The 72089-nt window shown below is 28.6% G+C and overlaps 2 protein-coding genes across 2 annotated transcripts in view; both read right to left on the bottom strand.

The window, feature by feature from the left end:
* The window catches only part of LOC148231113 (very long chain fatty acid elongase 7-like), an 81690-nt gene extending 66354 nt beyond the window's left edge, over positions 1–15336 (bottom strand). Inside the window, exons 1-2 of the mRNA XM_088194040.1 lie at positions 14974–15336; positions 469–561 (exon numbers count right to left, since the gene is read on the bottom strand). The gene's annotated coding sequence lies outside the window, so the exon portion shown is untranslated. The remainder of the gene's footprint in view (positions 1–468; positions 562–14973) is intronic.
* A 17602-nt stretch (positions 15337–32938) lies between these two features.
* On the bottom strand, positions 32939–71554 carry LOC148231112 (very long chain fatty acid elongase AAEL008004-like). The gene is made up of 9 exons (XM_088195036.1): positions 71336–71554; positions 42544–42700; positions 40527–40634; positions 40092–40172; positions 39923–39979; positions 39622–39727; positions 36916–37052; positions 33165–33335; positions 32939–33098 (listed from the first exon to the last, which is right to left on the bottom strand). Exons 2-9 carry the CDS (start codon positions 42685–42687, stop codon positions 32940–32942), a joined length of 963 nt encoding a protein of 320 aa, XP_088051162.1. The 5' UTR covers positions 42688–42700; positions 71336–71554; the 3' UTR covers position 32939.
* Between the last annotated feature and the right edge of the window lie 535 nt (positions 71555–72089).

Genomic DNA, 72089 nt, shown 5'->3' with positions numbered 1-72089 from the left:
CATGTGTCATTGATTACGGGAAGAAAGAGTCGAGGACCCAAAATGGATCCCTGCAGTACTCAAGTTCGAAAATAACGAATACTACGAGGTTTCTAAATATGTATTATAATACATATATTTGTGAAAAATTAAATTCCGAATTAGCCCTATATTTTTTTATGTTTATTGAAAGTAATGTCATACTATTTTTTTAAAACGGTCAAAAACTGCGTCCGAAGTTACAACTATATCCTTGTTGATGAACACTTAATTTTTAATAACGCTCGAAACTGTTTCGCCTTTTACCCACGAAATCGCGAGCGATCAACCTTGCTCCAGCAATCAGGAGCAAGAATTACGCTATTAAACGATTAATTGAAGGCTATATATTTCACATATCAGCAATATTAGTTATGAGTATATTGACAATAAGCTGCTAAACCCTTCAATTATATAAAATACATTTAAAATTAAAAAAATCATACACACCTTTGAACACTTCGAGGAGGAATAAACAGCGCAATATAAGTACACTTGTAAGCTTTTCTAAAGATTCTGCCCAACAACAATTAACAGCTCTGCCTGAAATAAAGAAAAAAAAAACATTAATATAAAATGACAAAACTAACAACTCAAAAAATGCATAAAACGTCAAATGTAATATAAACACATAAAAAAGAATAGATACATATGTATGACTCATTCAGGAAAAACTTATTTATTTAATATAATTAATACGAGAATTAGACGTTGATTTAAAAGGACTCTAAGTAATTAGTGTTACATTGATGTTGAGTTCTTATAATCTTATCATTTGAGCGACTTTGTAGAATAAACAATTAGCATGAACTATAAGTCAAGCGGAAACGCAATCTACTAGATTAATATAAGCTGCAATAATATTAGATATGAGACTTAATTAAAATGATTATAAATGAATCAAAGATATACAAAAGTATTGATTAAACACTTTTGTATATCTTTAAATGATGTTATAGAATTTAATAATGATTTTCAAGATTACTAATAATAATATGTATTAATGTTGTTTTTTATTACAATGCAAAAACAATTATCACTTCTCAGACTGCGATGGCGACGTCACGATTTTATTGATTTTGACGTGGATTTTTAACTTCTGAGAAGGGATAATTTTTTTGCGCACTCCTACTGAACAAAATTCGGTTTAGATGTAATTTATTCGATTCTCACTCGTAATATTGTTATAAAAAGTATTAATATAAACGCTTGATAATCGAGCGTTTTCACCGCGATTGCACAAATTTATTGCTTTTGACCTAGACTGAAAAGTCACTATATGGCAACACTGAGCAGCAAAGAAAACACGACTAATTATCAGGTAAATATTATGAGTAGACATTTTTAATGCCTAATTAAAATATTTCGCATAAAATATGACTTCAGAAAATATGTCGCAACGGTGGCTAATTTTTATATTTATTTGTAGCATAGAAAGGGTTAACTCGTACCTATTATTATTTATTCGAGAAATTACATTACGATGTTAAAAAACTTATAAAATACCATTTTTGTCATGAGGGCCGGAATCATTGTTTACTCAGAGATTAGATTACATTACATATATTGCGAGTTACTATGAAAGGCGAGATTGTTTTCTCTGGTGGTGGAGAAGCTGGCGGAGAGATGATGTCAGAGGTCGTGTAGGTGAGGCAGCGACGGTGTAGTGGAGGTTGGTTCCTCTGCTGCAGTCGTGTCTGGTAATTGCACTCCAGGACCATATGGTCTTCGATTACGGGCCGTATCTTAACGTATCTCCTATCGGGTCATGTCTCTCTGCTCTCCTCGTTGGAGACCAGCCGTAAGTATTAAAGGTTGCAAAGCTCACTGATAAATCACAATCATGCAGCGATTGTTGCACTCGTTTTATAGAACAAATAAATATATATACATACGCCTTTAGAAGTGACATTTGCTTGATGGACATTTTTTCGAGGCAAATTGTGCAACGGGAATATTGTGACCTTACGGTGATATATTGTTTCCCGTGACCGATTCGCATTAAAAAATATTCTTTCAATGCATCGGAAAAAACTTGCGTGCTATTTATGTGAAACCCTTTTTTATAGTCGTAACGAGGGCTATTGCGTGGTCCCACCCTTTATACTATATTATTTTGTTTCTCTCAATTGTTAGTGAATAATCATTTTTGGTCACGGCAAATTACTGCGTGAGTTTCAAGAATAAGAACCCCCATATTGTTTTCGAATTTAAATTTACCTCTGCATAATCCAGGTATTATTATGCAAGTTACAAAATAAAGTTAAAAAATGTTGGCCAGTGTTATGATAGATGCATTTTTTTTAATGAAATAGATACTAATAAGTGGACGTCGAGGTTACCAACTACATAACATTATTACAAGTTTTTCTGTATACATATAATAATGTTTTGGTCATGCATATATAGTTTGAAACAAACCAGTTTATGAACCACGAAATAAGAATGAACGGTCATCATACGACACCCAGGTGGCGTCATATGTGATACGAGACAATGCCTAATGTATAATCGAGAGTAATAGAACGACGACAAAGTTCATTACGCCCATCGCATGTAGCATTAATTAGATACAGGTAGTAACATTAACTGACCACAAACGCCATAAATGCGGGGGTTTACCTAGAGGGAAATCGTATAAACACTAAATAATAATAACCAATTAATTTTTAATTACGGACAATATTATATGATCAACTGAGAACTTAACGTCTTTAATATGGAAACATCTCGTGGCAATAGCAAAAGAAAGCGTCACTTTTGCACAGTAATGCTAACCCAAATCGATTCCAACCATGCCTAGAATACATATCGATCGATTTATACAAATGAAAAGTAAAAATACTCGCGCTAGAGAAAATTCTTTCTTTCGACAACGGCAACGTCTCCATTGGGTTTCATTTCAACGAGGTCGCACAAATGATTAGAGCAAAGAACGCGAACTTGACATTCGAGATTTGCGTTGACATGGGAGAGTAATAAGAATACACACAACATAATGATGCGATACACATTTATTTGTAAACGCGGTACATGCGAACGGACGCGTACAAGCGTAGAACTTATTGAAATCCTTGACATGGATAATACCTACAACTCAAAAGCTCATTCAAATTTGAACCGATCGACACCTTGAAAGATATACGAGCATTTTTTTGCAAATTTATTTATTTATATATGCTTGTGGTATATTTCACTATCCGCAATATGTGTATATTTCTATATTAACATAATCAACACTCGCGCATCAGAAGGTAGTATGATATTTGATAATCATTAGCCGAGATAAATATTGAGCGGCCGACATGACAAATTGACATATTATGCTTTTCCAGATAAGTTCCTAAAAGCACGAGAGCTCACGGTCAAACATTGTTAATCGTTTAAAAGCAAATGTGCTCCATTTACAAATTAGGTTTTTACTCTTTCTGAATGTCATTTCATATTCAGATAAAAAAAATAATTTGCCATATGACAGCCAGAATGTGAAATTGTGCATTTTTGAACTTCCGTTGTGAGAATGAACTTGTATGGGTCCAACGAATTGAGGTATATACACATGTGACAATAATGGTTTTTCCTTTATGGTCTAACATCTTGGCTTACATGACAAAAAAATTATTTGTGGGTAAAAGGTATTAGATTTATATATTAATTAATCTGGCGAATTATTAGCAGTCCGTTACATTAAAAATAACATGTAAAACGGGATCGAAGCTTCATTGATCTCCGCTTGGTGCGCCTTTGACTGAACTCTCATATATTCCAAGTCGGAAACGAAGTGGAAATTCGAAAGTCAAGTTATGTGATCAAGTATGACAGTTTTCTGGCTTATATCCCATTTTATATTTTTATTTTGCACATTATTTTGTTTTATTTATATTTTTATTTTGCACATTATTGAAAACATATTGAGAACCATCATTGTTGTGAGAATTATTGGGTCATTTTGGCTCATTCAGCATAATTACTTAAGATGTATATAGCTTAAATAACAGCTGAGAATAATTTTTTTGAGCTTAAAATTAATAAGTGGTACATAGTTAAAAAAACCGTTTAAAAAATCGGCAATATCTTGAAATCACTCTGCAAAACCAACCATCATATTAAATCAATATAAAATCATAAAAAAAAAACTAAAAGATCAAGTGTTTTTTTATTTTATTGTCTTCCGACTTATTGACCTCGATCACGTATTTACTGTAGCGCTCATCATTGTTGCTAGAACCTTCAGTCAAACCACGTTTTAGTTGAAATTTTCACATGAAATATCATCACAATGGTTAGAAAAATAACCACATGATATTAAATGTATACTATCGATGCGCTACAACACTGTGACATCACTTGATACACTAATAAAATCCTTCCCACGCGTCCGTCGCATCACCTTAATGGAGAGCATTGCGTAAAATATTTCCAAACAGATTCCAGGACGACATCAGAATCGACAAATCCTGGTCGATCTAATGAAAATAAAATCTAGATAGACGCGCTAAAAAAATTCCTCCTTGACACTATTCGCATTTCGCAACCAGTTGCGAGACGGTTGATATAATAATATAAATTTGAGGCTTTACCCTCCAAAACTGGAAATTTGATCGAAATGACATTGAAGCGATTTAATTAAGAGTATAAAGATATGCACCATCAAAGATTGCCAAAAAGAGTAAATATTATCTACCGAGGTTATGCAAGTACAATTTTACTTTCACTCTAACAATTTGCATAATATTTCACGCAAGGAAATGCAACTGTTTATTAGACTTGCAACGATCCTTGCAACCAAGTCAGTTTCATAATCGACTGGCGATTAATTCATAAAATTACTTCTTCATTAAATTCCTCTAGAACTAGCGATATAGCAGATTTTGCATAAATGAAGCAATCTTTTCAAATATCCGATTTAACTGTAGACTTGAAATGAAATATATTTGTGCGCATATGACGTCATCGAAAACCATTCGGAGATAAGACTAAAAATAAAACCCATGATCATTGAACGCTTCTTACGAGCCAGACGCCATACCTAAATATAAAAAAATATATAAACTACCTAGTGTTAGAGACGCGTAATCAAGCTAAATTTTAAATTAACGAGTTCATACACAGGATTCTGTAAACGTTAATTATGACACTTGCGATCTTGCGAATTCCATAACATATGAACAGTCAAAGACTCGTTTAATTTCAATAAAAAGACCATTTGGAGACATACTGTTTAACATAACTTACACAATCTATATAATTCATTGCAATTAAATTCATAGTAGGGAATCAAAATTTGATATTATTTTTACTTTGATTCGAAACAGCTCTTACAACTTATTTTCGAATCAAACTCCTTCCAATAAATAATTGTTTTTACCAGATTTTTCTAATCAAAGCAGAACGGCAGTGCTCTGTGGACCAGAATTTGAATTACATTAAAATTCAATTCACACCTGTTCTGTGTCTATCCGTTTATCTGTAAAAAGCAACAGCATCACGGATATAATTCATTGTAAACATTGTCATGGTGCACAATGGCTTCACACAATCTTTAATCTATTGTGTCAAACTCGATAGGGTCCTGACCCCGCTCGGATTCCAACGCTTTCAAGCGGCGACCTAATGAGAATTGTCGAGTCGTCCATTTGCATACTATCTCTGATAGATACATCGCTTTTGTATCGGACATTCTCAACATTTTCCATTCAAACCTGTCAAACAGCCACGCATTTCTGCCAGATAACAACTGACAGCTCTCGACTGCCCCAACAAACTGTCTGACATAGGTCAGCTGTTGTATACATGTATATAGGTACATATATGTACGTATGTGACAGTAACCGACATAATTAACATCTTAGCTATACTGTCACATATACGATATAACCGTGGTTTGAATATCAATGATAATATATTTTTAGGCATCTTTGCGAACATCTACATAAGATAAATCGCTCATGTAAAGTGGTATCTTATTACGTACGCTTCATCAACGACACCTGATGTAGCATATCAATAGATAATTATGTATTTTACTGTCAATTTTACAGCACAAAAAACTATTGAAAGCTAGTAATGATATTATCTCTCTCTATATATATATACATATATATAGAAGTAATTTTTATACACGTACAGAAATTGCGTTTTTATACATTTTGAAGTGTTGCTTTTAGTGAAAATTGTAATGGCACTTTTGTAATGAGATAAGATATTATAAAAAGGTTTTTGCCATAAAAATACGAGAGCAATTCTAAAATTAGTAAAAAAATTCAAAACGTTAGGTTTGACAAAACCAAAAATCATTTTAATTGCACTATTTAATATTAAAAACACTATAAGGCTACATATAGTTAACCGTGGGAAAATTAGGGTGATTCAAAATATAACCCAGCAACTTGAATATGTTATATCTGAGAAATAATTAAAATAGTCTTGAATATATCCTTGCATTCTAAATATTTTCCAACTTGTAACTCCTAGAGTAGGCCATAAAACTTATTTTGTCAAAAAAAAACGGAAAATTAATCATAAATGTATAGGGGTGCTCGGTAGTTCTATACGATACTAAAAATTTAATTTTTAATCTTTTAAACCAAGCAGTTAAGAGCGTTAACATTTCTATAGCTCGTATGGGGGTCCGATCGAACTGATACATCGCTTGTTTTGAAGCAAAAAACTATTTTTTTTATATTTTATTTGGATGTAGTTTAGGCTTTTAAACGTTTCATGTATAGCGATCTTTTCGTTAAAATTTAAACATAGTGAGAATCGGAAAATTAATCATAATCTGTCCCTTTTCGTACTACCTGCTCTGAATGCAGCTGTGTATTTAGAAGATTAAACCCGTTATTTGTATATACAATTTAAACAGTTGTAAACCATTTAAAAATATTCGTATCAATTTTATTTTGAACAAAAAAGCATTTTTTTCACGAGATTGCTCGAGAAGAATCACTATAATTAACTGATTTATTTGCGAGGCTAGGTCATAATTTTAAATATAACATTAGTTGACTGTAGATATTTTAATAAGTCATACGATTATATTTCGCGTGTTTGTTTATAAAAATAATCCACATGTGAATATTTAAAATAACGACCCAACTTTAAATACTGCTTAAACTTTATACATGTATGTATATTACATATACTAATAATCACAAGAGTCGAAAATGAGTCGTATCAGTCGAGATACGGTCAAGATTAGGTCCAAAATGATCGTCTCTAAAAGCTCGCGATACGCAAGCCCTTCTATCTCCCAAAGCCGTGTTGATTTCCATCATAATCAAAAACACAAACATGTGTCAAAACAATAGACAATATGAACTATGTATAACAATCACAAAAATATATGTTAATAAGTAAGAGTCTTAAAACAAAAAATACAAAAAAGTAGCACGAACAAAAATTTGCGACGCACAAATGTATTTGAGGTAAGCGTTAAACGATAATAAAATATGGTTCTTTCAAACACTTTGTTTCGATCAATGAACATCATAAAAATCTAATTGTGTCGTCATGATGACGTATGTATGAACACATTATCTATCTGTTATATTCTTAATACAGACCCAGAGAAATTGTAAATAAATCAGTTTATCTACAAAGAAAACAGAAATATTATTATGAACCGTTTTGGTAGAAGTAACAGCTACTTCTATTATGAACAATTTCGATTTAATCAACTTAAATTCAATGAGCGACTGGAGAATTTATCGCGTGCTTTTTTGACAGATATCAAATCGTGATATTGGATCCAAGGATAGATGATTCCGACTTTGAGATAACACGCTCATTTTTCGTCCCAAATTATCCGTAGCTCGTGGTGGTTATTTATAATCGCAGCAGTAGTAGCAAACAACGCCCACGATCATTTCGCTTATCAGAGTTCAAGTTCCCCCACGAGCTATTATATTACCTCTTTTTTTACGTTTGGATCAGTTCGCGGTGCCTGCATTCTGCATTTCGTGCGGAACGGATCTCGCAACCGCTGACTTTACCTTGTAAAATTTTCCGCATCTTCTGTCAGTTCTACGACACTTCCAAATTCAATCCGAATAGCGCAATGAATATCAGCATAGTCAATGATTCATCGGGTAGGTTTGAATGAAATCGCAATCGTGAATAATTTTATTGAAAGCCGAGCCGCTGTTGACGTGTGTATGTTATTTACATCAAATTACAATAGATCAGGGGTCTTCAATATTATCAATGAGACTTTTATCGATATAAAAAAATCAATATTAAAAATCGAGTAATACGAATATGCTTACGTGGTAGGCGTAAAAACGCTGATAATGTTACCAGTGAGTATTTGCGAAAAAATTGATAAGGAAATAAATGTGGCTAAGAAATGAGAGTGTACGCATTCGTATGACTGCCGTACCGTTATTGACGAAAAATGCGTCTAATGCGCGAGTTAAATGGGTTAATCGACAAAAGTAGGACTGTTTTGGATAGAAGAAAATTTACGCTCTCTTATGAGAGTAAAATAAATTTATACGGGTCAAATAAGATACACTACGTTCGTCGTCAAGCTGACAAAAATATACAGTAAGAAATATCTCCAGGCAACTGCGACAAACAGCCATAAAATCTGAGGCGGTGCTTCTTATATTCCGGAATTTAAAGTATCCATTTCATTGACTTAATGAATGTCATTTAATGAAATACTATAAATATTAATGAAATCGAATGATTAATAAAACAACCACTGACCAGCCAAATTTTGCCTCCCCCCATTGAAAAAGCTGAAATGACGAGCCTGATTTTAAACCAGAAATTCTCGATTTATCCTTAAAAAAAAATGTGAAAAATCTATTCCAATAAATATGTCATTTCAGTGAAGTTATACTGGAATACATTTTCACCGATAGATATAATATTTTTTCCAGTAATTAATATTATTTATTTACATGCGATGTATAAATGTAACAGTAAATATGTATTTTTCAGTGAAGTTATATTTTCACTAGTGTGGTTCAAATATATTTTCACCGGTAGATATATATTATATATTTCTACTTATGAAAATAAAATTTAACTGAGCCGCTAGTGAAATTATATGCTGCTTTATTTAATTATGAATATGAAACTCTATTTGACAGTTGCGAAACGTCCATTTTCTGTTCAAAATTAAACTTAACCTACACGAATTAACCAAACCCAACTTGACCTAATGCAAGTTCTAAAACTAATTATAGTTTTAGAACTTTCATTAGTCCAAAATTCAAACTAAACCAACTCATGTTGCATTTCGCATATCATAATTTGTTTGCACTTCATTATTACACTATGTTTTGAAAATGTGGAAGCTATCATTATCGATATTACTGACTTCTGATATGAGTATTAGTTGAAGTATATTCAAACCAATTTTGGTCAATAGGAGGGCGCAAAAAATAATCAAAAATTCACGTCAAAAGCAATAAAATCGTGTCGGCGCCGTCGCAGTGGGAATAGGTCAAAATTCGGTTTAGATGTGCTTCAGTCGTAATATTAAAGTTCTTAATATGATCGTGAATTTACAAAAAAAAACCTGTTATTTAATGAAATACTATGAATCTGAATAAAAAACGATCACTGACTAACCAATTTTTGCCATCCCCCTTGGAAAAATTTGGAACGTTACATTTGACACTTTTAACATGCGCGATTATTGACAGCTGTCTGATTTACAGTGCTGCTAACATATGTAACTTGAATTGAACCACCTTGCCAATTCTACACGATTATATTATCTGCCGGTAATATACTTTTTCAAAAGTTATTTTTAACTGGTTAGTTAGGTTTAACACAAGCAATAAAAAAATACACAAAGGAGAAGTTGTAACATGAAAGGACAAAAAAATCGTCAAGATGTGGACTATGCGTGGCTTATGAAACAGGTACTGTAATTCCCATATAGTAAATTTTATATATTGTAAAAAAACCGGTGAAATAAAAACAAAGGAGATGTTTTAAAAGGTAATTCAAAATCATATCTTCATATGGAAGATTGCTTTGAGAAATATCATACAATGGACAAATATAACCAAACATATGTAAGTAATTGTAATGTACATACATAAATATATTTAATGTTTCATATATCAAAGTAATAAAAAAAAGAACAAGAAATTCAGCGCAATTAAAAATATGTTGAAGACCATTGGTGTTGTGTGAAATACAATAGTAAACATTAACTAAATAATATTTACAAGGATAGAGCGAAACATTCTTATGTCATTGCGTTTTGGAGGGTTTTATTTTTCTGGTTGTGGTCCCAACATCTGGAACAGATACAGCGTATACCCTAAATTAATGCTTCATAAATAATAGGTAAGAAGTCTAATTTTTGTGATTAAAATAAATTAGACCGCAGTGGATTCAATAAGAAAAAAGTATTTGTCCGGTTTATAAAACTGTCCTGAATTGTTTAATGTTCAGATGCAAATTAGTAACTGAACAGTAATTTGGAAATCCCTGCAACATACACATTGGAATTTATGAATCGCCCGACAGAGGAAACCACAAGATTATCTAGGTTTTCCCATAGTTTGTCTTCAGAATTAGAATTCATCCCACAAAAATCTCAACAAATACGCTAGGGGAAAAACGTTATATTATTAGTTAGGTCAACACAATGAATAAAAATATTTCTTCAAACATAGTGAAGCGCGCAAACATGAATGTTAAAGTTTGTATTAAAGCAACTAACTAAAATTTGCTTTATAAACAAACGTGCAAGTATTCCCCGCATTCTTTGCCGTTATCCGACGCCGGTAACTTTGAGGAATTTCCAGAACCTGCTACAAACGCTTTTACAATACTTGCACAAAATGTCTCAAATCGCAGCCACAAAGTACTTAAAATACCACCAACTTCTTTATCGCTTGCATATTCATATTTGAATAGCAATGTTGCAGTTTCCAGAGATTTTTAACACTGATTTCTCGCCCGATTCGGTACTTTCTCGATTACCAAATCGCAACGAAACGAATTCACTTGCTAATAATAATCGAGAACGGTATTCGCAATGGTTACTTAACGAATCTGTCTATCTGTCTTTGAATTAAATGTAATTAGCCGCTAGGGTGCTGTTTAATTATAATCTAATGGTATTTTATGATTGTAAAAATATTTTGAAGATTTCTCTTCAGATACAAAAAATGTATAAGAGATTAATTTTGCATTATTCATATCGAAATTGAAGATATAAATTCCTAATTTATAATCTAAAGTCTACTGCTATATTCATAAAACGTTTAAAAGCTGTTATTTCAACACCAGTAATGTCACGAATGGCCATGTTTCGTCTAATATTTTGCTATACTTTATAGCGTTTCTCGTTCATATGCACATGCATAATTATTTATGTATAATTCTAGCTAATTAGTTATCTTTTGCGATACAAAAATACCTATTGATATTATAAATATTTCATAGAAAACGTTTCGCAACTGTCCCATTTTAATATGCCATATGCACAATCACAGCCCAGTAATAACAATAATATAAATAACGATAATTAACATATTTTAACAAACCAATGCTATCACTAAATTAAACGGGAGAACGAAATGGTTAGTTATCGCGTGAAAAATAAACAGGATATGCGAGTGTTAAGTGGTCAAAATTTCATTAACTAACTCATCGAATTAAAAACGTAACTAGGCCAAACAAGTTTAATTGAATAAGTGAAAATACAACAACACCAAAACACGTTTGCATAAAATAAAATACTAATTCAAGATTAATCCGTAGTTTTCTAACAAAATGTTCAACAATAGATTAAAAAAAAACAAATATTACATCTCGCATCTAAATCTCTTCACACATGGACTAGTACTTTCTTTTAGTTAACATAACAAATATTGTGTAGTACAGTAGCGTGCATAAACGCATCACTTCTCAAAATCATAACAATTTAAGATATATCCGTAATCATTGGTTCGACCTAGCCAATTGACCGTCAGCTTTCAGGGTGAAAATATTTACAAAATCTATAATGGCAAATCGTCCAATTTAGTTTGAGTAAAAAATTCGATATTACTGTGTATTCGTCAATTAGGTTATAGACAAGATAAAAATTAGTCATGTCAGTTACAACTAATTATCAGTTCGAAGAGTTTTAAAAAAAATATCTAAATAGATGCAATACAACGGGTTAGGTTTAAAAATAGCTACCCTTAGTGAAGATTGACTGATACAAAGAATGTGCTTACATGATAGACGTAAAACTACCATAGATATTACCACTGAGTATTAGTGAAACATTTGATACAGAATAATGTGTACAACCATAATATTTGGCTTAAAGAAGAAGGTGTATGCAATTATATATAATGAATCAATCGACACAAAAGTAAAATAAGAGTAGAGTACCATAAATTCATACAGATCATATCATCGTCAATGTGGCGAAAGACACAGCGAAAATATCCCTAGGCAAGTGTGCGAAATCCAGAGAGCCAAATGATCTAAAGGGGCTTGTTATTATATTACGGAATGGAAGCTATCCACATCATATTATAAAACTGTCCTAAATTTTTTTTTATCCGTTCGATAGGTGCAAATTTGGACTGTAACTTCATGGATGTTTTTGTACACTGTTTTTTATTATTAGAAATGTTTTTTATTATTAATTTAAACAATGCAGTAGAGCGGAGATTAAAAAAATAATACTGTATATAAAAACAACGGGCCATAGATTATTTTATAAAAAATGAGCGAATATGAATTGTTATTAAAAATATTAAATTCTTTTTAAAAAATACAGTTTTTTAAACCACGTTTTTATATTAAATTCACAAAAAAAGTATGAATTAATTTATCTATTTAAATATCTCAAAAAAAAAACTTTTTTTTCAAGATTCAACTCAGGAAAAAAATTGTATGAATCAATGTGTATGTTTTTTCACAAGAAATACTAATACTTTCCCGCGTTTTAATTAACAGCATATCAAGATTATAAAGAATAATTTACTTTTACGTCAAGAGTATAAATAAAGCAACTTCCATAAGCAATCTATATATATATATATATATATATATATATTTTAACATGTAATATGTATTAATTTGAATGATAAGAGTGAAAGGTTGTCGTAAATAAAGTACAATAACTCCAAATACATATTAAAATGTAAAATGTAAGATGACAAATATCCCGACATTTAATTTTATATAAAAGTGCTTTATAAAATTTCTTGAGAAATGAGAAACACTAATTACTTCCCTACATAATATTTTGGATTTGCATACCCTTAGATATTGCACTAACATGTCTTTTTCTAGCCAAAAACCACCCATCGTATACGCAGACATGACTCTGTTTAATGTTTTCTTCGATTTCAACTATATAGTCCACTACCAATTCTCACCACCATGTCGTATAGTCAAGTATGAGTGTTACCGTGCAGTTTTACAAATTTTGCACTACGATAACGCACTACCAAATATTGCATAACAAATGTTTTTTGCAGATTAAAAAAAACGCTAGCATAAGTGTAGTATATCTGATAAGAAATACTTTGAAGGGGACAGTATCAATATTAAATAAATAGTTCCTGATAAAAAGTAAAATTGTCGTTATTTTTTAATCATACCTCGTATGTAAAAAAAATTTTGCAACAAAATTAATGGTCTGAATTTAAATCAACTTTGGGTCAGAATAAAAATTAAATCTCGGTTAGAATTTTATTAGCAGCCTTGTCATAATTATATTATTCAGGGTCAGAATAGAAATCAAATGTTTAGAATAAATGTATAGGACGAACAGAATTAGAAGAATGAATGGCCATAATTATATTATTCAGGATCAGAGTAAATATCAAATGGTTAGAATCAGAAGAGACGATTAGAATTAAAAGATACGAAGATCATTAGAATTAGTAAAATAATATAACATTTATAAATATAAATAGGCAATAAATTATTTATTTTAAAAATATTTTATAAAATATTTCGCTCGCACCAAAACTGAATACCCCATGAATAATTCTCAACAAATCTGCAACGAATCTTTTTAATTGTATTCCGAACGACGAACGAAGAGGGAATAACGACAGAACGACGGCGGAGAGCACGCTTGGCTTATTGTGTTGACATCTGACAATGTTTGCGAGGTCAACCAAACAAGTTGGCCCTAAAACACCTTAATAACAACCATGTATGCTGACCATCTGTCAACATAAAACTGACTGAGGTTAAAATACGGATCATATAATACAAATACTGGCTATTCTTTATAAATACTGACCAATAAACTACAATAAATACTGAGGGAAAAAAATTATTCTTACTATTTATTATAAATTCCGACCAATTAATATAAATTCTGAACCACTGAATATTTATCTGATCACTTATATTCTGACCTTTTAATATAAATTCTGACCCATATAATATGATTTCTGACCAGAAAAATGCGGGCAAAAAACATTCATTTCCTCATTCACATATACAGTAAATTCTATATATAACGCTATGGTCAATTGTTATTTGCTGCCTTTTTATACCACTTACTAGTTTGATAATGGATTTAAAGTTGTTCACATTCAAATATTTTTTTAGAAAAGATGCTTCATTCAGCAGGTTGAAGAACTTTTCACATTCAAAACAAGTTGGAATTGTTGCTCTATATGTAATATACAGAAAACCTGACATGTTAGCACCAATTTTTCGACTAATCCAATCTGTACATAATCTATCTAAGTATGATGAGTGGCAGTGAAGTAATAATTAACACCAGCGCGGTTTCGACGTCCAATATGAAGAATTTCATAAATTAAGCGCGATCGTAGTCCAATTGAAGAATTTTCATTGATCATTTGAACAATAACGAAAAGACACACCTAAAGCGGGGCGTGACAGCCATATCGCTCGTAAAAACAGCAACATTGAACGCGCGTCAACAAATGAGTGCAATTGCACAAGTACAAACGCACGTATAAGGAGTTTGTAGGTTATGACGCTCACCTGGAGAAGCATCACGGCTGACAGTTGAGGTTATGTAGCTGCGGCGGCGGGGCGCAGCGCTAGGGGCGGCGGCCGGTCGGAGCGCTCGTTCTTCCGCAGCAACGTTACACGCGCGTGTACACGCGTTACAAGGTCGCCGCTTCCCGACGTCGAGCGCTTCGCGAAACGGGACGCGACAGCCGCCCCTTTTTTTAATTTCGAACTGAACGTGCGGAGATCGTAACGCGCGAAATGCCGGCCATGCGCTGCGAGCGATAATTTTGACAGATGCCGGCACCGATCGATTGTGAAACTGTTTAATATTTGTTTGAGATTCTGATAATTTTAAAGTCAATTCGATGGCCAACTGTCAAAAGCAGGGTTGCCAGGTTGGGTTTTTGCCGCTACTAGCGAATATTTTATTTAGCGCCCTTTCATAAAATTCATAAATAATAATAACAAATGTAATAAAATCATTTAAATCTATGCACAAGTCTGACTGTGTAAAATTTTAATTAAATAAAATATATATCCCCCACACCCATTAAAAATGAAATATATTTGTGATTTGCTTTAAATTAGAACAGATAAATATATTTTACACGGAAAGTGGATTTAAAATAGAAATGGGCCACTTATAAGAAGTAGGGTTCGTTTTTTAGGCTCCTTTGCTAACTTTGAATTCAGTGCCTTTTCATAAAATAAATATAATATAATAATCCAATAGCATTCCAACTCAAATGAAAGCCTATAAAGGGACAATTTTTTACTATGGAATCTCATACAAAATTATTGAGATCATCTTCCCCCCCCCTCATAAAAAAAGAATCTAATCAAATTACAAATGTAGCCTAATAATAAAATAGTATTTCCAGCCGAGTGTATGCGCAGGGCTGGGCAATTATCTTTAGTATATCAAGCATACATATTTATCACATCCCCATTTTTGCCAAAATTTAAAAAAACTCTTTAAAAGTTCACTACAAGTCAATTAATTAAACTTCAGGGACATTTCTCGAACATAGACAAATTGGTTGTTGCCTATAACTCATAAATATTTTTAAAAATTGGTAAAGTGTTGTTAAAATAAAAGGTATAAAATACATCTTCGATGGCAACGACAAAGTGTAAGACTTTAACAAAAAACGGTCAGCTCTAGAAATCGCTACCGAGCAGGTATCGTGCATCTTTATTGAATATTCCCCAGTCCGTTGGCAAATTTGTGTCATTGTCCACAAATGTTTTTTTTTAATATTATACAAGTAATTTTGGGAATATTTTAAAACATATTATCAGTAAAACTTGAAAACTGTTTAAAGGACAATATAAAATGATAAAGGGATGAAATTTAATAAGAATCATATTTTTACATCAAAAAACACAATAATCAATTCTAGATTTATTATTCGTCTACGACCAAGAGTTGTATATCATAAGATTAAATTTCTTGTTTTTGACATATAAATACTTATTTAAAGCTTAATTTAAAGTTTTTCATGAAAATTTAGATACAAAATAAAAGTTGAAGACAATTTATATGAGCAATATATAAAATAATTGTTCCATAAAACAACTTGTTTGTACATTACTGTTGGGCTGGTTAGGTGCAAGCGAGCGGCAGCGAGTGAGCATTGGTCAGAACGGTGAACACTTTATGAATAGCTCTCTGCAACGAATCCTTACCTCATATAAATGCGCAATTAATTCGTTTATTGAAACAAAATATATATTTAAATGCAGATACCTCGTAAAATATTTTTTTAAAACCATTTCCAGAAGGAATACTTATTGCTAAGTATTCAGATTCGCTATATGTTATTTTTTCAAAATATTAGATACAAGTACATAAGTTAAATCGTTACTTTATATCAACAACCATCGAAATGAAATAACTCGTTTTTGTCGACACTGTTCATTAGAGCATTGTCAAACTAAACTAATAAATTGAATCTAAAAAGAATTTTATATAAAAAATCAATTTGCTGTGATTTTCTTCTTATAATATAAAAAGTTTATTTAACTTACACTAATTAATAAAACAAGCACAATTTTAGCGCATAGGTGCTATAATTTTCATACTTATAAGTCGTACTGGATTTAATTTATTATGTTTACAAATTGAAGGTTAAAAATAACTATTATGTTTTTTTCCGAATTAATATTATAACTCAAAATTATATATTTGCATAAGAAAAATTATAAATTAATAATAAAATCTATTTTTTGACTTGATAAAAAAACTAGTATAATTATATAGCTCTGTCGCTATATCATACGATTGTATTATAAACAAATTTGGCTAAAATTAACTTTGGATATTAATTCTCCAATCGACCGTTACTCTTCAACTCCTTGTTTGTCCAACAATCCTTAATTGATCGCGCGCGCCAAAATCCGCTTGCTAATTTCCTAACCGGACATTTGCATACATTATGCAATAATTTATTTTTGAAGAAACGTGAATCGCCTTCAAAACACCGATATTAATATTCCCAATCTGTCGTTCGATCATCGCGAAGACAAGTGCCCTAACGAATACGTCACAGTGCGTTGACTTTGAGCTTCTGAAGACGAATAGGAAACGTAAATAATACTACCCCAGTCCAAAGTAAGATGAGTGATTAAAATAAAGTATCTAATAGTCAAGAAGATGAGTTATCCTTGAACTTACTTATGTATAAAAATAACATAATGTATATGGTAAAAACGTAAAAATAACTCGTAACTGTTGACATTGGCATTTCAATTAATTCCTACACCTGTTGAACTTGGAATAATGTGTTGAATTATGCGAATTATGCACGCAATGAAAATTATATAAATTTAATAACATTGTTTAATTCTCACAAATGTATAAAATTTGCTGAAATATATGTTTTATATCAAAATAGTGTTATTATAACAAAAAGCACTAAAAACAACATCATAAACTATTTACTAAGGGTAAACCTATAGCATGTAATATTTTTGCCAAGCAGTTAATGTCATTCTATTTAAATTTATTATGATTATAATGTACAATAATTATCAATTCAACATTATCAGTATCAATAAAATGAGAATTGATTTTTGTAACGCAGTTGAAAATGAACGGCTGAAAGAGATACAGATTTATTTCGAGGAAAATCCTTTTGTTATTTACAAAACATATTGAACATTAATTTTTAGCGTGTGTTACAAAAAAAAGTCAATGTTATATCAGCATGCGATAATAACGGTTTATTTTTAGCATTGTTAAATAAGCTGGGTTTATACAACAATGGTTAAATCGTAGTAAAGTAATTCAATCATTTGTTAATTGTTTGGATGATGTGTTTTTACACAAATAAAGAAAAATGATGTGTGTTTCCAAGTTATTTTCTGTTTTATGTCTACGCTTGAATGAGTTAAATGGTAACTTTTATGATATCAACTAAACAGCTATTGTCATGTTTGATTTAAACAAAACAATCCATGCTAAATTACAATTTTAATATTAGGACCATCACTGTTTATAATATATATATTAATGATATAATTAAGAATATAAACAAACGTAAAATAAATGAGGTTTGACAGCTGTTTTGTGCTCAGTTTGGTTTGCTATTTCATCGTGAATAAAATTACGCTAGAACAACGCTTGCAAATTGTACAAATTTATTTCGAAAATCGTGGTTCAGTTCCCGAAACTTGCGCTACGTCCATTTTACGGTCGACATAAACGTCCATCCAAGCAAGTAATTTAAATAAACATAGATCGTTTTTACACCACGCATATTTTAATTGATAATACGTATCCGCAGAGACGTCGTACAGTGCGCACCGAAGAAGTTGTTTCTACCGAGGAGGACCTATATTCGCAATAGCGCATAGCAATCCACTTTATGGAAGATTTTGCGAATAAATCTTGATTTATGAGCTTACAAGATCCAGCTCGTGCAAGAATTAAAGCCGCTTGATCATCGCGTGCGTCGTTCGTTCGGTAAATGGACCGAATTATAATACTTAAATATATATTTCCCTTAAATATATATATTTCATTAGGACAACTTTGAATATTTGAAATTATGATTCGTAGCCTCATCATTTTTTGTCAACAGTTAAACACAATCGTCATCTTTTGCGTTTGAAACATAGAGTTCTGCAAACAGTTTCCAGGTTCAAAGTATGCCAGCGCGTAATTACATTTCTTCGCATATTCTTCTCAAGAACAACTCGAAGCCGACAATACAAACAGAAGATGGCAAAGGCGAAATGTTTAAAGAACACTTTGTGTCGTGATCTCATCACGGTCCGAGTAAATAAATCATTAATGGCCAATTTGCGTCTTTGGCGTGTTTCCGTTTGAAAAACAAGTATTTTTCCTCGCAAGCCTCTTCATACGTATTGTTCAAGTTCAACATAAATACATCCTATCGATCGCTAAAGACGCAGAATTGAAGCATTTGAAATTTGAACTTTTATTTGATACAGGGAAAATAAGATATAAAACCTCAACACAATGAAAACGCGCGATGTGCTAATGGAAAATATTTAATTATACCTAAAAACACTTATTTATAGAAGGGAATTCCATTGACGATTCAAGTACACGTTTCATTTTATTTTGTTGAAATTAGACTATAATGAAATAACACTTTAAAAATTACAACACGAAATATAATTTATATTATAATATAAATTTTCCTGAATTTGAATACAATATTTTCTATTAGAAAATAATATTACTGTGTATTTAAATATGTATATAAAAAGAGTTAGAATTTTTTTATATAATAAATTGCTAAAATAAGGCAGAAGTGTAAGAAATACAAAATGCTTTTCGGTGAAAGTACTGAATAAATGGTTGATAATTTAAATAATGAATTAATTATAATAGAGGCCTGGTAAAAGATGTTCTAAAACCAAATGCAAAATAGGGTTAAAAATTAATTAAAAATTGCTTTTATTCCAATGAGTTATTGAGTTTTTATTATACCTGTTTTATTGTCGCACCCTATGTTATTAATACACTGTATTGTTCATAGATAAAAAACATTTAAAAAAACTGTTTTATATTTATTTACTCTTCATTGTTTTTTCAACGGGTGCGTTGCTAGTGAAATAAATATTTACAAATGTCATTAAATAATCAATATTAGCACTGCTTATTATTCACAAAATTCTAGTGTTATTTACCGGAAGGGGCCTTGTAATGCAACTTGAAGGTATTCAAAGTTTTACAATTTTACAATCCATACAAACACCTGATTTTAATCAATCTAATACTAAAGCTTTAAAGACGAATTAGACAAATGAATTTATACATATAAAAAAATTCTAACCTTTCATCTATTAAAATATAAAATATATATACTATAAATAATATCAAGGGAAACCTAAATTCACAGAAAGCATTACGGCTAAGTTTTGCAATAAATATTGGCTTACACATTTTGCAGTTAGGCAGTGACCAAGTCTCTTTTCAAGGATATGTCATATAACGACTTCTAATAATAGGATTTTTCATAATATATACATACATATTTTCCCTTTGATTTTCGCTATATGATAAAATGGTAATTTAGAGGCCTAAAATCATTGAGATTTAACTTAGCAGAGGGACATACATACATATGTACATATTATATATTACTTCCTACTTCGATGAATTGGTAATAGCTCAAGGGCATATATTTCTACGTGGACGCGGTATTTGATTTTCGTGTAAGTCCGCTAAAAAATAACTTTAAATATAATTTAATATCACTAGATATAAAATTAATAATGCCTATATATTGAATAGTTTGTACTTTCTATTATTTTTTTAATAATAGATAAAATGAAATTTTATGTTGCTTAACCAACATGACTTGATCTACATTTTAATCGATTATAAAATACAATGAAGCATGGATCTTTACGACAACTTTTTACAAACAAACGATTTACAAACTGGCCGCAATGAGGCACCAAATCATTTCACAAAACCAAAGTTGCATAAAAAGTTATGATTACGCATTTATTATCTATTGCATTTTTTCAGTCATGACAAGATGACCACAATTCCTATTGTGAATGATCGATGCACATTTCAGTTTCACCAATTTTTGGTTTGACCTAAATTATTTTCATATAATTAAATACTCACATAGATGTTTTATTATATTATATTTTAAAACTTTTTTTAAAGGTTAAATATATAATATGTATATGTACGATTAACTTTAAAACTGATTTGAATTTAAAAAAAATATATTTAAAAGTTAAGCCGCGTAGCGAGAGATTTCAGAAGTTTACTTTTAAAAACTTATGCATTTACAACAGCAACCTTGTATCCATTAACTTTTAGATTAATGCACATAAATTTAACAATAAAACTATAACTTTTATGTTTTTACATTAAAAAAAAATTTTATTTAGTTACATTTAACCAGACTGCAAAAGGATTTTTTAACGCCGAATTGATTATTCGGTGTCTTATATATTTTATTACAAAAGTTAATATGTATTCTAATAGCTTCTAGGGCGTGTGAAAAAATGTGCCATTTCGGGTGCATATACCAATGCGTGTGAAATGTCCGGAAGGTGGTTATAGTTCTTGGTTGCGTCCACTGTTCTTGCTTGTAAAGTCTAGAGCTAGAGCATTTGACAGCTCTTTTCTAGCAAAGGCCATTCGTCTGCTTAATACTGAGCATAAAGATATTGACGTTTTCTCGTGCACATATAGGTTGTGGTTCAATTCGTATGAGGCAATTCACACCTGTTTAGGTGATTTGTGTCTGTTCCTTTATCTTGTTTTCGTATTTTTGCTTATATGTTTATGTGTGTGTGTAAATGAATTTGTATGTATTGTTATATATTTATATATTACAACTCTTTGTTTATGTGGGAGCAACGAACTTACATACGAGTTTTGATCCAGAGGGTCCTTTTTATGGACTAACACGACGAAGCCCCCCTTTCTTACACCTAATTAACATACTTATATAAATAGGGGAATGTCCTTCGTTCGTCAGCATTCATATTGATAAACATTACAACTCTTTGTTTATGTGGGATCTATGAACTTACATAAGAGTTTTGATCCAGAGGGTCCTTTTATGGACTAAGACGACGAACCACCCCTCTCTTACATCTAATTAACACACTTATATAAATAGGGGAAAGTCCCTTGTTCGTCAGCATTCTAACTAATAACTTCAAACCTCACGGTCAGTCATCGTCTGATGACCGACCCCCCCTAAATACCGATTTTCATCGAGCTCACGCAAAAATATAACAGTATGCATAAGTACATATGTATATATTTGTATGTATTTTAAAATTGTAATAAATTTTATACTTTTGGCAATCGTGACGCATTAGGTTAATCTGTCAGGTCACGATGGTCATAATTTTAATAAATAAATATTTTGTTTTTTCTTTCTTTAAATGTTGAAAACAATTCTTATGACTTTTATCTTTCAATAATTAAAAAAAACGATTTTTATATAATATTTTGAAAATTGTAAAAATATTTTTATTTGTTATTAAAATTTATGTAATATCTTTACAAAAGGTAATACTAGTCGTATTCGTGTTTTTATTCTAGTGCCTTTTTACTAAAATCATTGGGATACAAGTCATTGTTTTTTTTCGGTTGTAGCGTCTACTTTTAAGTTTGCTAAGGAACGGTGTAGACAACCCGTCAATGTTCGGTGACTTTCGGCTGCGAAATTTATAGTGCCCTAGAGTGTCGCGATCACGTTCCTAATTCTTGCCAGTTGCGGCCAGGACGTCAGCACTTAAGAACGCTCTCTTTGCACGAGCCATTTAGATTCTCAACGAGCTAGCCAAACACAATCCATTTTAAGTGTGCACCATAACTGTTTTTTAAATTGTTGAATTGTATAATTATTGTTTATTAAATGAGCATCATGACGCATTGGGGAAACTTGGCAAGTCATGATGTTCAAATTTGTAATAAAAATATAATAATGAAATAAAAATATACATATGTATGTAATTTAAGTTGACCGCAATCAGAGTTTTATTGGCCGTTTGTCAAAAAGCTACTGACCGTGTAATTGTTGCCTTTGAGTAACCTTCAATTTGTGATTGAATAAAGTACATGTAATTTATAATAATTACCTTATTTTATTTTAAAATTAATAAATAAAATTACAAAAATGGCAATATGACCCCCACCTCCTTTATTGCATTGCGGGTACTTGCGCCACCTACTTCCTCCACTGCTTAAGGGCAACACTTTACGTATTAACATAACTGTCTAAGTGCGTTTAACATTTCTACGATTTGTATGAAGGTAACCTCACAGCCATCAGTTGAATTTCTCGTTAAAATGTAAACAATCCGGATTCCGGAATAAGGTTCGTATTTAGATCGGTATGCGCCCACAATGTCCACTTGTGTCGCAACTAAATTGATTATTTATATAGCATATAACAAATTTCTTTCAATTACTTTGATTTCCCAACGGCCGAAACACGTTTAACACCACCACGCCCTATTGCCGCTGTTCCATCCGACAAAATAGTGGGATGATGGCGAAACTGACGAACGGTCGGAAGCGGTGGTCCAACGGCCGGTGGCCTTCTTGGAGGCTTGTGGTCTTCTACCATGAGCATAGGGGTTACTGTGGTCGAGGAACCGGTTTCGATCTTCGCCCAACTTTCACTGACCGACGACGCGGAAAGGCCGGTAATCTGGTAAAGAGCCGCTCTATCGCCGGTTTCGATTTCACGAGATGCTCGCCTAAAATGTTACGAAATGCACATAATTGTTACTTAACGACGGATCACGCAATTTCTGGGTCAGCTGGCTAAAATCACAGCGGATGCGGTAGAAAACGTAAGTAGCGTTGCATAAATATGTGAATAGGCATGTGACTTCTATAAATCTAATCCATCATGTTGCAGATAATCGAACATTGACTGCTTACTGAATAGCTACTTAATGTGGTGTGAACAAGAAAAATTAAATCAGCTTTACTAGGCAAGACCGGTCATGTACTTTAACTACGGATATAGATATTAGTAATATCACACATGCCATCATCAAGTTGTTTCGAAGTTTATGTTTACTGCTGACGACTTAACCTTTTCGTTTACTGTATGTACAATTGTACACACCAACTATTTTTGAACCTCTGCATAATGTATTTTATATTTGTACACATTTATAATTCAAACAAAATGCCATGCATGAAATATATTTTTTTTAATATTTAAGGGTTAGTAACCCTAAGGGGTGTGACTTCGTAGCCAGTAAGACACAGATAGAAACTAGTGAGAATTTTATTAGATTATATTACATATTGCGATAGACGATAAATGGCGCGAAGTTTTCTCCGAACAGTGGTGGAAAAGCTGGCGCAAGGATGATGTTGTAGGAAGCTATTGTCTTGTTTCCTTGTTGATAGATGAGCATTTTGGTCACATTAAATTAATGCCAATTTTAATAATAAAACCCCACAAATCCATCTTGTAATTTTGTAAAAAGAAAGAATGTTTCTCTCTATCCTTGTTATTTATTCACTATTGTAAATCAACTTCTCCCTTACGTATTTTATTATTGCTTGTGTTAGCCCTAGTTGTACTAGTTAAATATAATTTTTGGAAAAGTAAATTTACCATTATATAGAGTAATCCGATTCAAGTTTCCTATGTTGGCAGCACTGTAAATCAAACAGCTGTCAATAATCACGCGTGTTCAAAGTGACAAATGCAGGGACGTCGCTTCAATTTTTTCCAGGTGGGGGGATGTGGCAAAAGTGGTTGTTTTTTAGTATTTCAATTCCATTAATATCCATAGTATTTTATAAAATGACATGCATTTTTCCAACCAAATTCAAGGGGCGTCCCTATTTAGCATCCATGTTAAAATCAATAAAATCGTATCATTAAGAAACGCTTATATTAAGACTTTTTAAAATAACTTGCAATAAGTGAGAGCCAAATGAAGCATATCTAAACCGACTTCTGGTCAATAGGAGAGCGCAAAAAGCCATTATCCCTTCTCAGAAGTATAAAATCCACGTCAAAAGCAATAAAATCGTGCGGTCGAAATATACTTCAACCATCACTTTTAAATTAGAAGTCTTTAATGATAGCTATCATATTTTTAAAATATTATATAAAATAAAAACAGTGTATTATCAAAGTGCAGACAAAGTATGGAGCAATAAGCGAGTATATGTCTGTACTTCTTCTTCCGATTATTTTGGACTTAAACTAATGAAAATTTACTACTTTTATATTAGTATCTTCTTTTTATAATTAATGAACATATATTTAGTTTAGGTAGATTATTTTTTAACCACATTTCAATTAAACTTAATTCATTATTTAAATTATCTACAACTTCTTTAACATTATGCAATAAATTAAAGTGTCGTCCGCAAACAGATGTATTAAACATTTATTTATATTAAGATTATATCATTAATATATAATATAAACAGAAATGGTCCCAATTTAGAATCCTGTCGTAATCCGCGAGATATTATTTTCTCTTTGGAATATGCATAATTTATTTTTACTTTTTGCTTTCATTTTTTTAAATAATTATTAAATCATCTTTATTTACTTATACCGATATTCTCTATTTTATACAACGTTATTCTTTTGTCTATTGTTTTGAAAGCTCTCTTGAAATCCAAGAAAACTACTCCAGTGATTTTGTTTGTATCCTTGGGTAACAACCAATTATTTATAACAACTTATAATGCAGTCTTAGTGGAATGTTTTTCTTTAAATCCCGATTGCTGTTTACGTAGAATGTTTTAAGAAATAATGAAATCCTTTCTTCCATCACCGTTTCAATACAAGGTAACATGTTAATTGATCTCATTTCCTCAACCTTTTTACTATTTTTTTTAGCTATAGTAATTTTTATTTATAGCATGTGTAAAATTAGCAGTATCAATGTTGAAATCGTTCAAAATATTGGAGCTTTTTGTTTAATTTAAAAAATATTTCTGAAAAAAATTATAAAATGTGTTGTGAAAATTTAGAGTTAAAGGTACTACTTATTTATATGATGAAATAAAAACGTTAAGTTCATTGATTTCTGAAGATAAAAGCACCCTAATAGAGATTTTTTAATATAAACGAATTACAAAACGTCTCGTCTAATCTGTGGATAGCATTGAGAATTTTATTAATTATTTTAATAACAGTTTCCTTATGTGAACGTAGTTTTGGCAAACTCAAACTTATTAAGACATATCTTCGATCATCTTTATTAGATGGACACTAAAATTTTTTAGCAATTTTAGCAATAGAAAATGATACAGCTCAAATACTAGACGTATCGGAGATTAAAAATACCGTTGCAAGCTTAAAATCGAGAAAACAACATTTTGAATAGGTACTTGTTATATCATTAAGTATGAACTAGTTATATACAGTACTACTTATGTGCATCTTAAGAATTGAATTGTGTAGATCAGTGATGTCAAATTCATTTGAAGAGAGGCAAAAAAAAAATCGGAAGACAAAAATCCCGCAAAAATTGTAGCGAGCAAAAAATTGATTTTACCTTTATTAAAAAATAGGAGTTTTTCCAAATTTACATAAATTAAAAAAACATTAAACAATAAATTTACATATTATTTTTTGCATAAAAATTTTAAATCAGATATTTTTTGCTCGAAATTTTTAATATTTTGCCAGAAATTATTTTATTAATATCTGATTTAAATTGTTTAGATGTTAAATGTTCATCTACTAAGTTTGACCTGTATGAAGTCTGAAGTCAAAAAATAATTGTTCACCCAGTTTTTTCTGCAAACATACGCGTTTTAATAAAATGTTATCATACAGTTAAATCTAAAAAATCAATGATTAAAATGAGTTTAAAATTTAAAAAATTCTCTCAAACAACTGAGCCTCATTTAACTATATTTACATCCCTTGATTCTTAAAAGTTACTTTTTTTGTAACCTTTAATGTATATTATAATACAGATATATTAATTTATTCTTATTTACAATAAATAAATAAAAAGCAAGTTTTTATTGAGTTGTAATGCATTGGGCTAACGCTTATCATGATGCAACGGAAAATTTTCTATTCCTAACTATTTTTACCTGAAATTGACTCAGAACTAGGGATGAATACTTCTCGAAATGTATGATCGAATCTACCTGTCACTTGTTCCAAATTGCATGACGTCGGGCGGCAAAATTCCTCTGTATTTTTTTATGTTGCATTTTATAATTTATTTATTTATATGTGTATGTTTTAATGCACTTGCATAAGTGTATGCTTCTGATTTATCATTATAATTATTTCTTTGCCTTTTAAGTACATCATTTTCGTCGGTATCTTTGAATGCATTGTTTTGTAAGTTTTAGTGTGCTATATTATTACACTACCATATTTATTGACATTTACACAATTATATTGAAGATTGATCAATTTTCTTAATTTTTAACGATTAATTTGGTGTAGAGTATTACTTACGAAATATTTTAAATCAGTTTGTAGCTTCTTACACCAAACGAGTTATTTGCGCGCCAAAATCTTATAAAATACTGTTATTTTTGGAGTTGCGTTAAAAAAGTTTTTTTACAAAACTTTTATTTCATTTAATAATAAATATAATTTTAAATTTTATTTTAGAATATTATGTACTATAATACCTATTTCTTAATGTCTAGTAATCGTAACTTTTTTGTATTGTAATATGAAGATTATATTCATATTTTAGTCGTTTATTTATAACTTATGGTGGTATTTTTCTATAGTTCTTAATGAAGCATTATCCGAATATTAAAAATACATTACTGTGATGATCTAATGATATTTCACTTGCGCCTTTTTATGATGCTGAAAATGTGAAATGCATTTTTTACGATGATATAAAAATATCTATAATTGTGATTGCAAAATTTATTTCTATTATTTTAACCTTTTAAACTACAACGGTAATAATTATCATAATGTACATTACATTACACAACTGTCGAAATTTAAGTGAATGAGTTACATATGAATGAATAGAGGAAATGTAGCGGTATTTAGCTAGAACAGTTGACCCTCGTTAGTCTTATGACGTCACATTTTTGGATATCGATTAGATGATGAAAATAATTTTTCGACATTTACATTGAGTCAGAGAGGTATTTGTTAATGCATCAATAAATTAATAATTTCGTTTCACACAAATCGTGACGTTTAGCTATCGACATTCCTCGAAAGATAGTGATCGGTATTTATTTTATGTGTATCATAATAATGTAAGTGGACTGTATTTATTATTATTCTTGATTAAATACAGAATATTATAAATGAGTTCTTACTATTTTAAATAAAAGTAATAGATACTGAATTATGTATTCAGCTATGATTTTCTAAGCCTTATGAGAGTGCATGGTAAAATAAGACTAAAAGTATGAGCATCGTAAAATATCTCATTAAATATTATATCGCTATTACATTGTGGGAACAGTAGTAATGTATTAAAGTTATTTGTTCTTATTTGTCTTTTTACGTCTTTATCCTACTTTATGTTTAATCTTTTAATATTTATCATCATCAAAATTAAATAAATCGTCAGCACATAATCAAATAGAATATTCTAAGAAAATGATCGAATGCAAACAGGACGAAAGAACTTTGATATGTTTTATTAAGTATATTTTTTCCGTTTCTGAAAATCGTGAGATTTTCCTCTCACTAATGTATGACGAGTGTTTGCAATATTTTTTAACATTGCCTAAAAAGCATTTATAGATTAAGCGGTTCAAAGTCACAGCTTTGCGTCTTGGTCAAAGTTCGAAACGGAGAAGTTCATATTGCGATCACATGCAGATATTTTGGCACGTCATTTCAACAACGATCTCTTTACTTTATTGTTTTTTTAATTATGAATTTCAGCTATTCAATACGTCATTGTGTTTTATATTACATTTACAAAAATGCATATTTTTTTGTAAATTAACAATTATTTAAGTATTATTTTGGTGTTTGTTAACTGTAGTTGTATCAATGTTCTTATTTAGTAACAGGATATTTTTTGTTTCGATATTTTCAATCTTAAATCAACAATGGCAGTGGAGATAAAATAATCTCAGTTAAGCTATATTATGCTTTATGAGTTTCAACTTAGTCATAATGCGAAAATAGTAGTTAAACATATGTATGCAATAGGCAGGAATGCCATTAAATTTAGAAAGTGTCAAATATAGTTTAAATTTGTTGAAGATCTACGTAAGGACGGGTAGTTTAGAGTTCATAGTGAGGAAATTAGGGCTGCCGTTGCAGCCGATCCATGATTAACAGTACGGGAGCTAGCACAAAAGCTTAACGTGTTCTACATTAGTCCACAGACATTTAAAACAATTAAAAAAGTGTCAATTTGCAGAAAATGGATACCTCATAAATTGTCTGAAGGAAACCATACGTAAGTTATATCAATATGACAATCTTTAATAATTCTGGAACAGAAGCACTTATTTTTGTGTTGTGTTGTTTCTGGAGATGATAAGTTTAGATCTCTGCAACAGCTTTTAGATGATATAATCCACCTTACAATTGTTTTACCAATTAAATTAATTTGTAATCATAATGCATAATAAATAATTAATTGGCTGAAAATTAGTATTTTTTTTAAATATATACCTACACTACTTACTACTACTAATAATAATAATAATCATGCACTTGAAGACAGCTCATAAAGCCGCAATAATTCAATGATGAATTTAATGAACAAGTTTTAACCATATTTGATCAGCAACTTTCAAAGGAAACCTTTTATAAATATAAATTTATGTAGAGACATCTATTGTAATTTTATATTATTTACAATAATTAAATATTTGGTTTATAGAAATACTCAGAATTTAAATATATATATTTAAAGAAATTTTTATTTTAAAATCAATAATTTATCTACTATATATTGGTGAATTTATTTTTATTTATAATATATATTATAAAGTAAAGATAATTTAAATTGGTGTAAGACTTTGCTAAAAAAATAATTTAATAAATTAACAAAATAGATATTATTTGATCATTGAAATATAGTTTTTTATGTTATTATTTTTTTTTTAATTTATTTCTTACACATAAAACATGGAAACTATATAAAATTGCAATTATTGTTTTCATTATATTTAAAAAAAAAATATTTTACTTATTATCAATTTGCTAATTAGATAAAATTGCTTTAATCGGGATTTTAAAGGATTTTCTATTCAATTTAATATTTTTATTAGAGTTTTTTATTTTAAAAAACAAACATAAATTTAAAAAAAATAAAAACTGCTTCTAAATAGTAAAATATGTTTATTAAATTTATTATATTTTAACTGGAATTATAAATAAGAATTCTAAATTATCTTCCATATTCACCAAATATTGAACCTTTACATTATATTATTAAATTATAAACATTTTTAAATAATTAAATTACAGGTTCGAAACCTTTTTCGAATAAAAAATAAATTTTTCTATAAAAGTAAAGTGATCTAAGAACCTGAAAGATTTGAAAAAAATGTAGAATAAATAAAACAATGAAAATTTTTTTTTTTATTTTATTAATACTTCTACAATTAAAAATTAAAAAAATATGCTGCAAACCTAAAATAGATTAGCACAATTCCACATATTTTTTCCAGTTTCTCATAGTTGGAAAATAGTAGACGCTAGATTGAAAATATAATTAATTATATCCCAACGCTCCTAGCGAAAAGGCACAAAGGTGCAATTACGGATACGACCCGTACTTCTTCTTGTACAGATATTTCAGAAATTTTATTTGAATTCTCTTTTGATTCCAGACAATTTAGCCATATTCGAGGACGTTATGAATTAGCGTAACGTATAGAACGTGAATCGCCAATAAATAATTCAAGTGACACGCGCTCCGCATAACAAAACCGTGCACTCCTTATCACAAATTATGTCGGTGTGTATACAAAATCTTCATCCTATTTCTGTTTAAAATAGTTTTTTTAATAATATATCATTTTAACGGCAGGTCGTTTTTTCGTCGTGCAGTTTTACGTAAAATACGTAAAAAAATTAATTTGTAAATTATCAAATATGGGGCTAATTAAATTTATTATATAATTAATTGCTATGACACGTCATTTTAGTATCTCTATTTATGTATAGAAAAATACACTTTGATCTATATTTAAGGTTTGTTTTATATAGTACACAAATTAATTTCGTATACGTCAGCACAATAAGCCTTAATTATTGTTGGTAGATATAACAAAATCCACCAAAAATGATCTGAAGCTAATAAAAATATATTCTACTCGTCCGGTGGATTACCATCTACAAACATGACGAGTAGGTACTATCTGACTTGTCGGTTAAGTGTTAGGAGATGTTTATTAATAATTTTAATCAATATTTAAAATTGTTATTTAATAACTAGATTCAAAATTTGTAAGTGAGTTATTATTAACGTCATTTCTAACATTAAGTCTTTCCTTAAATTGTATTTAAATTTTTAAATGCAACGTTAGAATTTGTTTTTAATGAATTTGCGAAAGTCAGTAATCTCCACTTTAAAATTGCTATTTATTTTACTTTCAGATTCAAAAAATTATTTTTCTTCGCCATTTTTACAGCTTGTAAAAATATGCTTATATTGTCTTCTTAGTCTCAAGGTAAGCCTTTTTTACGGTAGTAATATATTAGCTAAACAGGCAAATATTTTCACTTAAGTTTCGTCACAATGTCATGTATCGCTTGCATTTCCAGGAACAACTTAATACTTATCTATCAACTTACAGACACGATTCACGTTTCATTTTGATAATCAATTCATGTATTTGCATAGTTCTTTAAACATACGGGTGTTAACCTTTAGCTCTAATTTATATAATTCATATTTCGTATCAACAAACAGAAAGACTTTCAGTCTCAAAATACATATTTATTTATTAGTTTATTTGGTTTTGTATTTATATTTGGTTTTCTATAAGTTTTAAGTGCATTAGGTCGTCATATATATTTGTACTCAATACTATTTTTTACTGTTATTTTTGCAAAAATTAAAAAGTCGATCTTTATATAAATCCTGATATTTAGGTTGATTTCATTAAATTTATTTTAAACCATTTTACTCCGACAATAAATAAAAATGCGAAAATTTATACAATTATATTTATTAAGTTCAACAATAAAATATGTCGTACATAATGCAAGATATTTTAAATTATTAACTATGGTGATATTATAACAAGTATGAAAGGGTAGGGTGTGTTTAAAATTAAAACTTAATAAATAAAATAAATATTATAATTTTTACAATCTTAAAAATATATCATCTAGCACAATAGTGGTAACCGATCTATATGTTATTTAAAACGTTCAAAATAAATTGAAAAATTAAACTACATCCATATTTTATTTAAAATATTCAATGTAATTAAAATATACATTGAAAATATAAAAATATATTCAATGTAGTTAAAAAATACATTGTACAAATACAGTGTTTTGAGCAGACGATTAAAAATATTAAACAATGGTTTATTTCCATATTTCGGCAGTTATTTATCACCAATCTTAGAGGTATAGATAATACTGCTTATTTATTTTAGATGTTTAATCAGAACCCGTTTTGGCTCTATTTAAAATTTTAGGGAATAATAAATCTATATATTCTTAACTTATAAATATATATATATATATATTATAATTTTTTTTATTTTTACGCTCTCCGCTAGCAGATAGGGGAATAGTTATCAATCTTAACTGATGTGTTTTTGCCATAAAAAGCAATAAATTAGTAAAAGTTTGAATTCTAAAACTCTATCTTTACGATGTAAAAAAAAGTGTAATTCTCTTGATGATGCCAAAAATATTCTGGCGAAATATATCGAGACTCCAAGGACATTAATATAATATTTTTTTAATATATTTATCGCGCAAAAACAATATATATATATAATATAATATAATATATATTTTATATATTTACATATATTATTTAATGTTAAGAAGATCCTGCTTTTAACACATTGTCATATTTTCAAGACGCAATGAAGACGTTTATTGTCCCGAAGCGCTATGGTCAATTATTACTCTCTGTCTGGCTGTGCTGAAACTATCGGCAATTTTGTTCACTTGAGCGATTCCAGAAAATCCATTTTGGCTTGCAGTGTTCTTATCATTTTGGATTTTTTCTTGCCTGTTCCTTTCATCTCTCTCCTGTAAGAAAAAAATATGTTTAATAACTATCTTAATTGTACTTATTCTTTATATGTATCTAAATACCCTTTTCTCTTGCGCAGCTTTTCTCTTCAAATAAGTCTGTTTGTAGAAGTCTTGGAACAAGAAATAGAACATAACAGCATGAAGACCGATAACCCAAACGAATGCTCTGGGATAATTGCAGTCGATGAAGAGCAACTGGAAGGCGTGGATCATAACCAAGACGAATTGAAGCTGTAATAGATATAATATAAAATCATTATACATTTCATTGTAAGAATAATCAAAGGTAGTAATAATAATTAAATAGCTACATAGCGGTTCAATTACAATATGCTTTTAAATTACTGGTTTTTCCATAAATCTGTTTTTTTTTTGTAACTATGACCGATCTATTAAAATGATCATAGATTGACGTCATTGTACAATCTTCATATTGTGTTTGAACGTTAATTGATCGACTAATTTATTTCTAGCCATTTATAATATTGAAATGTCAGAGTGAAAGTAAACTGATTCTTTTTACAATAAGACATACAATATGTGACAGGACAAAGGGGAAAATTTTCGCATGTTCACCCTATAAACGACATCATCGTCACGATATGACGTTGATATAATTGAACGACGTAAACGTTGCATCGCTACGGTGCACGTGGTAATTCATGTTGTGTGTATATTGATCACTGCGAAGGAATTTTTAAAATTATAATTACAGTAATACAGGCGTGTCGTTCTCTATAATAAATAATTAAATTGTTGCAATATACGTGAACGCCAATAAATGTGAATACGTGTGCCATTTGGAATATATAACGTTTAATTATGACGTTTGTATTGAATGTGTCGTAAAAGATATCGACGCTCGCTAAGCGGCAAACCTTCGAGAAATTCGTGAATTATTTCACGAATAGGATAGCAATGTCTGTTCTTATTGCAAATCATGTGAAGTAGTCTAATTATTATATTTTGCATTGATTTAATTGTTTAACAATATTACTCATAGTATTTTCTGAGTATTTTTTTTTATTAGTCATTATAATAAATTTTACAAACAATAACAAATAATTTTGTAAATAATAAAACATAAGAAAAATATTTCAAAAGTCATTTTTCAATTGTTTATTCATTTCTTTTTATTATTTAACAACCGTCTTTTTATTTATTTATTTATCATAATCGTCACCCATTCCTACTTTTAATTATTGATATTATTGATATCATTAACCCATACCACTGCCATAAACAGACACAAATTAACGATGAATTTCAAAATAAATTTTTATTTTAACCACATACTAAAAGTGCAATGTTATAGTAACTAATGACTACTAGCGGAAACGGTGTTGCTAATCATATAATAACTAGTCACTTCTTTGATTTTTATATATCGCTTTCATTTACATATTTTTATACTTAAATATATCGAGATTACGACTATAATATTGTGATATTGATATTATGTCGCAATAAGGTTACAGACAACATCCGTTATAACACTATGAATCTTTTTACAATTTATCGTTTGTTAGTACTTCTTTTGGCAGCAATTCTAAATCTTTCAAGGACTTTTGTATGCAGGCTGCTTCTAACAAAAATTCAACATTTTTCGAGACCTATCCTGAGAACATCCCATTCATATTTGCGCTTTTAATTGTACATTATCTAATAATATGTATATATTTAATTTAGTTTATCCCTTATGAAGTATTTATCATATTTTTTTTCTCAGAAATTTTGCATAAACAATATTTTTATATGCGCATTCGAAAGATTTATCCGGTAAGCTAAATGAGTCCATATATTAGCATTTCATAATAAAAATAGTGTAGCAGGTCTTTAAGTTAGTCTTTGAAAAACTGTTTCTAAGTTCTTGTGATATTTTTCATATGTTTTCTGTTAGCAGATTTGACGAATAGTGAACGAGTTTATTTTATGCAATTAAGCTGAAGGGACTTTTCCGTCACCTTATGAACTCTCATGTATTCCGCTGCGTGTGTACATATAAAAGTTCTTCATTCATGAATGAATCTATTATCTGGTAGCTGCTAATTTATTTTACGCAACTGTATGAAAAATCTCTATTTTGACAGACATGACAGTGCCATAGAATTTCCTGAATGCACATTTAAATAAGTAAAATTATTAAATTAAACCGTGTCATATTGACTCATATTATTTTTGTGTACAATTTAAAGAGCACCTCGCAAAATTTAATTTTAAAATATTATTTTTTTCTTTTTAGTAGAAACTTGTAAACGTCCTTTGTTTGATTTTTGATAGTTTATGGCGATTTCTACTTCTGGGGGTTTTGGCATATCGTTTTTTGTTCAAATAACGATTTCTTTGAGGGTTGATTTATAAAGCGCATTTGTTTGATTGCATAACAGTACCAAAAATATTACTCAAAAGTACGTAAACTTCATCATATGTATTACAAAATATTACAATGGCTTTCTAATATTTAATTATTATGCAAAAACCTATTTTTTATACAATAAAACAGTATTATTAGTATTTGTTTTAAATATAGACGTATTTTATTTTAATGACAGAAAATAACTTAATACGTAGCTAAATAATGCTTAATATTTTCTAAAGAAAACATTTAAAAAACCGGCCAAATTGATTTGAGCATGTATTATATAAATCGAAAACCACTTTTTTCTTAATATAAATATGTATTGTAAAATGTGTTATTGAAACTTATCTTAGTAAAACGAACAAATATAACGAGGACATTAAGTACAACAATTTTTTTTTAAATCAGGAAAACATTACATTATATGTCAATTAAATGACCGCAAAATTTGAAAGGTTGCCGATGTATCTATAATAGCATTAACCTATTAAGTATTATCAAAATAGTAATTTTATGAGCATTAAAAAAATACAGCAAAAACAATAATATCAATCATTATTCTAATTTTTAATTAAAAATCCTATAGACTCTTAAAAAATACGTTCTAATAATATAATTACCAGCTAACTTACTTATATACTTTGGCCTTTAAGCTTCAAAATAAATAAAAACTATATTAGAAGAACATGAAATGAAAATAAATTTAATCTTTAAATATTGTATTTATTTATTTTCATATTTACTATTTTTAAGTTAGTTACATTATATTAACTTGATATCTAAATTTAATATTTTAGTTGTAAGTAGAGATATAGAGATGTTTCTTGAAAATAGATTGATAATTGCTACGTCATATTGCGAAAAAAATAGGAAACACTACTAGATATATGTAATTTAGATCATAACTACAATATACTAATTCTTTATTTTATTACAATCATAGACTTTATTTAGCAAATTTTTATTTGCATTCGATGCTTTATTTTTCATAACAACATGCAATTTTAATATATGTTTATACAAGAGTTTTTAGTGTAAAGAACATATCCTTGGCGTACACCCACATTCACCTCAAAAATATTTGATACAGTAGTTTTCAATGTCATTTTTATCGGACACATTTGCTTTTAAACAATTAATAGAAATGATGTGTTTTTGTATATATTGTATGATTTATCTATAATCGTTAAATATTTACTGAGCTATTAGACCTAAACCTAAGTTTTAGATTAATATTAAATTACAGGTTGTGATATTATTTACACTATTTATTTTGAAATGATATTAGCCTTATTTGTAATAAAAAAAATACAAATTGTCTATTTAAAAGTAGCTCAGAATCTAGAAAGTGATATTTACAAAAAGTCAGTTCATTGTATCATTTAGTATTAATCGATTGATTCATTTGAATCAATTGCTATTGTATCAATAAAGTAATCAATCTTAACTTACCATTTGTAAGGCTGTGAGATACTTCTTCCACCACAAAAACTTTTGGAATTGAGGTCCCATGGCACTGAATAGATAATACGAGTACATCACAATATGGACGAAGGTGTTTAAAAGACCGAAGAAAGAGCTGTGTCCACCTAAAAAAATAATATATAATTAATCTTCAAAAATCCTTGTCAAAAAATCAGCCTTGAAAATTTGTAATATTTATAGTAGTAATTTTTTAAATGGAATATTTGTGAAATGATTCATAGTTCAAAAAAGCTGACCTTCGATTAGTGATTCGATACAGGTGTTTACACAAAATTTGATTAATACAGGCAAAAAACTTGAGAGTTCAATTAACGTAGACGAAAAACGGAACCAGTTTTACGCAAAAGGCGTGCAGTTATATGGATCACGTAACCGTGAAACGGTTGCTCAGTTACGGTTTTATTGTTTTTAGTGAACATATGACAAATATTACAAAAATATGTACTGTATAAAATTATCTGTCAAGATTTGGTATTAAAAAACTTAAAGGTAAACACTGTTAATATTTTTAGAAAAGTTCGAATTACAGTTTTTTAATACAGAATATTTTTTTTTATTTTTATTATTTTATAAATATTTAATAATGATTAATGAGATTTCTCATTAAGAAGTACACGACTGAGAAAGTAACAGAGATAGCTTAATTTTATTTTGAAAACAACCATTTAATTATAGCCTCAACAAAGAGCATATTGTTAACATTTTATTGATAGAAATTGTTCTTCAAGACCAACCATCCGAAGTTTCATTCAACGCTTTCAAGAGCAAGGGTCTGTTTCCAAATTGCCACGGTGTCATCAATATACATAAATGCGGAATTTGCGATTCTGAAAATAAAATAGCTGTACACCAACATCAGCTGGATCTCCATAAAGGCACAGTCTAGTGCGGAATTACATCAGAACAAATCAAGTGAATTAATGTTTTGAAAGTAATAGGAGAGAGATACAGAGGGTTGATTGAAAATTTTCTTCGTCCAGAGATGACTTATGGTTTCAGTAATATATGCAAACAATGAGCTTTTTTCAAAAATATTCAATGTCAGAATAATTTCACGTAAAACAGAAATGAACTGACAACTGCATTTGACTGATCTGTCAGCTCTAGATTATTTTTTCTTTCATGTTATATTAAATAATTAATTTACATAAGTAAACCTCAAACATAAATAAACACTGAGAAGTAATATTTGAAAAGAACATTACATTTGTCATGAAACACGCCCTAAAAAGGCTTTTCTATGATATTATATTCCACAGTTAGTTTATATGATATCTGAAAATATTAATAAATACAAATAAAATAAAAATCTACATGCTTTTTTTTGTGAATACAACTTATTCAATTTTTAAAATAGATAGCGATTTTTGCGCCAACATGTACATATATTTTTTGATATTACTTTTACTTAGTCAAAAAAACATATGTTAAAATTTTAATCATATTGTGAATTATATCTATTCAATTTTTAAAGTTAATATAATTAATGTTCTGGTATTATGCAATTTCAATAATAAATACATATATTTCTTTTATACTAATAGTTGCTTATATATCTTTTATGGCTACTATAAAACAAGATTGCAACAAATAATATTGTACAAAACATAATTAATTGTAATTTTAATTATTTGCAATTTGCATCTATATTGCCTATAAAATAGCTAATCGCTTATTAGAAATGGGCTCATTAATTTACATTTAGAGAAAATTATTGAGCCCTAATAAAAAAAGTAAGTGCATTTTTACACAGCTAAATATTGTATATATATAACATCTAGACGTTTTAGTTAGTCATAATTTTTTTAGAAAAAAATGTTTTTTAGCCTTATACATAATAATACCAGGCGCGTACGGTGAGATACATTCCCTTTCGCTCGCTCGCGTGTCAAGTGACGAAAGTAAGTGAGAGATAAGAGCGTACGTTACATGCGTTCCGCACGTAACTCTCACTCATTCTCGTCACTTAACTAGCGAGCGAGCGATAGGAAATAATACTACACAGACTATAATAAAAAAATTCATAGTTATATCATAAATATTAGTTTTAAATTGATTCAATATATATGTACAATTATAAATTATATAAAAATAATTTAGCAAAGCAATAAACATTGAATGCCATGTGTCATCAAGCAGAAAAATATATATTTAAGAGATTCAGTATTAGATTACTAACTACAAAATTATAAATGAAAAAATACATTTTCATTCATATTTTAAAATTGCTAAATCTCTAAAAGTATGCTTATTGTTTTATTGACATATAATTTACATATTATAAATTAAAATTAAAAAAATAATATATCATAATTGTGTAAATATTACTTATTAAGATGTTTATGTAAAAACCTGTATCACTATTCAAAGGTCAGCTTTGTGGAAATATGAATGAACTTATATCATTAATCGTTAAATCCAAATGTTACGTTTTTCAATGTCATTTTTTATATTTAATACATTGCGAAATTTATGAATAAATTATAAGCATAAAAAACTCAATCATTTTTTCATTCAAAACAAATACTCTTCCTCCATAAATTTGACAATAATTAGCATACATTATATCTACCCTTGTATAGGTGATTATGAATTTTTTCAACGTTACGTAGTAAATCACCATGAAAAAACTAGATTGAGTGAATTATTATTTATGATATATTTAATTATTACCTGGCGTAAATTTGACACCAAACCATACTGACAATGGCATAATTCCATGGTGGATTACATGCAGAGTGGTGACTTGATCGTTTTTCTTTCTCAGAATGAAGAAAAACTGTAAAAAAGTAAGAATTTATACAACAAACTCGATTTGGATGAAAGCACTAATGATGAATTTCGGCAAGTGGGCCATGGATAATCCATAACAATTTATTTAAGTAAGATTTTTTCTATTAGTCTAGGCGAATAAAAAAAATACTGAGTACCAATTACACAAACTCTATTCGCCGTAATTGCTCAATGCACTTACCGTGTCGAAAAACTCTGAAAATTTAGACATGTAGTACCACCAGCATCCTCTCGCCATCTTAAATAAAATCAATATTAATCAACGTAATGAACTTTCATAATAAAAATATTATTTAATATTTGTATTGTATTTGACATAGAGCATACATTACTAAGAATGTAATATTTACCCTCATGGCCAGTGGATTGTCAGAATAATCGACAGGTTGACATCTGAAGCTATAATGTGTAATCCATCCAGACATGCAACACTAAAACGTAATTTAATAATATTTATTACACTATTATTTTTTACAAGAAAAAACTTTAATCCATCTTTTATAATACGATACAATAGCATCGTTAATGAACGATAAAAAAAACTTTAACAACATTAGAATGATCGTAATAAAGTTAAAAAAGGAACGCCCCAGCAATTATTGTCCGATCAAAGTGTAAACTTGACATTTGAGAATTGGATTTCAAAAGGTTTTTTGCAAAGTAAAACTTAACCATGGCACAAAAATTATATATTAATTAATATCCGGCAAAAAACGCGTACGTACAAATAATGTATTATAAAGACGGATCAGGTTTTATTTTAGAAGACACTTAAGAATACTCACTTCGTAAAATAACCAAGAGCTTACTATGACTTGCACTAAATTATATACTATCAAGATTCTCTTCAATTCGTACGGTTTTCGACTCTCCATCATCTTGGGACCGATGACCTGAAAAGAAAGAGTGAAAAAAAATTATAAAAAAAAACAATAAATATTAAATAGTTTGCAATTAAATAAAAAAATATGTTTCTGATTATCGTACCTTTTCAAGTTAATTATTTAACTATTGTTATCAGCTATAAAATATTGGATTTACGGATATTAAAATGTAGTAATTTAGCTTTTTAATATTCGTAATATAATTTTTTTATGAAACTACATTATTTCAATTTATGTAAATTAGAGTTATCCAGTAATAATTTACAGATAAAAAACATTATTCTTCTAACAATTTCCGGCTTAACTAGTTATCGATAAAAATAGCAAATACGCAATTTTGTCTTAAAAAGTTTATTTATCCTATTTATTTTTCCTTAAAATATTAAAATATTTTATTTCTGTTGTAAATATTGTATATAGAAAATATTAAGCATAATTAAAAAATGTATACGTGGCATATATGATCATGATGACTATATTGTATATATTAAAATAATATTATAAACATTAAAAAAATGTTTTAAATATTATGTAACATAATATGTAAACATTAGTCATTTATTACTATTAAAACGTTACATTACCTAGCAATAAATTATGAAAAAAAAACGATAATTTACAAATTAAATATACCTAATATATTATTAGTTACGCCTGAAGTTAGCCACAAGAGAAATAATAGGTGTTAAACGTGCTACAACCAGGTAAACACAGTCAACAACTATTAAATAAGTTGTGAGACATCAAAGTATGTGAATCAGTAACATTTATGTTTATAATTCTAACATATTATTACAGCTTAAAATCAATATATGTCATTATGCACGACCTAGATCGATTTAATTATAATTATTCTTAATAGTGAGTCTAGGAAGATCTAAGAAAACCTTATATGTGATTATCGTTCGAAATTATTTTTGTATAATAATCATTCGTGTAGGTATAATATGTCTTAATACATACAATACTAGTCATATCACTATTAAATCGTAACCTAACCTAACAATAAATCATATAAACAGAATGAAACTAAAAATGTATACATTAAAGGGTTTCATACTTTGCTAATCAGAATAAATAACTATTTTTATAATAATAGAAGTTTACGTAATAAAATTAAAATAAGTTCATTCTACAAAATAAAATAATTTAATTATTTTATTGCATTAAAATTGATTAGGCAGATTAAAAAATTATGTTTTTTATTTACAACAATATTTAACGGATGGTTCAAGGATATGATTACACAGCGTGGATGCCCGAGCGTGTGTAAGTAATACTAACATATATAACAATTTAGGTCTATATTTTTTATTAGTCTAAAGCACTTTTAATTTGACATATATTTTATTTTTTTATATGATTGCTTCCTTTAAGCTTTAATTTTTATTATTAATAATATATTCAAGGCAAATAATTATTGTATGTCATTAAAGACAGGAATCGACAAAAACGAGCATCAATATTTCTTATCACTATACATTTATCTATTGATCTAAATTATTATTGTTTGCTTAACTAATTGCAATCATTAAACAATAGTTTGTTGAACTCTTATTTTTAGTATCAGAATATATTTTGATAGCATAAATGATATGAATATAACTATCTAGTTTATAACATTAACATTCTATTTAAATATTTATTATCAAATATCTCCTAACGATTTAAAGTTTATTACTGTTCTTCTTTGATAATTGATTGTTTATCATCTCTCAAATTAGTATGAAAAGTTTTATAAAGATATTAAGACGCCTTAATGAATTTACATAGAATTTTAAAATTGTTAATAATTTACTCTATTATCTGTTATTTTATTAAATTATTGAATGTTTGCTATAAACTTAAAAATTAAATTACAAATAAAAAATAAAAAAAAATAAAATAAATTAAGCATTATGTTAGTTCTATATCATACCTTTGCAAAATAGGCGTAGCACGCACATATAACCATCGTGGGCAAAGGCGAACTCATCATCGCCCACCCATTCACCCTCGGATCACTCTTGTTGTCCAAAAGGTCATGATAACCGGCCACGAAGGACGTCACCAGGTCTGCCATATTTGGAGGTTACCTGTAATCATAAATAAATATATGCATCAAATCCATTTTCGGCGAAATCTCCACGTGTAAACACACACATTTTTGTGTGTAACAATTGGGTCATGGACTGCTACATCTTTGATATTGCATCTCAACCAAGGTACATTTCTCTTTCCTGGTGCTCTTGACTGCTTGAAAGCACACAACGACGATGACATAACCGATAAGGCCAATGAGCACCATTATCAACGTCCCCGAATATTTTTTTGGTGTAAATTGCAATGCTTTGTTGACGTAAGTAAACGAGTTTTACTCGATTACTTTCTCATGCTTATGAGATTGAGAAATGAGTACTAAAGCACACACAACTTAAAAATATACCCTATGGATTAAAGCTTACCTTAATTTCAATATTACGAATACATTTTACATGGTATTTTATTAGAAACATATGTCTCGGTTTAATAAACTGATGATTTTTGACTATGTATCAAAATCATATGTTAATGAAAGAACAGTATTATCTATACATACGCTTTCACATAAATAGTTTATAAACAATATTGTGAATTGATTTTTTCATATTAAGAACAATAATAAGTACACCAAATCAATACCTCTTAGAACATTTATTTTATTAAGATACACTTTATCTTTTATTGTCCCATGTATGATTTATAGAACTTATTTAATCAAAATACATTATAAATTGGCAATTTATAACTACATAGAAGTATTTGTGAAACATACAATTTGGCTATATTTCCAAGCTATTGCAACTGGCATTAGTTGAATATATGTATTCAAAAGGACTCTGACTCTGAGTATGACTTGAATTAATTCGATGGCAAATGTGTCGCAAACAATGGCTACTAAACGTGCCAATAAAATGTCGTTTCGGTTCCTTATCTATCTGATTAACTTGAGATCGATCATCTAAGATAGACAGATCAATGATACGTTAAAAGTTCATGTTTATTTCATGGGACCTCGGACAGACCGCAAATGCTGGATTCAGATTATCTCACAAATGCATTTAATCGCTCGTAAATGAAATGTAATTATATTACATAGATTGTAATTTAATTCTGCAAGTCAAATGCAAACGTAATTGTTACGTGGAATTATAATAAGTTAAAGAGTATCTGTAAAAAATACGATCGTTATTAAAAATACTGTTAATTGATATCATATTAAAAATTTCAATGAAAGCAGAGAAGAAGAACTTTATTACAATTTTATTATTATTTTATTTACTTAGTATGCATTAATTATTAAAATAAAGAATCGTTTCATAACATAAAAAATATGGTAAACATCGGCAAAATAAGATTTTATCATTTTGAATCTATGTATCTATTATATATTGCACATATATAGTTAAAAGCCTTGTAAGTGTCGTGACAAAACAATAGCCAGAACCACTGAATCAACAACAACACAATATAAATAAAAATATGGCTTATAGATTATATTTGCATTGTTTCAAAAGGCGATTAACATATATTAACACTTATTATTTATATATTTGAGCATCAACATTTTCCTAAATCCAAGAATGTTTGTATTACATGTGATGTTATTCCAAATCAGGCTATATATATTCACGTAGCAAAACACCCGCAAAAATATTTGGGAAACGTAATAATTTTGCCACCCAATAACAAAATTGCTCAATGAAATCACGTACAAGCTTTTCAAGTGCAAACGATGCAATTATAGACATACCTAAGTGTTTTATAGATATAATGTATCGTTAGAGATGCAACGAATGCTTCATAAAAAATGTAAACACTACAACAAAAATCTAATCTACATATTAATAATACATTCAAAAGATAGCAGAACCCGTTTCTTATTTGCCAATTTATACATCTCATAAAATGATTAAAAACAATCTTCGTCATTAGTGTTATAATATAATATTCAACATACAACGCTAATTACTCTAAAAACTCTTAATGTTAGTAACTTTGCAAAGTAATTCAGCAAAAAAATTGATGGTGTGCAAAATATATTTTTTGTAGGCGAAAGGTAATTGCGTCTTATATGTACATTTGTGCATTTATTAACATTAAATCGTATAAGTAAATGTATTTTTAACGATTCTGTTATTTTCTCCATTCTCGCGATCCACTGACCTAAAAATCTAATAGATCTAACGTTATTATGTTAAAATTTTAAGTGCAATTAAAATCTCACCTCAACTGCACATATGTATGTATAAAAAAAACACCTAAAGATTTTTTGTCAGAACAGCCTTCGTAGATTTTCTCTGAGCTAACGAAGCAAGGTGAATAATCTCGATAAGGACTATTTCAATTCACGGCAATTGCTTATGTAAATTGCTTTGGTATGAAAAGCAGCAATTACTGGTTTTTCCATGTGTCATATCCGAGTTTTAATTTTTTTCCAAGTTTACGATATTGTAAACAAGGAAGAAAATAACATGTACACAATACAAATAAAACATTTGTGTGAATGGTAGATGTACTTTTGGGTAAAAATATATATGAATCACTATTTTGCTCTTCATATATGTTTTAATATAAAACGATTGTTTGTTTACTTTATATTATATACTTGCTGTATATAAAAAAATCATGGGACAATCTTTAAAATATTTTTAGTAATCTAGGTATGCTTGGTAGCTATTTTCACTGCATTCAACACTGATTTTTGTCTTTGCTCAAGTATGTGCTTTGATACTGTTAATGGATACTGTTTATCATAACCGCCTGCTCGTTAGTTTAATCCGACGAAATATAACGTTTTCTTTTATTTTTTATTTTATTAAATCTTACGTTGTAACCTGACAGGCGTAAGCCCAATGCGTTACAACAGGGTAAATCTGTACCAAATGAATAAGTCAGTGAGTCAGTGACATCTATATTATTAATTACAAATTATTATGTGTAATATAATTTAGCAGCAGCTTGGACCGTTTTTTTAAATAATATCGCATTTTTTTATAAATATAAATTCGAGTGCCGCTGCCGAGGCTCGAACCCGCAACTTCAGAGTTACTAGTCTGAGACGTTACGGTCTACGCCATTCCGTCCTTACAATTAAATTAAATCTAATAATAATAAATCAAATAACTTTGTCGTTATGAAAAGATTGTATAAAAAAGTATCATGATATTTTTTTATCCTAATATATAAATAACTACTCATTATATTATAAATAAATACATGTTTTAAAACTATAAATAAAATTAATATAATTTACATAAAACATATTATTTTTTAATTGGTTGAGATATACTCAATTAAAAAATAATTAGAATTATATTACTGTAATACAAAAAATCCATTGGGGATAAATATAAATAAATAAAAATAAAAATAAAATAAATAAAAATAAAAAAGCCAGTTAACATTGCACAAACAACGTGGTACGATGTATTGGACGTACCGGAACTAAGTCTATTCGAAAAAAGTTCATAAAAAAGTTCATAAAAATATAATGAAATAATTTAATCGCAGCCTTGTGCTATTTTTTAAATATTTTTTTTAATAAATTACATCTATAAGGCAATGTTATTCTTCATTAATTATTTATTAATACTTCTGTATCCTTGAATTAAATCCTAAATGCTAAATATTTACAATTTTCTCGTGTAAACTTTGACATATAATGCCCGAGTGAAAAATGGCGTTCAGCAAGAAAAGAAAAATTTCTTTATACATATCAAAATTTATCCAGACGTCAAACGTCAAGGACGTTCATAGATAAAATATGAAATCAAAACAAGATTTAATGCAGTCGGAAGGCTAAACATGATTTGCATATTTTTTTTATGGAAGACATTCATTGGTATTCGAGAATAAAAAATATAGCAATTCATCGTGATTAAAAATACTGATTTATGAGAGTTACATAGATTAAATTAGAATCTGTGTTTACTTATTATAAAAACAGATTTTTTGCATAAGTTTTATACATAAGGAGTGACTTTTACAAACACACTTATTCCAAAATGTTTCACGATTTAGGAACTAGTTTAAATAAATTATTTATAGTTGCTATAAGCTTCGTTGTTATAGATGGGTTTTGGTTTAAAAAGTAAAGTGATATTTTAATATATATATTTAAGGATCTGATTGATTTAAATAAATGCTTGTATTAATTTATTTTATAAATCCGTCAAACAAGTAAGATTTAACCACACGACTTAAAAGTCTGGGAAACCATGACATCTATATTATTAATTATAAAATATGATGTGCTATACAATATATAATAAATAGATGGCACTGGCTGGGAGCCAGTTTTTTTAATAATAGCGCATTTTTTATATATAAAAATTCGAATGTCGCTCTGCCGGGGCTCGAACCCGTAACTTCAGAGTAACTAGTCTGAGACGTTACAGACTACGCTATTCCCTCCATGATTCATCAGTGATATACGGAGACTTCATAAGAATATTTAATTTATTAATAGCTTTAAATGTAGATAAGGTAACTATAATTTTAAATGTAAAAAAATCAGATCTTTTTGATTAATCTAATATTTTTAGAAATTTAAAAGTTTTTCTTTCAGTGACAATGGAGTCAACAAATTCTATTAAAGCACCTTTTGACGATTTTTTTTAAGTTTTTAATTTACATAGCATATGGTCATTGTTATGGAAATAATCTTAGAGTACATTTTTTCGATGTGGTTTCACAATAGATGCAAAGTGCATTATTTTTTAATTTTACAAAAAAATATAATGAGCCAATTTATACTTAAGGTCATATTTCTTTCAAAACTAAAAACGATTATTTTACTGCAATAAAGACTTGGCCATTATATAGAATCGATTGATCGATTCCATATTTTTTTTAATAGTTCTTTTTAGTAAATATTTACAATAAATCATATGTTTAACGAGGTGGTTTTATATTATCAAAACAGTAGTTCTTAAAAACATATTTTACCTATTCAGAATCATTAAAATTACAATTAACGCAATTAGCTTCACAGTTAATTTTGATACACTTTTATATACATTTTTTTACTTTTGAGATTTTCTATATAAAGTGTTTTTTAAAAGCATTTGGCTTTGCTACTTTTTATTGTTTGTAACTATACAAAATTTGGGAATTATACTAGGACATATACTGTGTATAAAATAAGTACATAATTGATTTGTTCTAAAGGTTTTGGTTCGAAAAAATTCGTAAGTCAAACAAAACTGAAAATCGAGTTTTTGATATAATATTGTAAGTTTTAAAACATATGTCCTGCATACATACACATGACAACTATTATTCAACAAAATATTAATATAGTAATTAACTAAAACTATTAAAATATGTGGTTTATGGATATGTAGTCTAGTAGCCTTTTTTTTATAAATGCATGTATAGCTTGCAATAGCACAATTCACTGCTTTTGATATTTTCACAAAATATTCTAAATCATATCTAAATATAAAGGAATCCCTCTTGTTAAAAAATTCTAGTAGCTTATTTTTTGTTTTTCCTTATAAAAAAAAGTATTTTTTCAATGGTCCTCAAGTTTCATCAAAACTTCATTTCCATTGAAAACAAAATCTTCTCATTCCAAAATTCAGTTCATGTAAAAAAATGTGTAAAAATCATTTTTAATTTTACTAGCTTCGTATCTTTACTTTTTGAATATCCCTCATGCATACTAATTAAAAAAACATATCCGTCATACCATACAGTTGTATAATTGCAAATAAATAAATCATAATTGGAATTAAAGTATTTGCACTCATTTATGTCGCATGTATGACACGATAGCCGATAAGTATCGATTCCGTATCAATTTCCAACATCTGTTCAAAAATTAAAGATTTCCAAACCTAAAAAATCAGGTGGAAGGTTGACCAATTTCGCATAATTAATCGCGTTTCCATGTCCGTCGTATATATCATGTATCGTTCATTCACGATCGATAATCGAAGAAATGTTAAGGTCGGTCGGTGGCTGCAGCCAAGACCCTGACCAACATTCATTTAACATTGATTTTTGTGAGGAAGATCTTGTCTAAATCTTGCAATGCTTCCTATTCCTCTAAAACTAACTACTGACATTGGCATAGAGTGGTACAGGTTTATTTTATGCAAATATGTTTATTAAAAATATGTAAAATAAACGACTCGAAGTTCATAACACATAAAATGTATCATTACTATAAACAACAAAGGAGTCTCATTGGAAATAATAATTATTTCAGTAATACCTATTGTTCAACCTATTTTCTGTATATTACGAGCAGGGGAGAGAAGACAAATTTCCGGGGCCCGTTCTCCTTAAAGATCCCTACTCTGGGAAAAATCATAGCAAGAATATGTGTATAAAAAAAGTAAAAGCCGACCTCAATTAATGAATCTGAACTAAACTACAGTTGTTTGAGATATATGTACTGATGTATTTCAGGTATAAGTTCCTTCAGGTATCAAAGAATATTTACAAAACATTGCTATCGGTATTATAGAAATCTAATAAAATATTATGGGTGACTAAAGACTGCTTTTGTCTTGGTTTTATAAAAGAGGTAAAAATATATTGCAAATATAATAACCTACCATTAAATATTTTATTTGTAGGTTTTTTACTCAGCTGCACAATTTGTTATAATTTATAAGTCATTATATCGACCATTCAAAACAAAAAAGATAAATAAATCAAAGGTCTCTAAAATAAGGCCATATCAAACAATTGCGTTAATAATTAAAAATATTACATGGACCACCTAATAGCACATCCGTCCCGAGACGTTATCCACCCATAACCAGAAAAATTACTCTTTGTTAGGAAAGGACGCGTGAAAGGATGTGATTATATATGCTTATAAAAAATAATTGTTAACAGCTTTTCCGACCTCTATTTTTGTTGCAAAATCACTCTTTTTTCCGTACAACCCTAAATGTTGTCAATATTATTAAAATACGGAATAGAATTTCAATATATTATATAAAATGCGTAAAGTATGTAAATAGTTCATTTCGCAGTTGGACAGGGATATGTAAACTAAAGAAGTTAACGATGCTATTAGTGAACTAGTCGAAATGACTGAGAAACTGGATCTAAATCTGTAGGTAAATGATTTCGTTTTCAATGTAAATAAGCAAATAAGTTCTGATGGAACTTGAGGAACAGAGGAAAAGGCTTAATATTTAACTGTGCCCGAAAACGATTTGCGAAAGTGTCAAAAGCAGTGAATTATGCACTTTCATGCTATACTTGTATTAATAAAAAAAATGGCTATAAATAAAAAATGTCTATATACCATTTATTATTTTACTTTTACCTATCCTTTAAAATCAAATATATTATGTTTAAAATAATTGTTGGACTTTACTAAAGTTATATATAAAATCATTAATTCATTCATAGAAAATATTAAAATAGCATTTACATTTTCATCTCTAGCTTAACTTCAATATTCACAGAAACAAGCATATTTATATATGTTTATTAAATGTAAATTTTTAGAATATTATATGTATATATTTAAATAAAAAATTGTACTTTTCCTTCTTTACTGATGTTGCACTACATAACTCCACCACTGATTAAGAGCTAAGCTTAAATAATATATAAAAAAATAGTTATATTTTGGACGATATATACAATTGTAAAAAACCTCAATTAGTAACGCTTTGGTAATGAGCGGTGCATAGTTATTTTAACCGGTAAGACAAGAAATAAAGTCTCCTCGACTTTTTATTATTTTTAGTCAACATAAAGTTTTCTTTGTTGTATAGCATGAACATATAGAATTGCGTACCAAAAGGTTCGTCAAATATCGATCTTTACTTGAGTAGCAATAATAAGTATGTTGTTGTCGTGTCAATAAGTTGGAGTTATAGAGAGTTTAATTAGAAAAACTTTAACCCTCCTCGAAACCTTTCAAAAAAAATTTGAGCCTAAAGCTGAAAAGAGTCGCAGAGTACCATTGAAGACTTCAGACCCTCTTTGAAACCTTCACACAAATTGGATTCATAACCGATATGCAAAATAACAACATAAAATTTGTGGCATATGTATGATAATTATGTTTGATAACTATTGTACTGTGTAGATATCTGAATAATTTAGAACAGAGCAAACCAATCTGTACAGTTCACAGTTTTAATTGAGTTTCTGTAACACTATCTCTAACTACTTCGAAACTTTCACTATCTTCCCGTTATATAGGAGTTGACAGTAATGCCAGTAAAGTCCGATATTTTTCACAATGTGTTCTTAATTTCTAGTCCAAATCTAGAAAGTAGACCAAGTAACAGCTGACGATGACCAGGCAATATAATATCAGTTATCGCATGAATTTTATATAGCAAGCGCCAGTTATTATTGTTGAATAATATTGAACCAAGAGTTTCTCGCCAATATGTACTTAAAACAAATATACTACTCATGTACTTAAAACAAATATACTCCTCGTGTTTACTAAAGTTCAACGATCGTTGAAAAAATTACTTTTTTGGGGATATTGTCGGATCCAAAGTACAAAAACTATACTGAAAATTCGCAGAATGCACTCAATCGAAAATTAATAAACGTAAACATTCTCAAAATGAAAATACGTTTACACTGGACAGAAAATATTATGTATAAGTGGTGTTTTCCGTTTAAATTATATATGATAAAATATAGTTTGTATATGATTAGTCATTTACTCTGTTTACTCTACTTCTAAGTTTATTTTTATATGAAAAATATTCACCGGATGATAGTTAAGTTGCTGATGAGAATAAATTGTATAACTGTTGATCGAAAATAAAAATATATTTTGGATTCAAGTGAAATAATTTCTGGACATGTATAAATATGTACTTCAAACTTTTAGCAAAAACAAACACGACACAGTAGTATTTTTTCATTAAAACTTTTCATTTATATATTAAGTCAATAAACATTTAATTTACAAACAAAGGCCCATATGCAAAAAATCTTAAAAAAATTAATAAAACCTTGTATATAAAATTGTGTAAAAGAAAGTTTTATCTTAATTTTTATATTATTAAAATATCTAGTATAGTTTTTTTTTTACTTTTTTATCAAAAATTGTTTAAATAATGCTTAATGATTTTTACTAATCAACATTAATTAAATCATATTAGCGATGCTAAATCATTCAGATTGCTCAATTTGGCTATTGTGCGTCGGTCCGCGGACCCTGACAAAAAACTGAAAAAAATACCGGTCCGCCACACGGAAAAGTATGTGCTTAATTAATTAACGAATGTGAAATTCTAGTCTCATAAAACACTGTTTCGAATAAGATTCCACAACGATATATGACAACAAAATGACTGAATGCAAATATATTAAATTATTCCATAGTATTAATGGAAATAGAAATCAACCATAATAATTCACTTAACTGAAAATGATTTAATGACGCTGATTAATGTCTCAACTATATTTAATAACAAATTATAGTTTATTGCCTTATATTTGAGACATACACGTATGTTTTACTTACACAGGAAACAATTCAAAATAAATGGAAAATTAGGGAAACATCTAAATGATAATTAAAAAGTATTACTAGTAGCTGTCAATTTCTCACTATCATGAGATACCGCAGCTAACGAGCGTATGTAAATGTATGTATAATATAATATATATATATCGGACGCTCAACTTTTTGGTTCTTAAATTTTATTTTTGATTTGTTCTGATTTTTTTTGAGAATATTTTTAGTATTTAAATATCAAAATTATATATTTAGATTTTCAAACTATGGTGTGTGTGGGATGAAAGAACATATTAAGCTGCATATTTGTATGGTTATTTATCGGTTAAATTATATATTTTTGTAACTGAAATAATATAATTTTGCATATCCTTTATATTATTATTATTAGATTAATAAATATATTATATTTTTAATATTTTTACATTTATATAAATAATATTTCCTATTTTCATTAAATTAAATAAAGGCGTGAATGAGCACTTTATTATTAGGAAACGTCTACATGTATTCGCTGTTCCATTGGTTGCTAAAAAACAACTAATGGAACCCCGCTATTAAATAATATATTAATATAATTTCGATCAATCATCATATTCTGAATCTCACGGATAAATGTGATGAATATTTTAATCGTGCTTAATGTCATCTAATAATTGTAAGCTAAATTTATAGCTTTAATTAATTAAATAGATCCCACTGACTAACAGACTTTAATATCAATCTGGTGTTTTACTATTTAGTAGTTGTTGATTGTGTTTTTTTAATATCATTTTTTTATAACTGAAAAATGAATAATGAGAAGAGCAGTGGGCCCAGGTTGGACCCTTAAGGAACTCCCGAAGAGGTAAAATATCATTTCAGCAATCGACTTATATTTTCGACTTTGTCGAAAGCTATTTAAAAATCAATAAATACAATGTCTATTTGTATTTTTGCATCAAGGGATGTGGTAAGTAAAAAATGCATACCAAAGTTGTATTAATAAATACATTTTCATGGTATAATACTATATGAGAAATATTCGGAAAGGTAGCTCTCTAAAAAATATTTTTTGAGCTTATAAAATCATTAAAAAAATATTAAATTTAATCATTATTTATCGAGCCTATAAACAAGTTTCTTAATCCCAATGTCATATTTTTCACTTCCGATAAAAACCAAAATTTTTAGTAGCCGTTTCATATTTTTTTAATGAGTGCATCAGTGACCATAGATCTTCTACTCGGTTATTCATCACAAACGTCACTTTTACAGATGTTTCTTAATAACATTTTTTTAATTTCCATATACACGTCTAATTTCAATTTTATATACTACCAATCACTCTCCGATGATTGATACAAATTTGTTAATCCATTACATGCTGACACTATCTGTAAATCGAAAATCATGAAAAGATCGTGCAACCACGATTATCTTACAGACGTAACGTCATTCATAACAGTCTTTCCGATGAGGAAACGCGAGTAAAAAGTAACACATTTCTATCAAATTGTGGTTTGGCCAAGGTTCTCAAGTTTTTCGTAGTTGAGCAACGGCCCGCGGGAGCCCTTAGGTAAAATTTGACTCAGACTTTCGACACACATTCAAAAATTTGCGCAAGTCGAACCTTATGTCGTCTGGTGGTAGTGGAAATGAAAATAAAGACACACTGCCTCACTTTCCATTTATGAAATTACTACACATAGATAAATAAAAAATGCAGGAAGCTGCGTTTGGGCAAGAACCGAGAAGAAACTCGTTTTTGTCTTAATCTGGTACTTCGGAAGCCCAACAATACGGTCAGAAAAACGAATACGTTATATTCATTGAATTCGTGTCAAGTATACTGGTACAGTGGCAATAAATTGGGCTAAAGTTTCAAAACTGTATCCACGAGGCGGCCATATGTACTCGAACTTAATTATATAATAGATTAATATACTAGAAGTACATTCACAGTACGCTTATATGTAATTAACTAGATAATCTAATAGCGTGAAATTAAAAAATACAAGCCCTTTGCAACCTAATTTCATAATATTATATTAATCTACATGGAATAAAGATTGAGAAAAAACTCATATGTGTAAAACCTACAACTCTTATTTTAAAACATATCATTAAAAGATTTGTGGCATTTTTTTTAATATGCAGCATAATAATAATAAATGAAAATTGTAGCTTATTTATTAGTTACTTTATACTGGAGCTCAATTAAATTTGTGTTTAATTGAGTTCTAAATTTAATCTAACTATTATAAAAATCAAATTTCTCAACAGCATAGTAGGGCTACAAATTGTATTCCTATTGCTAGTTTATTACTCGTCCATTATCTTGTCAATTAAATTAAATGAACGTGCTAAAACGTATTGGTACTATCTCTTGAATTGGGAAATTGCTTTTATTTACTTTTACATTGATTAGCGAAAGTTTTGTTTGATTTTAAAGGCATCCATTGTACAATAAGTACAAAAATGAAACTGTACTTATTTTAATTGTGTTAAGGCATGCGTTCCGCATGCTCTCTCACTCACTCTCGTCACTTGACACGCGAGTGAGTGAAAGGGAAAGTATCTCACCGTACGCACCAGATATGTATACACATTTCAGTAAAACTAGACAAATGTGCCAAAGATATTAAATTATATTTTTTTTATTAATGCGGTATATTTCCATCTAGCATATTTTATTAACAATGAAATTATAAATGTACGGTTTAAAAGGAAAGAGTAATTGTACTAAATAAAAGAATCTTATCTTTGTGGAAATATTAATAATACTCATATCAATACACGTATTAATTACGTTTCGAAAAAAAAAATTTATGACCTCATAAAATCAATTCCTAAATATTCTAAAAAAAATTGTAGTACAAATCTACATAATGCGTTTTATTGCACTATGGTTTATCAACTCTTTATTTAAGCTTTTATTATATTTGTTATATGGCATTATTTAGTCCCTAATTTTAAATATACTATAAATATAATATTTTTAGTGAGTGGTAAACCGAAGGGCATACTTTAAAAATGATCATATATAAGATTAATATTAATATCTCACTGTATTTAATAACATAAATTAACGGGTTGTATATCAATCTTTAAAAAAGCAATTTCAATGCTTCAAAGAAGCCATAACAATTAATTAAATAATTTCAATGAAAGTTTTATAAATAAACTGTTTTTTTTTTTAATAATTTTGTGCAAAATAATTAATTGTAAAACTTCTTGTTTTATCAAATGATATTGCGACTTTTATCAAGTTTATTTTTACCAGTCGATTAGATGAGATACATTTTCTTTCGCTCGTTCGCGTGCTAAGTGACGAGAGTGAGTGAGTTACATGCGTTCCGCACGCCCACTTCTTCTCACTCACTCTCGTCACTTAACACGCGAGCTAGCGAAAGGGAACGTATCTCACCGTACGCGGCTAATTTTTACATATAAAATTGGTTTGTAAAACAATTTATATAAGCCCATCGATTTTATGAAAATTATTGCAATTACCACATCAATATAATCAATGAATTTAGTTGCTATAGGAATAGAAAATATTGAATTGAATTACAGAACCTAAAAAATAGTATTTTTCTGTTATCAATTTAATTTATTTAAATGTATCTCTGTATATTTGCATTTTTCTGCGGAAAAAAAACAGGATTGTATTAGCTTTTTTCACAAAGCCTTTAAATTACGTATTAAAAATATATGAGCTATCATATTATACATATGCTTTTTCCAAGGTCGTAGGAAAGTTAATTATTTCATATTATCAAATTTCAAAATTCTCATTTTTTGGCATTGATTCTACATTATAATATATATCATAATAAAACTGGTGAAATGAAAATGTAATATATACGGTAGAAGTGAGTTTTTTATAAAAAGGCTGACTACTGTTTATAACATTTTTTGCAATGCAATAGAATCTAATATTTAAAGGCATTATATTTTTTTTTAATATAATAAACAGCCAGGAATGTTTCGTACACAAACAATTCAATATCTAAAAACAAATCTTACGTCGCAAGATCAACTAAGCAAAGCAGATCTATTTACTGACAATGAATTTATTAAAGTATAATTTAAAAGCATAGAAGAAAAAATCCTAACACTAACTGTACTTATTCTGACATAACAGAATAGAGAACCATGTGAATTATTTTTTATGTCTGAGTATTATTTAACTTTTTGTAACACCTCTAAATATGAAGTGAATCATAATTTTATGTCATGTCGTTTTTATTAAAAAAAAATATTTTTTCTTAAATATCTAGGAATAAGAACAACGATATCTAAATGAAGTGTATAACAATGTGGCAAAATCTTTGAAAAAAACATACATCTTTGTGGCAAAAATATGAAAATACCACAGTTAACTACCCTACAATTGTAATAAATATAAATAAATTTGCGATTGCAATAAAATGTTATTATTCGATACTGTAAAATACCACTATATTTATAATATATCATAAAATTACAAAATATTAAAGATTCATAATATTCATAAATATTCATAATATTGTTTTGTTATCCAATCCAACATGTTCCACATATTTAAACCAAGGACAAGCGAGAGGAAAATGCGAAATTGATAGTTTTCTTATATATAATAAACATAATATATATAAAAAAATTAACATACACGTGGGAACAACGCACTCTTTACACACACAATGGGCAAAAGCAGCCCACACACGCTCGAGCTAATAATGGCGAATCGATTTCGTTTCAGAAAATCACCATGAATCCATTACAATCTCGGTATACAAGAAAAAATGTTTCACAATAATGCATGTGGCGAAAAGGTCAAATCCACGTGCACAAGAACAAGGATTGACCAACAGTTTTATAAATACTAAAGTACGCGTAGTTATTATTGTTTATAACGACCGTTGCCAAATAAGGTGGTCTTGGTTACAAAAAAATTATGAAAAAATGTGCGTCCTTGACTGAGAATATTGGGAATATTGCCCAATTCGCGGCCGATCGTATTTTATATTGAACGAACGATCTGCCTATTACACATCTTTGATAGTGAAATCATTTGGTTTGGAAATAATTTTTGGATCATGGTGAAGGCAGATGGAAAAACCGAAGGCGTCGAAAATTAACTAATTTATTAGGAATATATATATTTTTCTATCTATCAAACGTGTTTAAATTTGCATTTTAATAATGAAGCGAATGACTCGAATCAGATGAACGAATATAACATTATATACACTTTATAAACGAGGTATGGCTATAAAACTCCCGGATTTTGCAATAAAAATACGCAAAAAATGTACGAACTTTATTTAATGTTAACTTCATTTTATTCAATGCAAATACTTACATAAACGTTTTTATTTTAAGGAAATATTTCGCTTTAAAAAAATAGGTAATTGATCTCAACAACATCGTGCTAAGATCAATCGCGAAATAATATCTTATGCACTTCATTTAATACTTTAAAATATTTAAGGTTTTTATTTCAGTTAATATATTAATCATAATTACATTATAAAAAAATTAAATTATGGAAAAATTTTATTAATTATTTTAACTTTTAGAATTTTACAATGCCTGATTTTTATAGTCTATATATTAATTTAGTTGAAGATCTATCTGCATATAATTTTTTTATGTATTATAATGTAGGGAACAGAAGATTAGGTATAAAAACTCGTGCGAAACGTGTTTTTGCAAATATTCGCAAAAGTTGTTAGTCTTTACAACTCGCCGAGAACGACATCCATTTTGCTGACAGACAGCAATCTAAGACTCCGAAGAAATTTTCTCCCGAAATTGACCTGTTCATTGCCTTACATAATATAGCTATTTTATATCAACAAATTCCGAAAGTCGGTGGAATGTGAGATGACAAGTGCAGTGTTGCCAAATCTCAGCCCGTTTGATCTACTGCGGTTATACAAACATAAGCCAACCAATATACGTTCACCCTTAAATGCTCACAATTGGTGTACGCGTTGAGAGTCGGACTAGCAGAAGAACATATATAATGATATATTATTATTATTATTATTTTTTAATACATATAAAATATTCTCTTTGATCTGAAAATAGCTCATTACTAGAGAATTTTCAATACCAAAAATATACGACCATCACGATATTCATCTGTGAGATTAGGAAAATCTAGGTAAACTTAATCTGTAATGATCGATCGGATTTATTATTATATAATAATCACTAATTTCGATCTCCTAGGCACGATAAAAATTTAATAATTTAATTCAAACCCAAGTCTTTCAGGTCAATAGTCGGAGGCTAATACTACTAGTGCTGGTCACATATAATTCAATTTTTTTCTGAAAATATTGTAATTTCGTGTATATTGCAATTTAGACTAGACTAACACCTGCCAAGATCACAAATTTAAAGAAACTGTTTCAAATCGGTTTTTATAAATTCATGAACATGTCATGTACACCATTACCGAAATATTTAACAGTTTAACCCGAGTTCATCCTGCAATATTTGACTCATTGACGTAGAATCTCAGGCTATTTTAGATATCATATAGTGATAATAAATGAAATTTCATTGAACCTGTCGACAATTGATCGTGACCAATCATAACTTTTCCCAAACAGTGCTAATTGGTTGCGATCATTGAGATATGAAATAATATGCAATGCTTCATTCTCCGAAAATTCTTAGACATACTCTAATAAATTAAATCGATATAATTTGCGTCTTACGACAGAATAAAAATTAAATCAAATGACGCAAAGTATTATTAGAATTTTTTAATAGGTTTAAAAATAACTTTTTTATAATTTATTAAGTATACGCATCTATGCACTATTAACATAAATTTAAATTATATTAAACATTTCTATTATAAATATTATTTTTAAATTATATAATAAAAGGCAAAAAATAAGGAAAAATTTCAGAAAAAATAAATATTCTAGCTTAACACGATACTAAATTTTATATTTTGTGAATTTATTTATGCTTTAAAACACAATTTACATACTCGTGTATTCTAGTAAAACAAGTTTTACTTTAAAACTAGTGTCAAGAGATGTTGACTTTAAGTGTTCTAATGCCATATTTTTTTATTATTCCATCATCAAGACTGTCAAATTTGGCAAGTTTTGATATAAACTATATAATAAACGTATAAATAGCAGTTAGATCAAATATTTTTTTAGCTAAGGTTTCTAAATAAAATATGCGTCATTGCCTCATCATAATCGTATGCAAAAAATCTCGAATTGTTTGATTTGCAATTGATTCTTGACCGAATCTTAAGAACTCTGAGTTCACCTCATTTTTTTTTTATTGAATTTCGTGACTATACATGAAATATTTACCGATCATATAATCCCATTACTTAATACTTCAATATTTGTTAGAGAAATTGTGTCTTCTTCAAATTAACCTTTCGCGTTTTAATTCCTTCTTTAAATTAATCATTTAACTTGTACAATGCAAATCGATCTTTTTATAAAAATATATTATGTTTCTTTTTCAATCATTTTAATTTATAATTATAGTACAATTAACGGGGATAATATTTATGAAAAATTAAAATATTGTATTGTTTGTCACGACGATGCGCATCACGAAATAGTTAATCATTTCATGCTACTTTGATTCTAATAATTATTATGTTCGTAGTGCATGTTCTTGATGCGATATTAATAATTATTTTTAATATTCTATATGAAATTTCAATATTAATTATTAGCAAAGCACTTGATATACCATTTTTAATATAAATAAACGGCTAGAGATTTATGTATTTATAAATAATCATAGTATAATTTTATTCTACTATACATATAAATTTGATATACATATATGCCTGTAAATAACTACAATCGATCTGAATCACATTTACAATATTTTATTTTCAAGAGTTCGATATAATTTATATAAAGCTATTTATTTTATTTTGCTCCTTAGATAATATACGTTAAAGCGTTAAGAGGTTAATAAGCTTGCTTGTTTATCTCCATATTTAAAAAAAAATGGCCATTGAAAGTCACTGAAAGATAAACTTTAGGCATTTTAGATATACATACATCAAGAAGAACACAATATAAAAAATCCACTGAACAGCAAATGTAGAAAATTAATTCTAGATAAATTTATAAAAAAGTATATGCCTAAACATGCTGATATTTAAAATAGATCTTCAGTTCTAAGTGGATTTTTTTTTGTATAAATTTAAAAATAGCATGAGATAAATTTTAAGTCATCATTCAATCAAACACAGCTTGTAAAAATAACCGTAAATACAACGCAACCGATGCTATTTTAGCAATGTTCAGAATCCAATATAATTATAAGCTTGTGCGTTAGTGTGGTTATCTACTTAAATTAAAACCATTAAAAAATAGTATTTTATGATAATGTACAATTCTCTTTTAAATGATCATTGTTTCTACAATAATGTTTTATCAATTCTATTTATCCAATAAATAGATATAATTTGTGAACAGTGATTGCGTTCACTAATCACCCGCGAATAACCATAAGTTTTCAATACAATGACATCGTATGAATCATCGCCAAATACGATACATTTTACCAAATAGTTATAATATATAAAACAAGGCTTGCAAATAAGGAATTTTGCCGTTTCGACGCTATATCGGTCAATGTTAACAAGTGTTTCTCACAGATTTAACTTGTTCTCTCTCACACAATATAGTAGAGCTAATGATTTGCATCAAACCCATGGCGAAAATTCAAGCGGCCGTATTTTTTAATAAATCATGAATAAATAAATGTCAATGCTATGACAAAACAAAATACATATATAAAATGACAATACAGCCAAACAATGGATGCTAAAGTAACATTGCGAATATTACTAGGGTAAATCAATCGTTGTACATCATTGTACTATAATTAACATATATTATGATTTAGCTGGCAAAAGACTTTAAAATACATTAAATCATACTACAATTTCTATCGTCTACCGGAATTCAACAGAGCCTAAAATTAAGCATGTTAATTGGTAAATATGTATTTACATATACATAAGTTCATAGAATCATATTTATAAAGACATAACCTAAACGTTAATCGGTATAACGTATAATTTCATTCTGATTCGCTACACGATTTTTTAATAATTTATTTAATATTAATGTGACACGATTTCAATTATATAACTTTACATAATAACAATAATTTTACATCAGACTTTTTCACACTCTGATATCATGATATTCTAACCGCGATGTTCGTGTTGCATTTTCAGCTTGTAATTACACGCAAACGATTATTTATTATAACATTGTTTCATCTTTTTCATGTACATATTTAGTACTTAAGCATGTAATGCATTTATCTTAGCAAAAAATTGCTTTCGTTGTAATCTTACATTAGATATATATTACTGTTATGCTTTATGACCATATTAAAATATATTTGTTATAATATATAAATTAATTCTCCGCGAATTTTAGATATTTTATTTTCATGAAATTTTGATTACCGTTTAACACCAGTAAAGACAACTATTAAGTTAATATCAGCAATCAGTTAGTTACTAAATTGAAAGCAATGCAACGCAAGTTGAAATGATACATAAATTAGCCTATTGTATTATATTTTTATTTAAAAATTGCTTTTTTAGTTTGATCAAACTTTGATGTATAATAGTCAAAATTAATTAAGTATAATATAGAAAATTTTGTGAGAATAAATATGAATTTTAAGTCTAGTTTTGAACACAAACACAAAGAATTGATGTTTGATTTTACAACCACTACGTTAATGGCAACAATCAGTAAATTATTTTGTTAAAGCAATGCAAAAAGTTAAAATACTATTATTCAATCCAATTAGTTACATACATATTTTTACTATTGTATAATATTTTTATTTAAAGGTGAAATTGCCATTTTATTTAAATCAAACTTGTATGTTTAATAACCAGAATTAATTAAGTATAATTAGGCAAATTTTGATAAAATAAATTTTAATTTAGTTTCAAGTAAAATTTTAGACGAAATAGACAGATTTGACAAATTGGTGTTTGATATTTTAACCAGTAAAAATAACTACTGTGTAAATGCCAATTTAATGTAAATTAAAATGATACTTTAATTTTTATTACGTTTTATTATAATCAAAGACTATTGTGTTATATTTTAATTTATAAATAAAATTTACTTAAAATTTAAAACTTCACTGTTAAATTGTCATTTTATGTAATCCAACTTTGTTATTCAATAAACCAAAAAATACTGTATATTTCACCAAATTTTAAGCAGATTTTTTTTGTATAAAATAAATTAAAATATTACCGAGTAAATAGCAATACTGTTTTAAAATTAAATTTTATTTCGTTTTTTAGTAATTAATGCAATATATTATATATATTTTTTGATTATTGTATTATATTTACATTTATAAGTAAAATTTACAAAAAAAATGCTATTAATTTTGACTATGATCTTCAATATCCAGATATAATTATAATTTTAAAACGAATAGTAAAATTACTGTTTTAAAACAAATACTGTGTAAATGCAATTTTAATTTCTCCCTATTTCATAATAATTATATAAATTAAAATAATATCTATACAAAATTATATATAAATTTAATAGCTTATTAGTATACCATCATAATATTACACACTGTTTGATTAAATAATGATCCGGAATAGTTTTTAGTAATTTTTACCCTACCTAAATAATTGTATCGCGAATTTTTTTCGTAGATCCAAAAAAACATATCTAGAAAAATATTTACACGACTCATGATTTTCAATAATTGCAAAATTTTATGATTATTTGTTGTGTTGTATGTTTTGTCTATTTCACTTTATAGTTATTTTTATTAATATTTTAAAACGTACGAAACTAGATGACCAACATTGATATGTTTCTTAAATTATTACTATTTTAGACTTATTCTTATTTGATATAAAATAAAATTCACCAATAAGATAAATTTTAATAATTCACTTATATAATGAGTCGTAAGTATCATTTGGTTTCGAACGCACAGTGTGAATTAATGAGCGCGAAGCGTTAAAAAGACACTGGCAGACCCACAATTTGTATAACAAAATTTTAAATATTTGATACTCTAAAGAAAATATTAGACATCATAAAACACTAAATTTGTAATAATTTATTTTTAATTTAAAGTTAATTTTAAACTATATATTAAGTAATCCCGAAAAGAATATAAGTTTTAACAGTCAATTGCACTTTAGCCGTAAATACCTTATTATATATGTGTTGGTGCAAGTTTAAACTACATGTTCTATATGTTCATTTTTTTCTCAATATTGTAATATACTATGATATAATAAAATATTGAAGCAATACATAATGAAATGTATTTTTATTAAATGTATATAAAAGTTATTAATAAATAAAAATATTATTCTTAAAAAGTTTCTCAAGGAGACTATTTATACTTAATTGATCTTACGTTAACTTTAAATCCCGTTTCGTCCTTTTATTACCCAATATAAACAATATAATTAAACGATGAAGCCATAAATGTTTTAAATTTGCATCATCGCTTGTGAATTTTACCACCCCTTAAAATTAATTCGAAGCTGTATAATAAAAATAAAATACTTTTCGTTATAATTTATGTAAGATTGTGCAAAATAAAAATATAGGTTTGCGGGTAATTACGATGGATAAACGCAATGACCTATATTTGTCAAGTTCGCCGACTTTATTATATCATAAAGTGATAATATTTTAATTCACTCAATTGCCCGAAAGCGATTGAGTCTGCGTGCATTTCCGAAACGCCGAAAATTAATGGTTTATTTATTACAGCGGCGTCTAATTGAGTATTTCGCAACTGCAACAAGGCATCGCCGCCGCAGTTGCGAAAGTGCATTAAATAAACGATTGGACATAACAATTATTAATAATATTCACTCACAACACATTAAAAATCTGACATAAGAATGTACGAATTGGTGTTTCTCAATCACTTCTTTAATTGCTGAATCATAACGATAAATTATTGCACTGCGTCACTTGCACTTATATTGCATGCAATTGTGTGATAAATTCAACTTTTAATGAACTGTGTTTTTAATGAAATGTGTTCTTTACCACAAAAATATAAAAAAAAAAATTCAGTGTATTAAAAATGTAGTAAAGAAGCAGTTGAGTGGCTCTTTATCATAATTATTATATATTATATGTATTGCTATAATTGATTAATTCTTAAAGCGCAGTCACATGTTAAAAAAACAGTAAGCTTACATAAACGATAAAATTTATAATACAATTTAGAATTATTGGATATTTAGATAATTAAAGTGATTCATAAAACCTTCCTGATGAATGAAAACTCGTTATTGATAAATTTGGGAAAGTGATTAATTTTATAAAGTCAAGGTCTATGATAATGAGTATTCATTTTACTCTGCTTTTTCATTCAGAAATTTAGTTACATTTTGTGTCAAAATCCTAAACATAAATATTTTATAAAAAACTATTGCTTATTCATAAAATAATTTCCCCAACAATGTCAAATAATAGAATTAATAATAGATTGCGTATTAATAATGTTATACATGAGATATTTTATACCATCTAAGAACAAGTTTTGTTTTACTAGAGAAATACACGAAAAATAACTGAATATACTGATCCCTCGATTTACGCGGTAGATACGTGAATCGAAACGTAGGACTAAATTTGAAATAAACGATCGAATAGTATTCACGTATAAATTTTAACGTATAAAGCGACACGAGTGCGCTTCAAATATCAACTCAGGACACACTGCAAGGGCAGTGCGAGAAGTTCCAGATGTAGAGTGCTAAATTAACTTATGCTTTGTACATCGCTGCACAACATATGTTTAATTTCAATTATTTTAAAGAAAAATGTTTTTTCTCAACCGCGTAAATTGAGGGATAAGTGTATCTGATAAAATTAAAATAAAATATTTCTCAAAAACTTCGTTGAACTATAATCTAATAATAAAATAATAAAAAAAAATACAACATTATTTTCTATTAAAAAATAATGTATTTCAGAGTCAATATAAATAATAAATGGTAAGAATATAAATATAAGTCGATCATGTGAAATTAAAAAATATTATAATATAGTATATATAAATATTAATGAGCAATATATTATTTATTTTAAAAATATTTATAAAATATCTCGTTCGCACTTAAAGTATTAAACAGGTTAGGTGCAAGTGAGCGTTGTTCAGAACAGTGAACACCCCATGAATCTATTTAATTGTATGTTAGACGCAAAAGTATTCATAGCAACGAATGAAGCAGGAATAACAACAAGGTATATCAGCGACATTTTAATCAAAAATCGTAGAAGCTCGTAATCAGGTCAGAAGTTAGTGTTGTTGAGATAAGCTGTTAATTCCGCGTTGATGCGTCCGAACTGCCAATATGCGAATGACAGATAGACCAGTTACACTAATCTTCAGTGTTACAGCAATAATAGCACTATAAGATTGCCAATTGAAAAAAATATTCTGATCATAAGTTAATTTAATATAAATTATGACCATTCAAATTTGAATTTTCAGCATTTAAAATACATTCCGAGCAATTAATATAAGATTCTGAATATTGTAAGAAAGGTCACAAACAAGAACATATTCTGTTTACGCCCCAAATCGTTGAATTGGAAAAATCAAAATAAACTCCCCTATCTACTACTTTACTTTCAACTTGAGACACACGATCAGTCAAATTATGAAAGAAGACCAAGAAAACAGTTGCTTTCTTATTCTCATCAAAATAATTCAACAAGATCTTGAGAGTAAAATGTTATGCAGAATAGGCTATAATATTGCACTATTGCGCAACCGCTAGGTTTGTAATATTTCTTAAAACATTACAGCGCCAACTGAATGCGGCGCCTATTGCGGGCGCCTACTGTCTATCAAGTAATTTATATTTATTTACAGTTGCAAAATACCAAATAAATATTACTTTAATATCTTATATTAAAAATATTATCTGACAGCTGAAAAAAGGTTGCGAAATTATGCGATTGGGGTTGTGGACGCCCATTTAATAATTCAAACAAAATTTATTTTTAAATTAGATCTGCGTAGTAATTTAACCTTTCACGTTTAAAACGTTATTATGACAAATCTCGGTGTTGTAAGACCTTCAATACAGCAACATCGGTAAGGTTCATTGGTCGCAATGACATTGATCAAGGATTTTATCGGCAGAGGCGGTCGATTAGCTTAAAACCTAATGACGTTAAAGGTCTTACTTTATTAGACTTATAATGTATATTTTGTACAAATATAATTCGTCATGAAACATATTTTTTTGTATATTATTTATACAGTAAATATTTAGTCATAAAATTTATTACTAAAAAAAATGAATTTGGCCTAAATAAGTGTTATTGTTATAGTGTCATAAAATATATGTTGTTTATGTATTTTAGAAACACTGCTTCATTTAATAATATTTCATTAAAAAGGGAAGCAATTTTTACACTGTATATTTCTTCATATAGTTATATGAAAAAGCAAAAAGCCCTGACTAAATTATCTGCTTACGACAGACCTTAAAAACAACACCAACATAACAACTGTATTCAAATAGCTTGCAATATAATATACATACATAAAACTATAAAAAAAACAGCATCTTTTGATCCAACAGAATAGCATAATTCTATTCTGATGAGACAGTTAACCTTTTACATAATCAAAATGACACTTTTAGAAATTCCGTTGGAAAAAAATGAACAATTGCCGACGTGATTTCGCAACACTTGACTATAACAAGATTTTTTATTAAAAAGTTCGACGGCTACCGTTACATGATATCCAATCGCTTAATTTATTTGTTTGCTCATTTTTTGATCGATCGCAAACGCGGTCAAGATTATTTTCCGCAACGGACGATAGTGAAATACTTTCCGAGTTCATTATTTTCTGTCTGACATTGACCATTTACTACCGAACTTTGTAACAAGGTCGATTTGCCTACTGCACAATAATGTGTTAAGAAATAGTTTATGATACCGAATCCATAAAGAATTTGTTACCAATTGATATCGTAAGCATATCAAGACAATAAATATTATTAGGAAATTCAGTTAAAAATCACTAGATAGATTCTTTTTATCAATCAAATACATTGAAACGCAGCAAGTGCGGGTCACAATCCACGTGAATACATAAATTGAATAATATATTATATTTCAAGTTATTTTAATGAATTTTCCACATCCGTATAACGAACGGGTTTTCAGGGACGATCCGGGGTTAAGCTAAAACGGCGTTTTCCGACATAAAATAAAAACTATATGATAATGAGCCGTGATTCACGATTTTAAAATATAGCTGTTTAATATTCCGAAAATCATGTTAAGAAGCACAGGTGGTATAGAATAATGTTTCGTGTAAAAAAACTAATATCGCTGTAACACGTGGGAATAAAATAATTTATTTATGTTTTAGTATAATTTATCATTTAAGAATATGAGATTTAAAAATAAATAAGATCAATACTCTCTGGTTCTAACTTAAATGTTGTATTTTAACAATGAAGCATATTTATAGTATTAAATAGTCTGACTAAAGTATCATACAATACAATAAAATACACACCTATATGATGCATCTGTTTAACTAGTTCATAATCTAACCAAAATATTTTTAACTGGTATTTTTCTATACCAAGTTAGACGTTAAATAATCAGCCTAAAATTTACGATGCAGATTATATAAAAAAATTGCATGTTATATAAATTTCTTACAAATATTCGGCAACTCCTGCCACTAAAGACATTTTTGAAGTGGTTAGTGATTTATGTTAATTCATATCCGTAAATGTCAAAGACGGTTTAAGTAGAAATTACCATATCATGAAATGTCCTGGATGTATCAGAATATTTTGAATCAAAACCTAGAATATTTTATGCTAATTAAACTAAAAAATGACCAGAAGATGGGAGGAAAAAATTAAATTTTTAATCATGAAAATAAAAATTGCCATTTAGAACTGATTTTTTTGCATTAAAAAAACGACACTCATTTCGGGATTATTTAATATCAAGTTGTTCCATAAGTCTGTGTTTTTTTAAGGTGCGCGTTAAATGAATAAAAAATTAAAACGTGTAATACTTTTACTAAATAATATATTCACCATAATTTCTACAATTATTCTCTACATGTTAATCAATTTTTTTATATCAGTGAGAAAGGAGTTCCCAAGAAAATACAATATTTTTTCTATCGTCTTCTTGAACACATGAAGGCGAGCGCTGTCTTGGTGTAAAATTACAATTCTTTAGTTTACAAGAAAAGGTATTTTTTATGGTCTGAGTAGCTTTTTAGCGAATTATCTGAGTACACCATATGTCTGTCGTAATTGTCTGCTTATAATCCAATAGCTGATAATGAATTATGTCCTTCATAACCCACCAAATGCACAACATTATCTTATTGGTAAGCATTCTGATTTCTAGAAGATTTTTATTTCTCGAGATATGAGAATTCTTTACTTCACTTCACTCAAATTTCTCGAGAATTTTCAAGAAATTTTGATGAATGAAAAAATGTATGTAATACAGTAAAGTATAGCAGATACATTACTACATATTATTTTCAAAATAGCCCTTTAGAAACACATGCCATCTAAAGTAAATAGAATCAAACATCTTCGTTATATTTTTTGTCCTTGGAAATATTCCTCACGTTTTGTGTTGATGTTGATTTAAACTACTCTCTGTATGGCTGAAAGAAGTTTCATTCTCTATTTTTTGCGCCAATGATAAATTTTCAATTTTTTCAATGGATTCTAATGATTTAATGAAGTCGCCACGGACAGAATTCGCTAAGCCATAAAACAATCTGCTAATAATTTCTTTCCCCATTTTATATATTTCTGTTTCTGAAGAATAACTTTTTTTGACTGGTGAAAGATTCTTGATATAGCAAATATTTTATTAATAACATCAATCTGTAACTATATAATTTCTCTTTAATTGCCCATTGAAATTTCGAGCTTAGCTCAAAATTAAAATTTTCCAATTTTTTAGAAAAACATTTAAGGCCCCTTCAGCTGTCATTAATAATCGTGAGACAATCGGCAATAACAGCTGTAGATAATTTGGAAAAACCATACAAGAAAAACCATTTTGGATTATCGAAAAAGAAAAATAGCCCTTAATCGTTTTGCATTCTACCGATTTCCATACGTAAATTATTCTTATCGGAGCGGGTTTTTAAGTAATTAAAGCAAAGATAAAGCCGCCGGCCGGTTAGAGTGATAGAAAATCACAAATAAATTGTTGGTTTTAAAAAGCTTCCGAGTAAGTATGTATATTTTGAAACATTTGGCACGAACACCTTTGGAAAGGTTTCTTATCTGAGTGCCTTCTTTTATAAAATTTCTAAGCAATTTTTTGTCATTCCCAGACCCCTACTAAAACTTCTAAGAATTATGCATATTAGGCATGAACCAGCCTTTTCTTATGCAGCTTAATAAAAAAGGGCAGTGGTTGTAAACTTTTTTTAAGTATTCGTACAAATTTAATAAAAAATCACAAATCTCGAGAAATGAAAATTCTCGATTTGGCATTTTTATCGAGAAATTCTTGAGAAGAAACACTACTTTTTGGGATGTAATCCTGTTCTTGAGGTAGAATTCGGGGTTAATTGACATCCAACCACTGCCTTTTACATCGCGTGTTTAATTAAAAGATCTACTTTATATCTCCAGTAACAATTCGCTTCAAAAATAAATCTTTTTATCCTAGAATCATTAATTAATGGCAATATGATAAATTATAGAACAAAACAGAGAGAGAACAAATCTATGTAAATATAATCTGTAATGATCAATTGGAATTAAAATTATATAATAATTACTAATTCCGATTTCACAGACACGATAGAAATTAAAAAAAACTATGGTCCACATAGGATTCGAACCCAGGTCTTTCAGACTAATACCACATGGCAAATAAACTGTTTTTTTTTATATTGATGTTTAATTTAACTACTGAATTAAGGCAGCGTCAGTAAGTTAATAATTTATATAATTATTTATTTCACACTGCTCTAAATGCAATAACTTAAAGCCAAAGAATACGGTATACTGCATCAATCATTTTTTTAATTAAAGCACAAGCTTTACATTTAAAAAAAAGAATATGGAAAATATTAGAATGGGCTCAGCAACACCAAGATTGGACACTTGAATATTGTGCAAAATTTATTTGGTCCAACAATCTAACTTTGTTTTGAAGTTCAAACGAACAATTCATCATTTTAGTTAAGCTAAGTTATTTGTTATTAAGTTTTAAGGGCCCTAAAAGCTTTGTTTGTGCTCCAACTATGCCGTAAATACATGGATATGGCGGTGAAGACGTTATAGTTTGAGTATGTATAGCAACAGCAGGAGTAGGAATCATATTCAGACGTGAAGATATAATGTTTACTATTCCAAAAATCTTTGCATATAATTAAATTGCAATAAGAATAGAAAAAAGCAAAAACGAGTTAGATATATACTAAAAATTGTTTAGATATTGTCAGATATATTATCGTATTAAGACCATAAAAGACCAAAAACTAGTTTGAAAAGAATATACAATGTTAGAATGACTTGCTTCTAATACCGGAGCTTCTTATCAATACCAGTATATGTCGATTTACGACTAATTAATAAAGTTTTGTGTTGAAAATCGCAAGAAGTATGCGCGTTTTGATTATTGCGCAAAAGCCTCTCGACACATAAACTATATGATTGAGCTAATTATACTATTATTACACATTATGATCGACTTATAATGATTTATTTGACGTCAGCTTGTTTGTACCAAGAAAAAATAATTACCAGCTTACCTATAAGTAAATCAGTATTACCGTTTCATTAGCAATATTGATTGAATATAAAAAAAACTAATAGATAAACATGCGATTGCGAATCAACCTCGAAAAGGTCGACATGTCTGGTTGAAAAGTGAATCTCAAATAGGTTAATTGAACTGCAATTAATATGAGGCGACTATATTTGGCGTACTGGTGATTGTGATCGACCTCTTTCTCGCTCTTTCGTATTTTTTACCACCTGTTTGATTGTATATTAGTAAGCAAAAAAATATTATTTTCCAGCAACAAGAACAATGGAAAGCGTATTTTGTCATAATACGATTGCAGACATGTATGTATAACTCGAACGCGTGTTCGTTGCTATACAATAGTAAAATAATGCTAGGTGTATTCGTACGAAGGCAGTGATTAAGCTTACCAGTTGACTTTCGTTGAAGATCCGCTGAACTGACACACTGACGACGAAAACTGCCGAAGTTTTCGCCAAAAGTTCCAATCGCCAAGTGGGGCGATTAACCGATTCGTCACTGAGTGTCACAAAAGCACAATGCGTTCAAGCGATAAGTATTTGCGCGGATTTCGTGCCGCGATTCGGATGCGATTCGTCCGACGCAGCAACGTAAAATGAAGTGCGAGTTCGTAAAAGTGCGCCAATTGACTTATATAAACGACAGTGGCGCTGCAAGCGGACGCTGCGCGTACTTATTCAGTCTTGCGCATGCTCGTTGGGAAATAATTAAAATATATGTATGTGCATGTGTGTGTATGAGATTAAAATTCAAGCGAAATAAATAATAATTAATTTTAAAAATATTATTATAAACGTAAAATTATTTTACATTATTTTTTGTCCGGAAAAATTTGGGGAAAATATAATATTTTTGTGTGCAATGTTAATTTATTGCCAGTGTTAAAAATCATGTATCACAAAATAGTGACGGAAATAAATCACCAATTTTATAAATTATAAATTATTAAAATTAAAACATACAATCAATAGATGTCACTACGAACGACCTAGATCGATTTTATTTTAATCATTCGTCACGATGTTCCTCCGCGAGATTAGAGAAATCTAGGAAAACCTAGTCTGTAATGATCGTAATTAAATATATTTATATAATAATCATAAATTCCGATCACAAATTGAAAAACACTAGTGTTCGTAAGAA

Source organism: Plectrocnemia conspersa, unplaced genomic scaffold, assembly GCF_051122295.1.
Source record: "Plectrocnemia conspersa isolate PC_06_02 unplaced genomic scaffold, ASM5112229v1 ptg000010l, whole genome shotgun sequence".
Classification (NCBI taxonomy): domain Eukaryota; kingdom Metazoa; phylum Arthropoda; class Insecta; order Trichoptera; family Polycentropodidae; genus Plectrocnemia; species Plectrocnemia conspersa.
Note: the sequence above shows the minus strand (reverse complement) of the source record. Positions and strands in the feature narration are given on the sequence as shown.

Bases quoted from the DNA above. Each gene is read 5' to 3' on its own strand.
- LOC148231112 (XM_088195036.1), bottom strand. From the start codon at position 42,687: ATGGCAGACCTGGTGACGTCCTTCGTGGCCGGTTATCATGACCTTTTG. The intron at 40,635-42,543 runs GTATGATATAGA...CTTTCTTTTCAG, and splicing joins GCTACGCCTATTTTGCAAAG to GTCATCGGTCCCAAGATGAT. The intron at 39,980-40,091 runs GTAAATATTACA...ATTTTATTTAAG, and splicing joins ACAATCCACTGGCCATGAGG to ATGGCGAGAGGATGCTGGTG.